Source organism: Rutidosis leptorrhynchoides, chromosome 4, assembly GCF_046630445.1.
Source record: "Rutidosis leptorrhynchoides isolate AG116_Rl617_1_P2 chromosome 4, CSIRO_AGI_Rlap_v1, whole genome shotgun sequence".
NCBI classification, from domain to species: Eukaryota; Viridiplantae; Streptophyta; class Magnoliopsida; order Asterales; family Asteraceae; genus Rutidosis; species Rutidosis leptorrhynchoides.
This window is the reverse complement of record NC_092336.1, coordinates 43,157,430-43,229,518: the sequence shown is the minus strand read 5'-3', so window position 1 is coordinate 43,229,518 and position 72,089 is coordinate 43,157,430. Positions and strand designations below refer to the sequence as shown.

At 35.1% G+C, this 72,089-nt stretch overlaps 5 protein-coding genes across 5 annotated transcripts; 2 read left to right on the top strand and 3 right to left on the bottom strand.

Annotated features, from left to right (window-relative positions):
• The first annotated feature begins 36,393 nt into the window (after positions 1-36,393).
• LOC139840169 (exocyst complex component EXO70A1-like) lies at positions 36,394-41,007 on the top strand. The gene is made up of 11 exons (XM_071830395.1): positions 36,394-36,555; positions 36,646-36,741; positions 37,196-37,401; positions 37,490-37,720; positions 37,800-37,938; positions 38,139-38,351; positions 38,433-38,638; positions 38,960-39,157; positions 39,235-39,334; positions 39,472-39,701; positions 40,792-41,007. The coding sequence occupies exons 1-11, from the start codon at positions 36,394-36,396 to the stop codon at positions 40,907-40,909; spliced, it is 1,899 nt and encodes a 632-aa protein (XP_071686496.1). The 3' UTR covers positions 40,910-41,007.
• An 846-nt stretch (positions 41,008-41,853) lies between these two features.
• Positions 41,854-45,806, bottom strand: LOC139840213 (ubiquinone biosynthesis O-methyltransferase, mitochondrial-like). Its single transcript, XM_071830439.1, has 9 exons — positions 45,250-45,806; positions 45,030-45,119; positions 43,936-44,014; positions 43,391-43,468; positions 43,000-43,048; positions 42,810-42,859; positions 42,470-42,619; positions 42,259-42,339; positions 41,854-42,163 (listed from the first exon to the last, which is right to left on the bottom strand). The coding sequence occupies exons 1-9, from the start codon at positions 45,468-45,470 to the stop codon at positions 42,056-42,058; spliced, it is 906 nt and encodes a 301-aa protein (XP_071686540.1). The 5' UTR covers positions 45,471-45,806; the 3' UTR covers positions 41,854-42,055.
• A 1,611-nt stretch (positions 45,807-47,417) lies between these two features.
• LOC139843294 (eukaryotic translation initiation factor 5B-like) lies at positions 47,418-52,605 on the bottom strand. Its single transcript, XM_071833364.1, has 12 exons — positions 52,468-52,605; positions 50,205-52,226; positions 49,992-50,111; positions 49,767-49,867; positions 49,567-49,657; positions 49,376-49,486; positions 49,186-49,251; positions 48,829-48,888; positions 48,166-48,723; positions 47,948-48,067; positions 47,720-47,839; positions 47,418-47,642 (listed from the first exon to the last, which is right to left on the bottom strand). The coding sequence occupies exons 2-12, from the start codon at positions 52,179-52,181 to the stop codon at positions 47,577-47,579; spliced, it is 3,390 nt and encodes a 1,129-aa protein (XP_071689465.1). The 5' UTR covers positions 52,182-52,226; positions 52,468-52,605; the 3' UTR covers positions 47,418-47,576.
• Positions 52,606-60,556: 7,951 nt separating this feature from the next.
• On the top strand, positions 60,557-62,020 carry LOC139844140 (uncharacterized). Its single transcript, XM_071834350.1, has one exon. It carries the CDS (start codon positions 60,668-60,670, stop codon positions 61,712-61,714), a length of 1,047 nt encoding a protein of 348 aa, XP_071690451.1. The 5' UTR covers positions 60,557-60,667; the 3' UTR covers positions 61,715-62,020.
• Positions 62,021-62,542: 522 nt separating this feature from the next.
• LOC139843252 (phosphatidylglycerophosphate phosphatase 1, chloroplastic/mitochondrial) lies at positions 62,543-66,152 on the bottom strand. The gene is made up of 5 exons (XM_071833321.1): positions 65,390-66,152; positions 65,226-65,303; positions 63,935-64,008; positions 63,745-63,852; positions 62,543-62,846 (listed from the first exon to the last, which is right to left on the bottom strand). Exons 1-5 carry the CDS (start codon positions 66,051-66,053, stop codon positions 62,730-62,732), a joined length of 1,041 nt encoding a protein of 346 aa, XP_071689422.1. The 5' UTR covers positions 66,054-66,152; the 3' UTR covers positions 62,543-62,729.
• Positions 66,153-72,089: the final 5,937 nt, after the last annotated feature.

Below are 72,089 nucleotides of genomic sequence, written 5' to 3'. Positions count from 1 at the left end.
CGTCATAACTAAATGTGCTGATGAATTCTGACCGACTCTAGACAAGATTTCCTCAATCATATCCTCTGGTAGGTCTTCTAAAATATTCGGTTGTCTACCTTTAACTTCCATTTTGTTTTTATACTGTAAAATAGACAAGGATTAGATTCGTAATAACAAACAATACAAGCAATTTTTACATAGAACATAAAAGTAAAAGTACACTACAATACATTTATTACACAACATGCTCACACCCCTCTAATCTGAATCACTGGTTTCTTCTTCTTCGAACTTGGTTCTTTTTCCTAATCTTCTAGGGATATATGATGTTCCTCTAATACGAGTCGTCATTTTCCACATTGGTTTAGAAAAACCTGGTGGTTTAGAGGTTCCCGGGTTATTGTCACGAAATTGAAAATACGGGTGTTGACGGTACATATAAAGTTCATCGGGGTCGGAATCAGATTTCTCTATTTTGATGCCTTTTCCCTTATTATTTTCTTTTACCTCATTAAATTGGGTCGGGGTAATTTCTATAACATCATCGGAATCCTAATCAGGATCCGATTCATCGAAAAATTGGTAATTTTCCCAATATTTTGCTTCCTTAGCAGAAACACCATTGACCATTATTAACTTTGGTCCATTGGTTGAGGATTTTCTTTTATTTGACCGGTTTTCTGTGGTTCCTAATATTCCCCCCTCCGGAACCTCTTCTTCTTCCGGTTCCTCTTCTTCTGGTTCCTCTTCTTCCGGTTCCTCTTCTTCTGTTTCCGTTTCCTCTTCTTCCGGTTCTTCGGGAACTTGTAAATCTTGCCAATATATATTCGACTCTTCGTTATTATTAGGTGAGTCAATGGGATTTGTGCTAGAGGTAGACATCTATCACACAATATCAAACATGTTAAGAGATTAATATATCACATAATATTTACATGTTAATAATATATAGTTTCCAACAAAAATGTTAAGCAATCATTTTTAAAAGAAAACACGGTCGAAGTCCAGACTCACTAATGCATCCTAACAAACTCGATAAGACACAATAATGCAAATTTTCTGGTTCTCTAAGACCAACGCTCTGATACCAACTGAAATATCCCGTTCATATTGATTATAAACATTCCATATTAATTGATTTCGTTGCGAGGTTTTGACCTCTATATGAGACGTTTTTCAAAGACTGCATTCATTTTTAAAACAACCATAACCTTTATTTTATCAATAAAGGTTTTAAAAACATTACGTAGATTATCAAATAATGATAATCTAAAATATACTGTTTACACACGACCATTACATAATGGTTTACAATAGAAATATATTACATCAACATATGTTTCTTGAATGCAGTTTTTACACAATATCATACAACATGGACTCCAAATCTTGTCCTTTTTTAGTATGCAACAGCGGAAGCTCTTAGTATTCACCTGAGAATAAACATGCTTTAAACGTCAACAAAAATGTTGGTGAGTTATAGGTTTAACCTATATACATCAATTCGTAACAATAGACCACAAGATTTCATATTTCAATATACATCCCATACATAGAGATAAAAATCATTCATATGGTGAACACCTGGTAATCGACATTAACAAGATGCATATATAAGAATATCCCCATCATTCCGGGACACCCTTCGGATATGATATAAATTTCGAAGTACTAAAGCATCCGGTACTTTGGATGGGGTTTGTTAGGCCCAATAGATCTATCTTTAGGATTCGCGTCAATTAGGGTGTCTGTTCCCTAATTCTTAGATTACCAGACTTAATAAAAAGGGGCATATTTGATTTCGATAATTCAACCATAGAATGTAGTTTCACGTACTTGTGTCTATTTTGTAAATCATTTATAAAACCTGCATGTATTCTCATCCCAAAAATATTAGATCTTAAAAGTGGGACTATAACTCACTTTCACAGATATTTCCTTCCAAGGAAATAAGACTTGGCCACGGATCGATTCACGAACCTATACAAATATGTACATATATATCAAAGTATGATCAAAATATAATTACAACCATTTTTATTATGTTTTAAAGATTTGAGTGTATTAAGTCAGCTGTCCTCGTTAGTAACCTACAACTAGTTGTCCACAGTTAGATGTACAGAAATAAATCGATATATATTATCTTGAATCAATCCACGATCCAGTGTATACATGTCTCAGGCTAGATCACAACTCAAAGTATATATATTTTTGGAATCAACCTCAACCCTGTATAGCTAACTCTAACATTACTGCATATAGAGTGTCTATGGTTGTTCCAAATAATATATATAAATGGGTCGATATGATATGTCAAAACATTTGCATACGTGTCTATGATATCCCAAGATTACATAATATATTAGAATACATGTATAATACAATATAAGTTAGCTAGGATATGATTTGTATAGATTTGTTAAACATTTCCCGTAGCTAAAAAGATCAAAAATATCAAATCTTGTTTTACCCATAACTTCTTCATTTTAAATTCGTTTTAAGTGAATCAAATTGCTATGGTTTCATATTGAACTCTATTTTAAGAATCCAAATATAAAAAGTATAGGTTTATAGTCAGAAATTTAAGTTACATGTCAATTACTAAAGAGGTAGTCATTTCTGTCGAAAGAACGACATCTTGATGACCATTTTGAAAAACATACTTTCACTCTGAGTTTAACCAAGATTTTTGGATATAGTTTCATGTTCATATGAAAAATCATTTTCCCAGAAGAACAACTTTTAAATCAAAGTTTATCATAGTTTTTAATTATCCAAACCAAAACAGCCCCCGGTTTCACTACGACGGCGTATATCCAATTTTATGGTGTTCATCGTGTTTCCAGGTTTTAAATCATTAAGTTAGCATATTTTATAGATATAGAACATGTGTTTAGTTGATTTCAAAAGTCAACTTAGAAGGATTAACTTTTGTTTGCGAACAAGTTTAGAATTAACTAAACTATGTTATAGTGATTACAAGTTTAAACCATCGAATAAGATAGCTTTATATGTATGAATCGAATGATGTTATGAACATCATTACTACCTCAAGTTTTCTGGATAAAACTACTAGAAATTATAGAAATGGATATAGCTTCAAAGGATCCTTGGATGGCATGAAAGTTCTTGAAGCAGAATCATGACACGAAAACAGTTCAAGTAAGATTTTCACTCGAAATAAGATTGTTATAGTTGTAGAAATTGAATCAAAGTTTGAATATGAATATTACCTTGAATTAGATGATTACTTGGAATGGATTAGAAAGCTTGGAAGTAGACTTGCAAACTTGGAAGTATTCTTGATTTTTATGAAATTATACTTATGGAATTTATGAAGAACACTTAGAACTTGAAGATGGAACTTTAGAGAGATCAATTAGATGAAGAAAATTGAAGAATGAAAGTGTTTGTAGGTGTTTTTGGTCGTTGGTATATGGATTAGATATAAAGGATATGTAATTTTGATTTCATGTAAATAAGTCATGAATGATTACTAATATTTTTGTAATTTTATGAGATATTTCTTGCTAGTTGCCAAATGATGGTTCCCACTTACATGGGCTGCTAATAGCTGATCATTGGAGTGTATATACCAATAGTACATACATCTAAAAGCTGTGTATTGTACGAGTACGAATACGGGTGCATACGAGTAGAATTGTTGATGAAACTGAACGAGGATGTAATTGTAAGCATTTTTGTTAAGTAGAAGTACTTTGATATGTGTCTTGAAGTCTTTCAAAAGTGTAAGAATACATATCAAAACATAACATGTATATACATTCTAATGGAGTCGTTAAGTCTTCGTTAGTCGTTACATGTAAGTGTCGTTTTGAAACCTTTAAGTTAACGATCTCAATTAATGTTGTTAACCCAATGTTTATTATATCAAATGAGATGTTAAATTATTATATTATCATGATATTATGATGTATGAATATCTCTTAATATGATACATACATTAAAATATCGTTACAACGATAATCGTTACATATAAGTCTCGTTTCGTAATTCTTGAGTTAGTAGTCTTGTTTTTACATATGTAGTTCATTGTTGACACACTTAATGATATATTTAAATATCATTTTATCATGTTAAATATAGTGGATCAATATCTTAATATTATACATATGTATTTAGTAGACGTTATCATAACGATAATCGTTATATATATCATTTCGAGTTTCTTAACTTAGTAATCTCATTTCTTATGTATATCACAACATGTAGTTTTTACAATTTTGTAACGTTCGTGAATCGCCGGTCAACTTGGGTGATCAATTGTCTATATGAAACTTATTTCATTTAATCAAGTCTTAACAATTTTGATTGCTTAAAACTTTGGAAACATTTAGTCATGTAAATATCAATCTCAATTAAAATATATAAACATGGAAAAGTTCGGGTCACTACACCAGCAAAGATTGAAACCGTTGAAAAGTGGGAAACCCCGAAAACTCCGAAACACATACGCCAATTTTTAGGACTAGCTGGTTACTACAGAAAGTTCATCCAAGACTTTTCCAGAATAGCAAAACCCTTGACTGCATTAACGCATAAAGGAAAGAAATTTGAATGGAAAGATGAACAAGAGAAAGCGTTTCAATTGTTAAAGAAAAAGTTAACTACGACACCTATATTGTCATTACCTGAAGGGAATGATGATTTTGTGATATATTGTGACGCCTCAAAGCAAAGTCTCGGTTGTGTATTAATGCAACGAATGAAAGTAATTGCTTATGCGTCTAGACAATTGAAGATTCACGAAAAGAATTATACGACGCATGATTTGGAATTAGGCGCGGTTGTTTTTGCATTAAAGACTTGGAGGCACAACTTATATGGGGTCAAAAGTATTATATATACCGACCACAAAAGTCTTCAACACATATTTAATCAGAAACAACTGAACATGAGGCAGCGTAGGTGGATTGAATTGTTGAATGATTACGACTTTGAGATTCGTTACCACCCGGGGAAGGCAAATGTGGTAGCCGACGCCCTGAGCAGAAAGGACAGAGAACCCATTCGAGTAAAATCTATGAATATAATGATTCACAATAACCTTACTACTCAAATAAAGGAGGCGCAACAAGGAGTTTTAAAAGAGGGAAATTTAAAGAATGAAATACCCAAAGGATCGGAGAAGCATCTTAATATTCGGGAAGATGGAACCCGGTATAGGGCTGAAAGAATTTGGGTACTAAAATTTGGAGATATGAGAGAAATGGTACTTAAAGAAGCTCATAAAACCAGATACTCAATACATCCTGGAACGGAGAAGATGTACAAGGATCTCAAGAAACATTTTTGGTGGCTAGGTATGAAAGCCGATGTTGCTAAATATGTAGGGGAATGTTTGACGTGTTCTAAGGTCAAAGTGAAGTATCAGAAACCTTCAGGTCTACTTCAACAACCCGAAATCCCGGAATGGAAATGGAAAACATTACCATGGATTTCATCACTAAATTGCCAAGGACTGCAAGTGGTTTTGATACTATTTGGGTAATAGTTGATCGTCTCACCAAATCAGCACACTTCCTGCCAATAAGAGAAGATGACAAGATGGAGGAGTTAGCACGACTGTATTTGAAAGAAGTCATCTCCAGACATGGAATACCAATCTCTATTATCTCTGATAGGGATGAAAGATTTATTTTGAGATTATGGCAGACATTACAGCAAGCATTAGGAACTCATCTAGACATGCTACGAGCATGTGTTATTGATTTCGGAAACAGTTGGGATCGACATCTACCGTTAGCAGAATTTTCCTACAACAACAACTACCATTCAAGCATTGAGATGGCGCCGTTTGAAGCACTTTATGGTAGAAAGTGTAGGTCTCCGATTTGTTGGAGTGAAGTGTGGGATAGATAGATTACGGGTCCGGAAATAATACAAGAAACTACCGAGAAGATCATCCAAATTCAATAACGGTTGAAAACTGCCCAAAGTCGACAAAAGAGCTACGCCGACATTAAAAGAAAAGATAGAGAATTTGAAATTGGAGAGATGGTCATGCTTAAGGTTGCACCTTGGAAAGGCGTTGTTCGATTTGGTAAATGAGGGAAATTAAATCCAAGGTATATTGGACCATTCAAGATTATTGATCGTGTTGGACCAGTAGCTTACCGACTTGAGTTACCTCAACAACTCGCGGCTATACATAACACTTTCCACGTCTCGAATTTGAAGAAATGTTTTGCTAAAGAAGATCTCACTATTCCATTAGACGAAATCCAAATCAACGAAAAACTTCAATTTATCGAAGAACCCGTCGAAATAATGGATCGTGAGGTTAAAAGACTTAAACAAAACAAGATACCAATTGTTAAGGTTCGATGGAATGCTCGTAGAGGACCCGAGTTCACCTGGGAATGAGAATATCAGATGAAGAAGAAATACCCGCACTTATTTCCAGAAGATACGTCAACACCTCCAACTGCTTAAAATTTCGGGACGAAATTTATTTAACGGGTAGGTACTGTAGTGACCCGAACTTTTCCATGTTTATATATATTAAATGAAATTCATATTTACATGATTAAGTGTTTCCAACATGTTAAGCAATCAAACTTGTTAAGACTTGATTAATTGAAATAGGTTTCATATAGACAATTGACCACCCAAATTGGCCGGTGATTCACGAACGTTAAAACTTGTAAAAACTATATGATGACATATATATGATTATATATATAGTTAACATGATATTATGGTAAGTAAGTATCTCATTAGGTATTTTAACAATGAGTTATATACATAAAATTGAGTTTATTGAATTAAGAAACTCGAAACGATATATATAACGATTATCGTTATAACAACGTCTTACTAATTACATATGAATCATATTAAGATATTGTTACACTATGTTTAATCATGATAAATATTAAGTAAACATGTCATTAGGTATATTAACAATGAACTACATATGTAAAAACAAGACTACAAACTTAAGGATTTCGAAACGAGACATATATGTAACGATTATCGTTGTAACGACATTTAAATGTATATATATATATATATATATATATATATATATATATATATATATATATATATATATATATATATATATATATATATATATATATATATATATATATATATCATATTAAGATATATTAATATATCATAATATCATGATAATATAATAATTTAACATCTCATTAGATATAATAAACATTGGGTTAACAACATTTAACAAGATCGTTAACTTAAAGGTTTCAAATCAACATTTACATGTAACGACTAACGATGACTTAACGACTCAGTTAAAATGTATATACATGTAGTGTTTTAATATGTATTCATACACTTTTGAAAGACTTCAAGACACTTATAAAAATACTTCTACTTAACAAAAATGCTTACAATTACATCCTCGTTCAGTTTCATCAACAATTTTACTCGTATGCACCCGTATTCGTACTCGTACAATACACAGCTTTTAGATGTATGTACTATTGGTATATACACTTCAATGATCATATCTTAGCAGCCCATGTGAGTTACTTATCACATTTGGGAACCATCATTTGGCAACTAGCATGAAATATCTCATAAAATTACAAAAATATGAGTAATCATTCATGACTTATTTACATGAAAACAAAATTACACATCCTTTATATCTAATCCATTTAGCAACGACCAAAAACAAATACAAACACTTTCATTATTCAATTTTCTTCATCTAAGTGATCTCTCTCAAGTTCTATCTTCAAGTTCTAAGTGTTCTTCATAAATTCTATAAGCTCTAGTTTCATAAAATCAAGAATACTTCCAAGTTTGCTAGCTTACTTCCAATCTTGTAAAGTGATCATCCAACTTCAAGAAATCTTTCTTATTTACAGTAAGATATCTTTCTAATACAAGGTAATACTCATATTCAAACTTTGATTCAATTTCTATAACTATAACAATCTTATTTCGAGTGGAAATCTTACTTGAACTTGTTTTCGTGTCATGATTCTGCTTCAAGAACTTTCAAGCTCTCCAAGGATCCTTTGAAGCTAGATCTATTTTTCTCATTTCCAGTAAGTTTATCCACAAAACCTGAGGTAGTAATGATGTTCATAACATCATTCGATTCATATATATAAAACTACCTTATTCGAAGGTTTAAACTTGAAATCACTAGAACATAGTTTAGTTAATTCTAAACTTGTTCGCAAACAAAAGTTAATCCTTCTAACTTGACTTTTAAAATCAACTAAACACATGTTCTATATCTATATGATATGCTAACTTAATGATTTAAAACCGGAAAACATGAAAAACACCGTAAAACCGAATATACGCCGTTGTAGTAACACCGCGGGCTGTTTTGGGTTAGTTAATTAAAAACTATGATAAATTTTGATTTAAAATTTGTTCTTCTGGGAAAATGATTTTTCGTATGAACATGAAACTATATCCAAAAATCATGGTTAAACTCAAAGTGGAAGTATGTTTTCCAAAATGGTCATCTAGACGTCGTTCTTTCGACTGAAATGACTACCTTTACAAAAATGACTTATAACCTATAATTCTGACTATAAACTTATACTTTTTCTGTATAGATTCATAAACTTAAGTTCAATATGAAATCATAGCAATTGGATTCACTCAAAACGGATTTAAAACGAAGAAGTTATGGGTAAAACAAGATTGGTTATTTTTGCTTGTTGTAGCTACGTGAGAATTGGTAACAAATCTATATTAATCATATCCTAGCTAACTTACATTGTATTATACATGTATTCTAATGTATTATGTAATCTTGGGATACCATAGACACGTATGCAAATGTTTTGACATATCATATCGACCCATCTATATATATTATTTGGAACAACCATAGACACTCTATATGCAGTAATGTTGGAGTTAGCTATACAGGGTTGAGGTTGATTCTAAAAATATATATAGTTTGAGTTGTGATCTAGCCTGAGACATGTATATACTGGGTCGTGGATTGATTCAAGATAATATATATCGATTTATTTCTGTACATCTAATTATGGACAACTAGTTGTAAGTTACTAACAAGGACAGCTGACTTAATATACTTAAAACAGTAAAACGTATTAAAAATGTTGTAAATATATTTTGAACATACTTTGATATATATGTACATATTTGTTATAGGTTCGTGAATCGACCAGTGGCCAAGTCTTACTTCCCGACGAAGTAAAAATCTGTGAAAGTGAGTTATAGTCCCACTTTTAAAATCTAATATTTTGGGATGAGAATACATGTAGTTTTATAAATGTTTTACGAAATAGACACAAGTAATTGAAACTACATTATATGGGTGAATGATCGAAGCCGAATATGCCCCTTTTGCTTGGTAACCTAAGAATTAGTAAACCGATCTACTAATTGACGCGAATCCTAAAGATAGATCTATTGGGCCTAACGAACCCCATCCAAAGTACCGGATGCTTTAGTACTTCGAATTCGTTTATATCATGTCCGAAGGATTTCCCGAAATGATAGGGGATATTCTTATATGCATCTTGTTAATGTCGGTTACCAGGTGTTCACCATATGAATGAATTTTATCTCTATGTATGGGATGTATATTGAAATATGAAATCTTGTGGTCTATTATTATGATTTGATGATATATAGGTTAAACATATAACTCACCAACATTTTTGTTGATGTTTTAAGCATGTTTATTCTCAGGTGATTATTAAGAACTTCCACTGTTGCATACTAAAATAAGGATAAGATTTGGAGTCCATGCTTGTATGATATTATGTAAAAACTGCATTCAAGAAGCTTATTTTTGATGTAATATATTCTTATTGTAAACCATTATGTAATGGTCGTGTGTAAACGGTATATTTTAAATTATCATTATTTGATAATCTACGTAATGCTTTTTAAACCTTTATAGATAAAATAAGGGTTATGGTTGTTTTAAAAATGAATGCAGTTTTTGAAAAACGTCTCATATAGAGGTCAAAACCTCGCGACGAAATCAATTAATATGGAACGTTTATAATCAATATGAACGGGACATTTCATGAGGGATGGGAGTTTTATCGCCCATGCCCCCGAATTGGGTCGGGTTTTCTTCTGGACAGCAGTTAGGGGTTGGTTATACAACTGCGGAAGATGAACGCTTGTGTGGTTTAGTCCCACGGGTAATTCCGAACTGCTGTTTAAAAAAAACAGATTACGTTCAAGATATCTATTACTACTATGGAAAGGTTAATGCACTCTAAATATAGAGTGTTATAGTTTTTTTAGTAAGAAAAGATTATTTCAAGATATTTTAAAAGACCAAGTCAAATTATCATAAATATTAAAATGGGACGGTGCGGTTAAAGCGGTGCGGTAATATTTTCTTTCATAATCAACTCACAAACTGCGGTTAATTCATAAGTGTTGACCGTATCAATAGTTATAGTTTGGTTTGGTTATTGCAGATTGGTTTTATTGGTTAATACGATTATCGATCGATTACTTCAGTTTATTGCTCACTCCTAGTTTGTTATGAAGGAGATCCCACGACCTAGGTTGCCTTGGCAAAAGAACTGCCTAAAAAATGAGGTTATGGGGCAGTGGGTTTTCGGTGGGATGAGCAATGGCTGTGACCAGTGGTGAAGCCAGAATTTTCGATCGATGGTGTCATAACGTAATATCAAACTTATCAAGTCCCGCTAGAAGTGCTTATCTTTCTCTTGTACCAAGAAGACATCCATTTGAATATTTTCATTCTTTCGATTAATACTATCTTATTTTACAAGCTTTATTGTCAAAAAACACCTTTCGGTACGTCGTAGCTCATTTACTAACTAGCTATATGCGGCTCTTAAGCGATGGAAAAAGAATCAGGGATAATTCATCACTTAAACGTATGATATTGTAATGCGTTGTGTCTTTGACATATTCAAATTTGTCAAATACATTAAAAATTATTAACTATATAAATTAAATAAATGAGTTGTCTTTGACGTATTTGATTTAACCAGCAGATTAAAGTATATTGCATTGTTATTTTTATAGAATGGGTGCATGTTTGTTAAGTTGGTAGCCAAGGGATGGTGTCATTTCTTTATAATATAAAAGTTATTGCCTATTTAGTTTCAAAATTAGTGGTACACGTAGCATTTCATTGGTGTCAATTGACACCCCTAAAGAACATGTGGCTCCGTCAATGGCTGTGACTCTGTGAGTTTGTTTGTTGATAAAAAAATATTATTTTGTTTTTTAATTAATTATTTTAAAAAAATTACTTCTATCCTCAATGTTTTACCAAATCATCACCACACCTCTCATCCACATTTAAACTACACAAATATAACTTCACATGTTTAACTCGTGCCGTCATAAAACAACTTCAACTCACACCACCAATCATAACGAATGCTTCTAATGAGTGTAGTGGAGTACTCTATACTTTTACTCGTATATGGGAGCTATATGAAAATGTTTTATGCTAATAAACCTCATCATGTTACCAAATATCCCCCTTAATTTGCATTTTACATGACCATATTAGAGGCGGATGTAGTGTGCATTGATGTTAAAGTGAAGGGGTATAAAATACTATTAATTTTTACAAGGAAATACTATTAAATACGATACAATTTTACACAAGTGATTTATTTATTTATAGAGTGGATATACCTAAACCTTGCTACAACACTTATAGGCAGTGTACCTAATCGTACAGTAGTGTAGTTTTTAGTAAGTCCGGTTCGTTCCACAGGGATCTTTAGCCAAGCTTAACGCTATATTTTTAACTTATAATTGTAAAAATACAAAAATATATATAAGTAGTATTATTATTATAAAAGGGGGTTTTTACCGTTTAATGACCGATTTGTCAATTTTTAAAACTTTAGTCGCAGTTAATACCTAATGTAAATTATTAAAAATAAATATAACTTAATTTAAAGCGTAAAGTAAATAACGATAAAAGTGCAATAAAATAAAATTGCGATAATTAAAGAGTACGATAATTAAAAACGCAATTAAATAAAATGACAATAAATAAAAGTGCGATAATTAAAAGTGCAATTAAATATGAAATAAAGAAATTATGCTTATTTAAACTTTCGTAATCATGATGTTCGACGTGTTGTTTTTAGTTTATTCCCATGGGTTAATTGTCCTTTGTCCTGGATTATTCGATATGTCCATACGGGTTTGTCCATAATAGTCCATCAGTAATAATCATAAAATGCGGAAGTCTTCGTCAAATTATTATTATTCTCGAAGTCAAATATTCCAACTAATTAGGGATTCGAATTGTAACAAGGTCTTAATACTTTGTTTAATGAATACACCAGGTTATCGACTGCGTGTAGTCCAAGGTTTTACTACTTTGTTAACAATTACACCAATTACCCTTGAATGTAATCCAACCCTGTTTCAATAAGTCTATTAACTATTAATCCAATCCCGTGTCCGGTAAAATGAACAATTATTGGTATTTATAGATATCCCGCCGACTGTGCCCAGTCAAGTGTATGTGGTTATATATAAATACGTCAAATTATAAGTCTATATATTAAATCAACGAGGTATCATTTAGTTAATATAAAACCCATTAATAGACCATAGTCTAATTTCCACAAGTGTCGTTCTTTTATCCAAACCCCAATTATGGTACAAAGCCCAATTACCCAATTTTAATATTTAGTCCAACATCACGATTACTTCGGCATTAAATAAGCATAATAATAACTTAGCTACGAGACATTAATTTAAAAAGGTTGAACATAACTTACAATGATTAAAAATAGCGTAGCGTTACACGGACAGAATTTCGACTTACACCCTTACAACATTCGCTAACATACCCTTATTATTAGAATTTAAAATAAAAATAAAAATTATAATATATATTTATATATATATTATACGTTTGAGAGAGATAGATGGAAAGAATGGATATATGATCAACCAGAACTGTGAATTTATAGGCATGTGGCCAGCTACCTACTGCCATGCGATCGCATGGAATTATAGCCTTCAGGCCATGCGATCGCATGGCCCCTTTTTCCAGCTCACAAGAGTTTGTTTCCTAGCTTGCCGACGGATTAATAAATAAATATAATATATAAATAATTTTAAGAATTATTTAAATATTATATTATATTTATGTGCATAGTTGACTTATAATTTTTAGTCCGTTGCGTTGAGAGTTGACTCTGGTCCCGGTTCCGGATTTTCGAACGTCCTTGCGTACAATTTAATATCTTGTATTTTGCGTTTTGCGTCTTGTACTCTTGTAATTTTGAGACGTTTCTCATCAATAATTTGAACCACTTTGATTGTACTTTGTACTTTTGAGCTTTTTGGTCATTTGCGTCTTCAATTCGTCGAATCTGTCTTTTGTCTTCACCTTTTATTATTTAAACGAATATCACTTGTAAATAGAACAATTGCAACTAAAAGCTTGTCTTTCTTGAGGGATAATGCTATGAAATATATGTTCGTTTTTTGCATTATCAAATATTCCCACACTTGAGTGTTGCTTGTCCTCAAGCAATATAGTCTTGAAATAAAAATACTAGAATCACTTCTTTATTCTTCACACTTTGTACATCAGTGATTTCTATACGGCGGTATGAACAATGATAGTAACGATGTGGTTTACAGTCTCACATGACTATAAAAATTTAGATCCTTAAGGAAATTGGATCTTTATGAAAACATTTGATCTTTTGAAAATACGATCTAGCTTTTACCCTAGATAAGTTTTCCGGAATAACCATTCGCCGGTGTTTGCAAAATATTTTTGTGGGTTTCAGATTTTAAAATTTTAGCTCAAAACTTGCGGTTTTATGTCACCCACTTGCTAACCTTGTATTAGGAAAGCAACACGTCCAGTATACTTGCTCCGTATATTACATTTCGATAAACTACCGTCCAGTTGTAAAGGAAAGCGTTGAACAAGCAACTGTTAAGGCATTGTCCCTTGACATGCTTTTAATTATGGTCTATAACGTGTCGGACGCAATTACTATCCTTGGTAGGAGCAATAGTAAAGCTTACCCTTATAATTTTTCGATCTGGCACAAGGTCCTGTCTTTGACCATGCTATACAACCACTTTTCTTACGGTTGACACCCGATTTGGTTCAGGTGACCTAATGAATTCCAGGTGAATTCCTAGGATTTTACGCTCAATGGTAATGAACGCATTAAAAATGGGTTTTTCAGAAAACAAATCGGTTTGTAATTTTGATCAAAATAGTTTCTCGTTCAAGCTCGAGTTTAGATATCATCGAATTCCATGAGTTTGTAATTCTCAATCTTTAAGGTCAATCTCTAGGATTGAGTAATATCAGGCTTAAAAGCTGATTTTTAATCTTTAAGGAGATTATCCTTTTCTGGGGGTCTGATTCATTAGTCTTATCAAGCTAATTTGCATGGCGTCCTCCTCATTTTACGAGACAGATCCTCTCATGATTAGGATAAGTCTGACCACTTGGCGACCCTGTTTGATGCTGAGGTCTGTGGATTTCCAGCTGATTTTCGAGAAAACTTTTCAAGGTTTTTCGTAGACTCTACAACTGGTCTGGACGACAACTTCCTGACCTAAATCAAGAAGCGCGTATCTTTTTCGGAAGACTTTACTTCCTTTTAATGATGGAATTGATTCATCGTGTAGATCCATCTTTCTTTCAAATATATTATAAGAAATTGGGTAAAACGGTTAATTTTGTCCAAAACAAAAGTATCTTCAATTATTTGTACAAAAATATGTGATATATGTTTTTAAATAACTTGGTAAATTTTTTTCACACTTGGCTTTTATTTTCCTTTTTATTGTCCTCTATTCCATTTTAAATGAATTCTAACATTTTGGTTTGTTTCTCAATTTATGTCCTTTCTGAGGTAACAATAATTTCGGTGTTAACACCTAGTTTTATCGTTCATAAATATGTATAAACATGATTTTGAATTCATTTAATTGAAAATTTTGAAAATTTTACTAGAATTGGGTAGTCAGTATATAAGACTAGGGCTGTTCTTTATTATCAGAGAGCACTAGATTCTAATACAACTACTGCATTACTAGTATTTTTAATGGTAACCAAGTGTATAAGTCAAAAATTTTAAAAATCCGAAAGAATTTAACCCCTTCCCACACTTAAGATCTTGCAATGCCCTTATTTGCAAGAAATCAGTAACAATTTTAAATTATTGAGGGTGATTAGCGTAGAAAAATGATTAAATTTTACCAAAGTTTCCAAACATATTCGCGTTTGTTTGCTGAATGATAAATGGTGCACATCATTTGTTCATTCCGTCTTGTTGTTACATCACATTTGTTTTTCGTTTTGTCGTCAAAAATTAGTAGCTTTTGCTGAACTTAATGCCAGTCTTTGAAAATGTGCTGTTTTACCCTGTTGTGTACATGAAATAAAATACATACAATACAAATATAAACATGAATGGTAATTTGAAATGGGACTTAAAATCCCACTTTCAAATCAAATATGAAATATTAGTACCAAATAATAAAAATATTAAACAATACATTAATGTATCACAATATTATATGTTTAAACATAAATAAAAATCATAAAAAGATAAAAATCATAAAAAGATAAAAATCATAGAAATCACCAACAGGAACTATATCAATCTGGATAGGGGTTCCAGTTCATGTTGTCGTCCGGGTTCCATGGTTAGTGATAGGTGTACTGGTAGGCCTGGTTAGGGCCGTAGAGAGTATATGGTGGTCTCATCTCGGGCTGGTGTGGAGGATAGTAAGCAGGTCGGGTTGGGACGTAGTGATCCTGAGGTGAAAGCCGGCTCATAATCTGACGCTGATGATAGTCCCATCTATCATGCTGTCGTTGCCTGGAATGCTCGTAATCATTCCAGGCTTGCCACTGCTCCATCCGACTAAATCTCTCCCCGTTTGTCATATCTACCTCGTCTACACGCTAGTAGACGTCAGTCATAGCCTCCTTAATTACATCCCTAATGTCATCCGCTTCCTCCATTTCCTCATCTGAAACTCTCTCTACCTGAGGATGACTACCTTCATAGGGTATTGGCTGGTTGCGTCTGCTCTTTAATACCTTAGCACCCTGATAGACCTTCAATCCTAAAGGCTCAACCTGTTCCCTACATTCCAAAAGTGGACCCCTTGGTCCCTATCTATACCCAAATACTCTCCAATGAGAGTAACAAAAATACCTCCTCCTATAATCCCCCCTTCCTGTATTCCTTCCACCATTTTTGATAAATAAAAACCAACACAGTAGGGGATATTAACAAAGCTTCTTGGGTCTCGAATACACCTTAGGTAAAATAAATCATGTAAGGTCATTTTCTCTTTATTGTGACCTCTCTGTGTAATCGAGTTAGCCAAAAATCTATGAATTATACGAAGTTTGGCTTTGTTAATATGTAAGTAGGAGTGTTTTCCTCCCAGCGTAAAAACATTATAGTTTGACATACGCCTCCAGACGGCGTTCGCGTCAAAATTCCTATCTACCCTTTCACCACGATAAATCAAATTCATACAATCGGGTAGTAGTAATTCACCAGGAGTATATATCTGTAAAGCCCTGGCCATGTCCAACATGGACATCCTGTACATCCTACGGCCAAGTATAAATCTAAGAAAACTTCTATCATCTAATCTATCTACATCTACATTTAATGCTATAGTACTCATCAGCTCAACACACCATTCCTTATATACAGGTCTACGAATGGTGAATAGATGTTCGCAATCGGTAAAAGAAGAACTACCATACCTTTGGATCAGATGCTCCCTAACTGAGTTAGCTAGTTGGACCCTTTCCAAAGGATCCTAATCGATTACCCTCGGCACTTCTACATTTTTCAGTATCAGTTTGAATTTGTTACTTTGATATGATGGGTAATCTCTCTAGCTTCTATCGAATCTCATATTAGTGTAAGACCCGAATAATTGTAATGTACATATGTGTATATAAGTGTATTGAACGATATTTGAAACGGGGTTTTATTGTATATATTAAGAAGACAAAAGAAGCTGAACTGGCAGGGTTGCGCGCCGCGCGGCTAGGTGGCGCGCCGCGCCATCTGACTGTGACAGATTCTCCATTCTTTTAAATTAGATATTTGGAGGGTATTTTGGTAAAATCAATTGGAGGCCGGATTTAATGCTTGGGATCAGATGTTAGAGTATCATTTACTCAAAAAACTCACCAACCTTATCCCTTTCAATTCAAGTTTAGAGAGAGAGTGATTGTAGAGTGAGAAAGCTCACTTTGAAGGAGAAGAAGCTCGTTTCGGGTTTAATCGCAAGCTTTAAAGTTGTGCATCTCGTCATTTGCTACATTTTGATAGTTGTGGTATGCCTTAACTTTCTTTTCTTAATTTGATTTTGTGTATGGGTTAGGGTTTGTGTTAAAGATGAACATTAAGACTCATTTTAAGTAAATTGGGTGTTCTTGGGTAATTTGGGTCATGTAGACTCAATTTTGTGTAAGCTAGGGTTTTAAATGTATAAATTGTTGTTATGAAACCCTAATTGGCTAGTAATTTGTTAGAACACCTTGAGGAAGTGTAAATGGGTGTGATTTGGGCATAAATGACCCAAAATGGGTGTGTTGACTTTTATCGAGTCAAATGGGTCAAAATGGACCAAGATGGGTCAATATTAGTGTTTTGTGCTAAAACCTAGTGTTCTAATGTGCGTGAAGGCCATGAGTGCCAAGTGTTAGGGTTTTTGGTGAAAACGACCCAATTTAGGGTTAGTTGTCAAAATGGGTCAAGATGACCTAGGATGGTGTGTGTTATGAGATTAGACCAAGTTGATTGATTAATTATGCTTGTGAAATAGGTACGTTACCTTGGAATTCAAGCTTGGTTTAATAATCACCGAAGGCATAAGGTGAGTGGAATAATTATGCGTATGTGTATATAATGTATTTATTTGTGTTGCACGAATGTGGTATTGTCGCGGTGTTTAAGACACCACATTCTAAGTAACGAGTAGCATTGTCGCGGTGTTTAAGACACTACTCATGGTATGATTGACTTGTGGTATTGTCGCGGTGTTTAAGACACCACAATGTCATGGGAGTGGAAGTGTCGCGGTGATTAAGACACCACTCATTGTATTGAATGAAGTGTGGATTCGTCGCGGTGTTTAAGACGCCACATTGTTGTAAGGGTGAGTTAGTCGCGGTGTTTAAGACATCACCCGGGGACTAGTGATTACGCGGTGTGTAAGTAACACTAGTGGACGTTATGAACTCCAACGGTCTTGTAAGTACCGCTTCCCGTGTTCGAATTGGTTAACCAAGGTTATGTGAATTATGTATTGGAAGTATTAATTTATGAATCGTATGCTATTGTACTATTAGCTACTTGTGGGATTGTGAATTATTGGTATATGCTTATTAATGTAGCATGCTTGATGAATTGTTAAACTCGAATATGATGTTGTGTAAGTGATGCGAGTAAGTAGATTATATATGTGTATGTATAATTATTGTGCTCACTAAGCTTTGCTTACCCTCTCGTTGTTTACCTTTTTATAGGTTCGTGTGTGGATAAGGGTAAGGGCATTACCTTGGATTGAGTTTCCCGCTTCGATGATTAGGAAGCACTTTTGGGTTATGGCTTGGAGTTTGACCGAGACTTGGGTAGTTTAACCCCAAACACCATGCTCGTTGTGTCGTTTGGCAATTAAACTTTTTGTGGTCGAAACTCTAATTTGTATTAAACATTGTATTTTAAACTTAGTGGCGTTTTGGGCACGTGTGGGCCCCACCTTGTAAAACTTGTTCATACCTTAGTTATGTGCTAGTTTTACGTATATGAATGTATGGTTAAAAGCGTTTTGGTTAAATATGCCGGGAACACGTTCATCTTTTTCGCATTTAAACTTTCCGGTAACAGCAGGGGTTTGGCGCGGCGCGCGGCCCTTTTGGCGCGGCGCGCCGATGGCCTGGAACAACAAATTTTTTTTTTTTTGTTTGAAATTTCGTCGTGTTTGGTCGGTTACGGTTTGGGTTGTTACAAGAGGTATCAGAGCATGGTCTAAGGGATTTAGGTGACTTGAGATAGGCGCCTAGACTTAGACTTTTGTGTGCGTATTGTGCGGGACTTGTAGGACTTTGGGTCGGACCGGGTCTTGGTTAGCGCATAGGTTTATATGAACTAATCATGCGTTATTGTTTGTATTATATAGCAATCATCAAGCGGAACGGACGTTGTACTAGCAAGTTACGCGACGTGCTCGCGTAGTAATGATTAGCTACCCTTACTACGGGTGCAAATCGTGTCAAACGAGCGATGTACGACGATCGTCGAGCGAGATGGGGTGGTATGGTGTATATGTATACGTATTGTTATGTATTTCGTTTCGTTATTTAATCTCTTCCGTTTTATAGAATGAAGACGCGAAACGGACACGACACCGAACTTGATAATGGGGGCTCAAGCGAGGACCCCGAGTTCACGGCCAAGGTTGAGGCCATCTTTCAACGCCAAAAGGCGGAGTTTCGCGAAGATGTTAAGAAGATGTTTCTCGAGACGATTGACGAACAAGTCGTCACTTTGGTTAAGGAGCAAATTAAGATTGCTCTTCAAGAAGAAAATGGGGGAAGGCGTGACTTTTTCTTCAAGAACTTTAAGGATGCTCAACCTCCTACTTTTGAGGGCGATCGGGACCCACTCAAGAGTGCCCGATTCATCTCCGATATGGAGGGGGCCTTCCGTACTTGTGAGTGTCCACCCGACAAGAAGACTAGGTATGGTTGTAGCATGTTAAGGGGTGACGCGAAATTGTGGTGGGATGCTAAGATCCAACTCTATGGTGAAGAACAATGTATGGACTTCACTTGGGAGGAATTTAAAGCGGAGTTCTTCGATGAGTACCGAACTTCGGCCGATCTTACAAGACTTAAGGACGAGCTACGTACCTTGAGGCAAGGGTCGATGGACTTGAACACTCTCAAATCCGTGTTCTTGTCCAAGATGCAATTTTGCCCGGAGTATGTCGGGAATGATAAAATGTTGAAAGAAGATTTCTATCGAACCTTGAATGATAGTTATCAAGAAAAGATTAGCGTAAACGTGGTGAAGAGCTTCGATGAGTTGTTTAATATGGCGAAAGGGTTTGAAGCGATTGTGTTGAGGAAGAGAAAGTATGAAGGTTCGAGTCACTCAAATTTTTCAAGCAAGAAGTCAAAGAAAGGCCCAACTGAGAGTGTGGGGAGTGTGAAGAAAGGTGCCTCGGGGGATTTCCCCTATACTTGTCATAATTGTGGGCGAAGGGGGCATATGGCTCGTGATTGTACCAAACCATCTTCTACTACAAAATTCACTTGCTACAATTGTGGGAAGGAGGGACACAAGAAACCCGAGTGTCCCGAGTTGCGTAATGATAATGCTAAGCGGATAGAGAAGGCAGCGGGTACGGCTAGGGGTCGTAACTACTTGATGTCTAATGAAGAAGCTAAACAATCCAATGAAGTCGTTTCAGGTACTTTCATGGTTAATTCTAATCCGGCTCGGATACTTTTTGATAGTGGTGCTAATTTGTCTTTCGTATCTCCAAGATTTGTGCCTAAGTTAAATAAACCGCTAGTAAAGTTGAGTCGTCCGGTAGAAGTTGAAATAGCGGATGGCAAGACGGCGCTAGTGGTTGATGTGTGTAAAAATTGCAATGTTGTGTTTGGCGCCGAAAGCTTCGAAATTGATCTTATTCCGATGACTTTGGGTGATTTTGATGTTGTCGTTGGTATGGATTGGCTCGATCGTTATAGAGCCGATATTGCATGCCACGACAAGTTTATTCGTGTAAAGACCCCAAGTGGGGGAGAGATGATTATTCATGGTGACAAACGAAGGAGATCGGTGCCGATATGCACTTTTGCTCGGGCACGACGTCACGTTGTTACCGGTGGTATGGCTTTCCTTGCTCATGTCGTCGACACTCGTAATGAGCCACCACCAATTCGTGAAATTCCGGTAGTTAATGAGTTTGAAGATGTCTTTCCGGATGAGTTACCGGGTGTCCCGGCGGAAAGACAAGTCGAATTTCGCATCGAGTTGGTTCCGGGGGCTACCCCCATTGCTAAAACTCCTTATCGTTTAGCACCAACGGAGATGCAAGAGTTATTGAATCAAATTCAAGAATTGCTCGGGAAGGGTTTTATCCGACCAAGTGCGTCGCCATGGGGCGCTCCAGTTTTATTTGTAAAGAAGAAAGACGGTAGTATGCGTATGTGCATCGATTACCGTGAGTTGAATAAAGTGACGATCAAGAATCGTTATCCGTTACCTAGGATCGACGATTTGTTTGATCAACTTCAAGGTGCGACGTATTTCTCTAAGATCGACCTACGGTCCGGCTATCATCAAATGCGGGTCCGTGAGGAAGACATTGAGAAAACGGCTTTCCGAACGCGTTATGGGCATTTTGAGTTTGTGGTGATGCCTTTTGGTCTTACGAATGCACCGGCGGCATTCATGGATCTTATGAACCGGGTGTGCCAACCTATGTTGGACAAGTCGGTTATTGTGTTCATTGATGACATACTAGTCTACTCGAAAAGTATGCACGAACATGAACGTCACTTGCACGAAGTTTTGAAGACGCTGAGGAAGGAGAAGTTGTATGCTAAGTTCTCTAAGTGTGAATTTTGGCTAAGAGAGGTTCAATTTCTTGGTCACATTGTGAACGAAAGCGGTATCCAAGTGGATCCGGGGAAGATTGAGACGGTGAAGAGTTGGGGACGACCGACTACGCCCACGGAGATCCGAAGTTTTCTCGGATTGGCCGGTTATTATCGTCGGTTTATCCAAGACTTTTCTAAGATTGCTTCTCCATTAACGAAGTTGACAAGGAAGAGTGCTAAGTTCAATTGGGAAAACGAGCAAGAAATTGCTTTTCAATTATTGAAAGAGAAGTTGTGTCAAGCTCCGGTGTTAGTGTTACCGGAAGGTGTCGAAGACATGGTGGTTTATTGTGATGCTTCTTTAAATGGGCTCGGGTGCATTCTTATGCAAAGGGGTAAAGTCATTGCTTATGCCTCTCGACAATTAAAGGAACACGAAACGAGGTACCCGACTCATGATCTTGAAATGGCGGCGGTTGTGCATGCGTTGAAAATTTGGCGCCACTACTTATATGGTGTCAAGTGTACGATATATTCGGATCATAAGAATTTGAAACACCTTTTTACTCAAAGGGATTTGAATTATCGTCAACGTAGATGGATGGATGTGGTGAAAGATTATGATTGTGAGATACTTTACCATCCGGGTAAGGCGAATGTGGTCGCGGATGCGTTAAGTCGAAAGACTCAACATCCGGCGATACGTATAACATCGTTACGTTTGATTATCACTAACGACTTTCTTGAAAAGATGGGTGAAGACCAAATAGAGGCTTATGTTCACGATAAGCATGCGGAACGAATTGTGGGCCAATCGGAGTTTATTACTATGGGTCCGCGGGGTTTGTTGTCCTTTCAAGGAAGGGTGTGGGTGCCTAAGACGGGTGATTACCGACGGGTGCTACTCGATGAAGCACATAAGTCGAAATATTCCATTCATCCGGGCGCGACGAAAATGTATCATGACTTGAAGAAAGATTATTGGTGGCCGGGCATGAAACGCGATGTTGTAAAATACGTCGAACGATGTGTTACTTGTTTGCAAGTTAAAGCCGAGCATCAAAAGCCGTATGGTAAGTTGCAACCGTTAGAAATCCCGAAGTGGAAATGGGAGCACATTACCATGGATTTTATCACTAAGTTACCTAAGACGGCGAGAACTCAATATGATTCGATTTGGGTGATCGTGGACCGGTTGACGAAAAGTGCCTTGTTTCTTCCCATTAAAGAAGCAATATCGTCGGAGGCCTTGGCTAAGTTGTTTATCAAGGAAGTGGTCTCGCGACATGGCGTTCCTATATCTATTATTTCGGATCGAGATACCCGTTTTACATCTCGATTTTGGGAAAAGTTTCATGAAGATATGGGTACACAATTAAAGTTGAGCACGGCGTATCATCCTCAAACGGACGGTCAAACCGAGCGTACGAATCAAACTTTGGAAGATATGCTACGGGCGTGCATCATTGATTTTGGTGGTAGTTGGGATGAGCATTTACCTTTGGTGGAATTCTCATACAATAATAGTTTTCATACTAGTATCGGGATGCCACCTTACGAGATGCTTTATGGCCGAAGGTGTCGAACTCCCATTTGTTGGGGAGAAGTGGGTCAAAGAGAAATCGGAAGTACCGATTTGGTTTTAGAGACGAATAACAAGATTGATATTATTCGGGAGCATTTGAAGAAGGCTCAAGATAGGCAAAAGTCGTATGCCGATAAACGTAGACGAACGATCGAATTCCAAGAGAGCGACATGGTTATGCTTAAGGTTTCGCCATGGAAGGGTATTATTCGATTTCGAAAACGGGGAAAGTTAGGTCCTCGGTTTATTGGACCGTTTAAAGTTTTAGCTCGTGTTGGTGAAGTTGCATATCGATTGGAATTGCCCGAAGAGCTTGCGGGGATCCATAACACGTTTCATGTTTCTCACCTCCGTAAGTGCCTTGCGGATGATTCTTCATGGATGCCTTTAGATGAAATTGAGCTAAACAATAAGTTGGAGTATGTTGAAGAGCCAATTGCAATACTTGATGAAAAGGTCAAACGGTTGAGACATAAAGAGGTTAGGACCTATAAGGTTCAATGGCGACGGAATAAAGGTTCCGAGTTTACATGGGAACCCGAAGAGTTCGTGTTAGTCTATCTTCCTGCTTGTCATGCGGCTTGGATTGCGAGGACGCAATCCGAATGAGTGGGGGAGAGTTGTAAGACCCGAATAATTGTAATGTACATATGTGTATATAAGTGTATTGAACGATATTTGAAACGGGGTTTTATTGTATATATTAAGAAGACAAAAGAAGCTGAACTGGCAGGGTTGCGCGCCGCGCGGCTAGGTGGCGCGCCGCGCCATCTGACTGTGACAGATTCTCCATTCTTTTAAATTAGATATTTGGAGGGTATTTTGGTAAAATCAATTGGAGGCCGGATTTAATGCTTGGGATCAGATGTTAGAGTATCATTTACTCAAAAAACTCACCAACCTTATCCCTTTCAATTCAAGTTTAGAGAGAGAGTGATTGTAGAGTGAGAAAGCTCACTTTGAAGGAGAAGAAGCTCGTTTCGGGTTTAATCGCAAGCTTTAAAGTTGTGCATCTCGTCATTTGCTACATTTTGATAGTTGTGGTATGCCTTAACTTTCTTTTCTTAATTTGATTTTGTGTATGGGTTAGGGTTTGTGTTAAAGATGAACATTAAGACTCATTTTAAGTAAATTGGGTGTTCTTGGGTAATTTGGATCATGTAGACTCAATTATGTGTAAGCTAGGGTTTTAAATGTATAAATTGTTGTTATGAAACCCTAATTGGCTAGTAATTTGTTAGAACACCTTGAGGAAGTGTAAATGGGTGTGATTTGGGCATAAATGACCCAAAATGGGTGTGTTGACTTTTATCGAGTCAAATGGGTCAAAATGGACCAAGATGGGTCAATATTAGTGTTTTGTGCTAAAACCTAGTGTTCTAATGTGCGTGAAGGCCATGAGTGCCAAGTGTTAGGGTTTTTGGTGAAAACGACCCAATTTAGGGTTAGTTGTCAAAATGGGTCAAGATGACCTAGGATGGTGTGTGTTATGAGATTAGACCAAGTTGATTGATTAATTATGCTTGTGAAATAGGTACGTTACCTTGGAATTCAAGCTTGGTTTAATAATCACCGAAGGCATAAGGTGAGTGGAATAATTATGCGTATGTGTATATAATGTATTTATTTGTGTTGCACGAATGTGGTATTGTTGCGGTGTTTAAGACACCACATTCTAAGTAACGAGTAGCATTGTCGCGGTGTTTAAGACACTACTCATGGTATGATTGACTTGTGGTATTGTCGCGGTGTTTAAGACACCACAATGTCATGGGAGTGGAAGTGTCGCGGTGATTAAGACACCACTCATTGTATTGAATGAAGTGTGGATTCGTCGCGGTGTTTAAGACGCCACATTGTTGTAAGGGTGAGTTAGTCGCGGTGTTTAAGACATCACCCGGGGACTAGTGATTACGCGGTGTGTAAGTAACACTAGTGGACGTTATGAACTCCAACGGTCTTGTAAGTACCGCTTCCCGTGTTCGAATTGGTTAACCAAGGTTATGTGAATTATGTATTGGAAGTATTAATTTATGAATCGTATGCTATTGTACTATTAGCTACTTGTGGGATTGTGAATTATTGGTATATGCTTATTAATGTAGCATGCTTGATGAATTGTTAAACTCGAATATGATGTTGTGTAAGTGATGCGAGTAAGTAGATTATATATGTGTATGTATAATTATTGTGCTCACTAAGCTTTGCTTACCCTCTCGTTGTTTACCTTTTTATAGGTTCGTGTGTGGATAAGGGTAAGGGCATTACCTTGGATTGAGTTTCCCGCTTCGATGATTAGGAAGCACTTTTGGGTTATGGCTTGGAGTTTGACCGAGACTTGGGTAGTTTAACCCCAAACACCATGCTCGTTGTGTCGTTTGGCAATTAAACTTTTTGTGGTCGAAACTCTAATTTGTATTAAACATTGTATTTTAAACTTAGTGGCGTTTTGGGCACGTGTGGGCCCCATCTTGTAAAACTTGTTCATACCTTAGTTATGTGCTAGTTTTACGTATATGAATGTATGGTTAAAAGCGTTTTGGTTAAATATGCCGGGAACACGTTCATCTTTTTCGCATTTAAACTTTCCGGTAACAGCAGGGGTTTGGCGCGGCGCGCGGCCCTTTTGGCGCGGCGCGCCGATGGCCTGGAACAACAAAATTTTTTTTTTTTTGTTTGAAATTTCGTCGTGTTTGGTCGGTTACGGTTTGGGTTGTTACAAGTGGTATCAGAGCATGGTCTAAGGGATTTAGGTGACTTGAGATAGGCGCCTAGACTTAGACTTTTGTGTGCGTATTGTGCGGGACTTGTAGGACTTTGGGTCGGACCGGGTCTTGGTTAGCGCATAGGTTTATATGAACTAATCATGCGTTATTGTTTGTATTATATAGCAATCATCAAGCGGAACGGACGTTGTACTAGCAAGTTACGCGACGTGCTCGCGTAGTAATGATTAGCTACCCTTACTACGGGTGCAAATCGTGTCAAACGAGCGATGTACGACGATCGTCGAGCGAGATGGGGTGGTATGGTGTATATGTATACGTATTGTTATGTCTTTCGTTTCGTTATTTAATCTCTTCCGTTTTATAGAATGAAGACGCGAAACGGACACGACACCGAACTTGATAATGGGGGCTCAAGCGAGGACCCCGAGTTCACGGCCAAGGTTGAGGCCATCTTTCAACGCCAAAAGGCGGAGTTTCGCGAAGATGTTAAGAAGATGTTTCTCGAGACGATTGACGAACAAGTCGTCACTTTGGTTAAGGAGCAAATTAAGATTGCTCTTCAAGAAGAAAATGGGGGAAGGCGTGACTTTTTCTTCAAGAACTTTAAGGATGCTCAACCTCCTACTTTTGAGGGCGATCGGGACCCACTCAAGAGTGCCCGATTCATCTCCGATATGGAGGGGGCCTTCCGTACTTGTGAGTGTCCACCCGACAAGAAGACTAGGTATGGTTGTAGCATGTTAAGGGGTGACGCGAAATTGTGGTGGGATGCTAAGATCCAACTCTATGGTGAAGAACAATGTATGGACTTCACTTGGGAGGAATTTAAAGCGGAGTTCTTCGATGAGTACCGAACTTCGGCCGATCTTACAAGACTTAAGGACGAGCTACGTACCTTGAGGCAAGGGTCGATGGACTTGAACACTCTCAAATCCGTGTTCTTGTCCAAGACGCAATTTTGCCCGGAGTATGTCGGGAATGATAAAATGTTGAAAGAAGATTTCTATCGAACCTTGAATGATAGTTATCAAGAAAAGATTAGCGTAAACGTGGTGAAGAGCTTCGATGAGTTGTTTAATATGGCGAAAGGGTTTGAAGCGATTGTGTTGAGGAAGAGAAAGTATGAAGGTTCGAGTCACTCAAATTTTTCAAGCAAGAAGTCAAAGAAAGGCCCAACTGAGAGTGTGGGGAGTGTGAAGAAAGGTGCCTCGGGGGATTTCCCCTATACTTGTCATAATTGTGGGCGAAGGGGGCATATGGCTCGTGATTGTACCAAACCATCTTCTACTACAAAATTCACTTGCTACAATTGTGGGAAGGAGGGACACAAGAAACCCGAGTGTCCCGAGTTGCGTAATGATAATGCTAAGCGGATAGAGAAGGCAGCGGGTACGGCTAGGGGTCGTAACTACTTGATGTCTAATGAAGAAGCTAAACAATCCAATGAAGTCGTTTCAGGTACTTTCATGGTTAATTCTAATCCGGCTCGGATACTTTTTGATAGTGGTGCTAATTTGTCTTTCGTATCTCCAAGATTTGTGCCTAAGTTAAATAAACCGCTAGTAAAGTTGAGTCGTCCGGTAGAAGTTGAAATAGCGGATGGCAAGACGGCGCTAGTGGTTGATGTGTGTAAAAATTGCAATGTTGTGTTTGGCGCCGAAAGCTTCGAAATTGATCTTATTCCGATGACTTTGGGTGATTTTGATGTTGTCGTTGGTATGGATTGGCTCGATCGTTATAGAGCCGATATTGCATGCCACGACAAGTTTATTCGTGTAAAGACCCCAAGTGGGGGAGAGATGATTATTCATGGTGACAAACGAAGGAGATCGGTGCCGATATGCACTTTTGCTCGGGCACGACGTCACGTTGTTACCGGTGGTATGGCTTTCCTTGCTCATGTCGTTGACACTCGTAATGAGCCACCACCAATTCGTGAAATTCCGGTAGTTAATGAGTTTGAAGATGTCTTTCCGGATGAGTTACCGGGTGTCCCGGCGGAAAGACAAGTCGAATTTCGCATCGAGTTGGTTCCGGGGGCTACCCCCATTGCTAAAACTCCTTATCGTTTAGCACCAACGGAGATGCAAGAGTTATTGAATCAAATTCAAGAATTGCTCGGGAAGGGTTTTATCCGACCAAGTGCGTCGCCATGGGGCGCTCCAGTTTTATTTGTAAAGAAGAAAGACGGTAGTATGCGTATGTGCATCGATTACCGTGAGTTGAATAAAGTGACGATCAAGAATCGTTATCCGTTACCTAGGATCGACGATTTGTTTGATCAACTTCAAGGTGCGACGTATTTCTCTAAGATCGACCTACGGTCCGGCTATCATCAAATGCGGGTCCGTGAGAAAGACATTGAGAAAACGGCTTTCCGAACGCGTTATGGGCATTTTGAGTTTGTGGTGATGCCTTTTGGTCTTACGAATGCACCGGCGGCATTCATGGATCTTATGAACCGGGTGTGCCAACCTATGTTGGACAAGTCGGTTATTGTGTTCATTGACGACATACTAGTCTACTCGAAAAGTATGCACGAACATGAACGTCACTTGCACGAAGTTTTGAAGACGCTGAGGAAGGAGAAGTTGTATGCTAAGTTCTCTAAGTGTGAATTTTGGCTAAGAGAGGTTCAATTTCTTGGTCACATTGTGAACGAAAGCGGTATCCAAGTGGATCCGGGGAAGATTGAGACGGTGAAGAGTTGGGGACGACCGACTACGCCCACGGAGATCCGAAGTTTTCTCGGATTGGCCGGTTATTATCGTCGGTTTATCCAAGACTTTTCTAAGATTGCTTCTCCATTGACGAAGTTGACAAGGAAGAGTGCTAAGTTTAATTGGGAAAACGAGCAAGAAATTGCTTTTCAATTATTGAAAGAGAAGTTGTGTCAAGCTCCGGTGTTAGTGTTACCGGAAGGTGTCGAAGACATGGTGGTTTATTGTGATGCTTCTTTAAATGGGCTCGGGTGCGTTCTTATGCAAAGGGGTAAAGTCATTGCTTATGCCTCTCGACAATTAAAGGAACACGAAACGAGGTACCCGACTCATGATCTTGAAATGGCGGCGGTTGTGCATGCGTTGAAAATTTGGCGCCACTACTTATATGGTGTCAAGTGTACGATATATTCGGATCATAAGAATTTGAAACACCTTTTTACTCAAAGGGATTTGAATTATCGTCAACGTAGATGGATGGATGTGGTGAAAGATTATGATTGTGAGATACTTTACCATCCGGGTAAGGCGAATGTGGTCGCGGATGCGTTAAGTCGAAAGACTCAACATCCGGCGATACGTATAACATCGTTACGTTTGATTATCACTAACGACTTTCTTGAAAAGATGGGTGAAGACCAAATAGAGGCTTATGTTCACGATAAGCACGCGGAACGAATTGTGGGCCAATCGGAGTTTATTACTATGGGTCTGCGGGGTTTGTTGTCCTTTCAAGGAAGGGTGTGGGTGCCTAAGACGGGTGATTACCGACGGGTGCTACTCGATGAAGCACATAAGTCGAAATATTCCATTCATCCGGGCGCGACGAAAATGTATCATGACTTGAAGAGAGATTATTGGTGGCCGGGCATGAAACGCGATGTTGTAAAATACGTCGAACGATGTGTTACTTGTTTGCAAGTTAAAGCCGAGCATCAAAAGCCGTATGGTAAGTTGCAACCGTTAGAAATCCCGAAGTGGAAATGGGAGCACATTACCATGGATTTTATCACTAAGTTACCTAAGACGGCGAGAACTCAATATGATTCGATTTGGGTGATCGTGGACCGGTTGACGAAAAGTGCCTTGTTTCTTCCCATTAAAGAAGCAATATCGTCGGAGGCCTTGGCTAAGTTGTTTATCAAGGAAGTGGTCTCGCGACATGGCGTTCCTATATCTATTATTTCGGATCGAGATACCCGTTTTACATCTCGATTTTGGGAAAAGTTTCATGAAGATATGGGTACACAATTAAAGTTGAGCACGGCGTATCATCCTCAAACGGACGGTCAAACCGAGCGTACGAATCAAACTTTGGAAGATATGCTACGGGCGTGCATATTCCAAATAATTTGGAAGTGGCTTTAACTCTAATGTCGGTGGTTCTTCTATCGATGATTTATATCGATATCTGTCTTCCTCTTTTAGCATTTGAATTTCTTTTGTTGTTGGTTCATATCCATTAGCCATAAGTGTAGCTAACATTTCAGTTTCATCAATTGGTTCAGTTCCTTCTCCTAAAGAACATTTTCCTGTTCCTTGTAATTCTGAAAATTCTTCTAACAATTCTGCATGTGAATCTATAGTTTGAATATAATAACATGTATCATCTGCAGATTGCGGTTGTTGCATTGCTCTATCAACTAAAAAGGTAACACTCTCGTCCTCTATACTTAGGGTCAGTTTCTTACCAAACACGTCTATTATTGCTTTGGCCGTGTTTAAGAATGGTCTCCCTAATATGAGAGGAACTCGAGAATCTTCTTCCTTATCCAGAATAACAAAATCTACTGAAAATAATAAAGTACCAACTTTAACTAGCATATTCTCCATTATCCCTCTAGGATATTTTACTGATCGATCGGCTAGTTGTATGCTTATTCGTGTTGGTTTCAATTCTCCAAGGTCTAGTTTAGCGTATAGTGAATACGGCATTAAATTTATACTAGCACCTAAGTCTGTCAATGCTTCTATTGAACTAAGACTTCCCAGAAAACATGGAATTGTGAAACTTCCTGGATCTGATAGTTTTTCTGGTATCTTATTCAACAGTACTGCAGAACAATTAGCATTCATAGTAACAGCCGAGAGTTCTTCCATTTTCTTTCTATTTGTGATTAGATCTTTCAGGAATTTAGCATATCTAGGCATTCCTGAAATTATATCAATGAAAAGAAGATTAACATTTATCTGTTTAAACATATCCAAGAATTTATATTGCTCGGCTTCAAGTCTTTCTTTTCTCATTTTACTTGGGTAAGGAAGTGGTGCTTGGTATGGTTTAACATAAGGTTTAGCCTTAACTGTGTTATCTTCATTAACCTTTTCAACTACCGGTTCTTTTTCCTTATCTTGTTCAGATTGTGGTTCTTGTGGAGTAGGAATAGCTTCATCATAAATTACAGGCATTTCAGGTGTTTTAAATGTAATACCACTTCTTGTGGTAATGGCTTTAGCTGTTTCATTCCGGGGATTAGCATTTGTATCGCTAGGTAGACTTCCCGATTTTCTTTCACCTATCAACCTTGCTAGGTTGCTCACTTCTTGTTCCAGATTTTGAATAGAAGCTTGTTGATTTCTAAATGCTTGAGCATTTTGTTCATTGGTTTGTTTCTGAGATGTGAAAAACTGAGTTTGAGATTCAACTAGCTTCGACATCATGTCTTCTAAATTTGGCTTTTTATCATCTGTTTGTGGTGGTTTGTTTTGAAAAATAGGTCTTTGCTGATTATAAGTATTATTAGATACTTGTTGATTACTAGGACCTTGTTGGTTGTTGTATGGAACATTTCGGTTATAATTCTGATTTTGATTGTAGATTGGCCTTGGCGGTTGATAATTATTCTGATAATTATTTCCAGGCCTTTGGTTTATGTATGAAACATTCTCTCTTTGTTCCATTGTTAGTTCAATACTGAGACAATCTTTTGTCAAATGTGGTCCTCCACACTGCTCACAACTAATTCGTATTGAGTGGATATCTTTAGTCATCTTTTCCATTCGTCTCTCAACAGCATCTATCTTTGCAGAAATGGAATCGAAGTCATGGCTAGAATCGGCTCTAGCTGCTTTAGATGATCTAACGATATCTTTTTCTTGGTGCCACTCATGTGAGTGGGAAGCAGTGTTATCAATAATTTTGTAAGCATCAGTTGCGGTTTTCTTCATAATGGAACCACCAGCTGCTATATCGATATCTTTTCTTGTAGTGATGTCGCATCCTTGGTAGAATATTTGTACTATTTGACAAGTGTCTAAACCATGTTACGGACATCCTCTTAATAACTTTCCAAATCTTGTCCACGCTTCATATAGAGTTTCGTTTGACTTTTGTGTGAACGTAACAATTTCTCCTTGAAGTCTTAGGTTTTAGATGCTGGAAAGAATTGTTTAAGAAATTTTTCAACTAAAACGTCTCATGTATCAATCGCCCCTTCAGGTAACGATTCTAACCAATCTTTGGCTTCTCCCTTTAAAGTCCAGGGAAATAACATGAGATATATCTGTTCATCCTCCACTTCTCTTATTTTAAATAGAGTACAGATCCTATTAAATGTACGAAGATGTTCATTTGGATCTTCCTTCGGTGCACCACTAAATTGGCATTGATTAGTTACCATGTGTAGGATTTGTCCTTTGATTTCATAATCTGGCGCATTTATGTCTGGTTGAGTAATTGCGTGACCTTGGCCAGTGCGTTTAGCTCTCATTCGGTCTTCCATACTTAGAGGTTCCAGATTCTCCATAATTGAATTTGTTGAATCTGAATCACTATAGTATTCTGATTTAATGGGTTGTTCCTCAACAATCTCTGTTTGAATGATTGGTGGTTCCGGAGGAAAGATTAATGGTTCAGGATCTCTGAATTGTCCCTGAATATCCTCCGGATTCTCAATTGTGAGGTCGGGTTCAAAAAATGGATTATCGGAAATTTGAATTGGAGTACTTGGTCGACTGGATGACATTTCTAAAGAAAAATCAACGGCGACAATATTTGCTAGATGTCTTGATCGAGTTACAGGTGGTGAACGTACAAAAGGTGGTGAACGTTTTGATCGGTGCATTCACTGAATATCCTATTAGTTATAAAATATAAAAATTATTTAAGTTATCAAATTAATAGACTTTTCTGCTTTTGCCCACGTTTCGAATAGCCAAAAGATGTAGCAGGGAGCCAGAACCCTTTAAATCGGAAGCTCACAACTCAGCCACTAACAAATCCAACTATTACTACGAAGCAGAAAATTTTGGATGTCTATCAATTTAACCGCTTAAAATAATTTTTCGTTGAAATTTAAAGAAATTTTAGAGAAGAAATAGAAAAAATCTAAGTCCTAAAAACTAGAGCGGCGAAAAATAAGAAAGAAAAAGAGCGCGTTGAAAAACGTCGAAAAATAAAAAGTCGAAAAATAAAAAAAAGAACGTAGCGCGTCGAAACTTAAAATTAAAAACTAAGAATTAAAAGTTACGTCTAAAAATATTAAAGCTTAAAAGGAATTCTATATCCAAAACGGCAATTACTTAAAAAGTACTAAAATTTATAAAATGGCGTCGCAAAATTCTAGAACACCTAAATCTTAGGCTAAAGAAAAAGCACTTAAGGGATTTTACGGCAAAGCCTAAAAATCTAGAAATAAAAAATAACTATGGCAAAAACTATGTCTTAAAACTAAATACGAGCGAAAAATATAAATATTACGCTAAAACAAACAAAAAGATACAAAATATAAAAAATAATCTTAAAGTTGCAAAAAGTACAATTTTATAAAAATATTATTTTTATATTATTTATTTATAAAAGCTATTAATTTTATATATTTATAAAACTAATTAAACTAAATAATACAAATTAAATAAATAAAACTAAACTAATTAATTAAATAAACAACCCTAATTAGGGTTTTAATAAATAATAATAATAATAATTACGTAATTATTGCAGTTGGATGGTCAAACCTGGCGTGTCAGACAGCCTCATGCGGTCGCATGAGTTCTACGCCTCTGGGTCATGCGATCGCATGGCTATTGGATCCGGGCCAAGATCTGGGCTGCTACAGTGATCGGGCCGAGTGTTTTTTCTCTTTTTTTCTGTTTTAATTTTTTGTATAAAATATTTATAAAAAAAAACTTATATTTTTACAAACTTAAAATAAAAATAAAGAAACTTTATAAAACTTATATATTTAACAAACTCTTAAAAATATATAAATTTTGGTTTTGTTTTTATATTTTTGTATTTTTTTTTTTTAAATTTAAAACGTATATTTTTATACAAAGAACTTAATAAAAAATCTTTTTTTTTAGATAGCGTTTCGCTTCCGGCGTTTAAGCTTTCCCCGACAGCGGCGCCAAAAATACTTGATGTTAAAGCGAAGGGGTATAAAATACTATTAATTTTTACAAGGAAATACTATTAAATACGATACAATTTTACACAAGTGATTTATTTATTTATAGAGTGGATATATCTAAACCTTGCTACAACACTTATAGGCAGTGTACCTAATCGTACAGTAGTGTAGTTTTTAGTAAGTCCGGTTCGTTCCACAGGGATCTTTAGCCAAGCTTAACGCTATATTTTTAACTTATAATTGTAAAAATACAAAAATATATATATAAGTAGTATTATTATTATAAAAGGGGGTTTTTACCGTTTAATGACCGGTTTGTCGATTTTTAAAACTTTAGTCGCAGTTAAAACCTAATGTAAAATATTAAAAATAAATATAACTTAATTTAAAGTGTAAAGTAAATAACGATAAAAGTGCGATAAAATAAAATTGCGATAATTAGAGAGTACGATAATTAAAAATGCAATTAAATAAAATGACAATAAATAAAAGTGCGATAATTAAAAGTGCAATTAAATATGAAATAAAGAAATTATGCTTATTTAAACTTCCGTAATCATGATGTTCGACGTGTTGTTTTTAGTTTATTTCCATGGGTTAATTGTCCTTTGTCCTGGATTATTCGATATGTCCATACGGTTTTGTCCATAATAATCCATCAGTAATAATCATAATATGCGGAAGTCTTCGTCAAATTATTATTATTCCCGAAGTCAAATATTCCAACTAATTGGGGATTCGAATTGTAACAAGGTCTTAATACTTTGTTTAATGAATACACCAGGTTGTCGGCTGCGTGTAGTCCAAGGTTTGACTACTTTGTTAACAATTACACCAATTACCCTTGAATGTAATCCAACCCTGTTTCAACAAGTCTATTAACTATTAATCCAATCCCGTGTCCGGTAAAATGAACAATTATTGGTATTTATAGATATCCCGCCCACCGTGCCCAGTCAAGCGTATGTGGTTATATATAAATACGTCAAATTATAAGTCTATATATTAAATCAACGAGGTATCATTTAGTTAATATAAAACCCATTAATAGCCCATAGTCTAATTTCCACAAGTGTCGTTCTTTTATCCAAACCCCAATTATGGTACAAAGCCCAATTACCCAATTTTAATATTTAGTCCAACATCACGATTACTTCGGCATTAAATAAGCATAATAATAACTTAGCTACGAGACATTAATTTAAAAAGGTTGAACATAACTTACAATGATTAAAAATAACGTAGCGTTACACGGACAGAATTTCGACTTACACCCTTACAACATTCGCTAACATACCCTTATTATTAGAATTTAAAATTAAAATTAAAATTAAAATTATAATATATATATATATATATATATATATATATATATATATATATATATATATATATATATATATATATATATATATATATATATATATATATATATATATATATATTATACGTTTGAGAGAGATAGATGGGGAAGGATGGATATATGATCAACCAAAACTGCGAATTTATAGGCATGTGGCCAGCTACCTACTGCCATGCGATCGCATGGAATTATAGCCTTCAGGCCATGCGATCGCATGGCCCCTTTTTCCAGCTCACAAGAGTTTGTTTCCTAGCTTGCCGACGGATTAATAAATAAATATAATATATAAATAATTTTAAGAATTATTTAAATATTATATTATATTTATGTGCATAGTTGACTTGTAATTTTTAGTCCGTTGCGTCGAGCGTTGAGAGTTGACTCTGGTCCCGGTTCCGGATTTTCGAACGTCCTTGCGTACAATTTAATATCTTGTATTTTGCGTTTTGCGTCTTGTACTCTTGTAATTTTGAGACGTTTCTCATCAATAATTTGAACCACTTTGATTGTACTTTGTACTTTTGAGCTTTTTGGTCGTTTGCGTCTTCAATTCGTCGAATCTGTCTTTTGTCTTCACCTTTTATTATTTAAACGAATATCACTTGTAAATAGAACAATTGCAACTAAAAGCTTGTCTTTCTTGAGGGATAATGCTATGAAATATATGTTCGTTTTTAGCATTATCATGTATCCAGTGGTTGCACGGAACACTATTGAAATACGCAATTTAATAGAATTTTCTTTGAATTTTTAATTAGTGACATTAGTGAATAATATAAATTTTTTTAAATGACACAATTGAAATAAGACATCCAGTAGATTTTTTTTTTTTAAATTTTAACGAGTGACACCAGTGACTATCACGGTATCGGTTAAAACCAACAAGACGATGCAATCAATTCCATTTTATTTTCTCATTTTTTAATAACGCCAGGTGTCGAACCAAAGGCTTCCAGGAAAGGTATAAAAGGCCAGTTTCATTTATCATTCATTCATCATTCTCCAATTACCTAATCAAAAACAATAAACTGCAAAAAATAAAAATTAATTCTACCAAAAATGGCGTTTAATGATGTAGCAATGGAAACTTTACGAGATCGTGCGAATACAATGAGGGATTGCCTTGCAAGAAGCCAGATCATCACCGATAACATGACGTCAATTCTCGGTTCTTTTGATCTCCGTCTCTCTGCCCTCGAAACTGCCATGCGTCCCACACAGGCCTCATCTCTAACCCTAATTTAATTACATCTATCCCTCATTTTTATTTTTATTCGGATTATTTAATTTAATTTTACATCTTACGCACAGATTAAAACACATTCAATGAGACGAGCACACGAAAACATTGATAAAACTTTAAAGCTCGCGGATGCAGTTTTAGTCCAGTTTGATCTTGTTAAACAGGTCAAATTTCATATTTCAAGAGCAAATTACACGGCCTTGTATTCAACTTCACTCACTCTGCTATGTATGTATAATGTATTGATCTGTTAGGAGATTTGAAAAAAATAATAAAAAAAATCATTTCGGTCATGTTTGGCTTAATTAGCCCTATCTATTGAGCTTATCGGCTCGTTCGAATTTGAAAATGCCGAAAAGCTCATTTTCTACTGCTTACGGCTTATCAAAAGTTGCAGATCCATGTTTTTTTTCGACTAGAGCAAAACGTTAAAAATCGAAGAAAAAAACAATATACTAATAGCTTGCTAGTGTATACAGTTGAACGTTATTTCGTTCAATAGATACAATAACAAGGTAAAGTTGTGTACATTTCTATGTAATCTTGCACAAATAGATTGTTAGGTTTTACTTGAAAATCGAAGACATTAGCGAAGGTTATAAAAATGTGAACTTTTAGGCTGAGGCTGAAATTATGAGAGGTCCGCATGAAGATTTGGAAAGTTATTTAGAAGCGGTAAATCAGTTGAAACAAATCATGCGGTTCTTTAGTACAAATAAAACTCTTAAGAGTAGTATTGGAGTGATTACACAATGTACAACTTTGCTTCAAAAGGCTTCATTGATGCTTGAAGAGGAATTTAGACAGTTGTTAGCCTCTTGCAGGTATTAATATGTTACACTATTAGTCTAATGATCTTTGCTCGACTATAAAAGTTTATATAATGATAAGTTATATTTGTTTGTGTTTTAGTAAAGCTGTTGAACCGGATCGGCTTTTTGATTGTCTTCCTGCTAACCTTAGACCAACAACTGCTCAAGGTGAAGGTGCCAAGAAACATACGTCTGATCATAATAAAAATGCAGAAAACGTTGTTTATAACCCTCCAACTCTCGTGCCACCAAAAGTTATACGGATGTTGCATTATCTAGCTAACCAGATGTGTCAAACTGGTCAACAACAACAAGTGTTTATTATTTACAAGTAAGAGCAAATGCTGAATTTTCTGTTTCATTGTAATGTTTTAGTATCGATTGTTCATAATTTAAGCTATTATTTTTAGGGAATGTCGATCTTTGTGTATGGAGAGCAGTCTAAAGAAACTTGGAGTTGAAAAGCTTGGTAAAGATGATGTTCAAAAGATGCAATGGGAGGTTTTGGAGGCTAAAATAGGAAATTGGATTCATTTTGTGCGAATTGCTGTAAGAATTCACAAGATGCTCATATATCATATGCTGTTTTTCTTTTCTCAAGGTAGCAATTTCAACCCATTTACTTATAAATGGGTTATAATTACCCTTAGTGGGTTAAACAGGAAAACTGCTATTTGTGGGATCACCTATTATGATAATTGATTTTCTTTTGCACGTTAGATTATTGACATTTATTGCACCTAAAACAGGTAAAACTGCTATTTGTTGCTGAACGAAAAGTATCGGATCAAGTTTTTGAAGGAATGGAATCATTTATGGATCAATGTTTTGTAGAAGCAACTGCAAGTAGTGTTTCGATGCTACTTAGCTTTGGTGAAGCTATTGCTAGAAGCAAGAGATCACCTGAAAAGTTATTTGTCCTTCTTGATATGTATGAGATAATGAAAGAAGTTCAACCAGAGGTACTAAAATTGATAATTTTGATAAGTCACATTACATGTTGGTAACTAAAACTATTGAAAAAAGTATGATTTTTTTGACAGTTCAACACGATATATGGAAGTATTTCTGGTGCTGAAATGAGGGAATCGGTTTCTGCTTTGACTAAACATTTAGCAGAAACGGCTCAAGAGACTTTTGTTGACTTTGAAGAAGCTGTTGAAAAAGATGCAACAAAAACTGCTGTACTTGATGGAACTGTTCATCCGTTGACTAGTTACGTCATCAACTACGTAAAGTTCTTATTTGAGTACGTTCTTATTTCTCATTCTTGATAAATTCCTCTTGATATTTGGGTTAAGTATCTGAATGTTTTAAACTTCATCCAAAAGTTTATTTATCCAACTTTAAGGTCTCCATTTTATATATATGTATCAAACTTTCATCTACCACATCACCCAAACCTGTGCTGATACAGATACATTCACAAGCAAATAATCGAAAGCTTGATACGTTAAGTTGAAACTTTTATAGTTAGATATATAAATTGAAAAATGGGTTAAAGTTGGATGAATTTTTAGACACTTAACACTTGAGCTTTTGATAATTGTAATGTTTGTTTATGGTGCAGTTACCAGTCAACACTGAAGCAACTTTTCTTGGAGTTTCAAGAATCTGATCCTGATGCCCAATTGGGAAAAATAACAACCCGTATAATGCAGGCATTGCAAAATAATTTAGATGGAAAATCTAAACAATATAAAGATCAAGCTCTAACTCAGTTATTCATGATGAACAATATCCACTACATTGTTAGATCTGTGAGAAGGTATACCCTCATTTTCATCGATTTGTTGTTTGTTTTTTTATATTCTTGGATGAATAAGATTGTTCTGTGTGTAATAGGTCTGAAGCAAAGGATATGTTAGGCGATGACTGGGTACAAATTCATCGAAGAGTTGTGCAGCAACATGCCAATCAATATAAAAGAATATCTTGGTCCAAGGTACTATTCACATAGCATTTTGATAAAATACGTAGTTAAGAAACTTTTATCCTAGAAAAAGTTCTCGTCTTTAATGAGGACAAAGTTATCACCTTTAGAAGGTATATCCCCTAATTAATGCTAGTTTTGGTGCACAGATATTACAGTGCCTCACGATTCAAGCTGCTGGTAGTGACGGAACCAGCACTGCTGGGGTGTCTCGGACACTTGTTAAGGAAAGGTTCAAGACATTCAGTTCACAATTTGAGGAACTGCATCAAAGGCAATCGCAATGGACTGTTCCTGATAGTGAGTTACGCGAGTCCTTGAGGCTGGCTGTTGCTGAAGTCCTTTTACCTGCCTACAGATCTTTCAAAAAACGATTCGGGTATGTTTTTATTCTATTCAGTTATTTCTGATATTTGTGTAATTTTGACCCATCGACTTGTGAATGACTCAATTTCGGTTATACTTATCTATAACGTGTCAACAGATAACTAAAATAACTTAAAAATGGACTAGAAGTCACCTAATACAGTATATATTACTAATGCGTACATACTAAAGTAGGGATGACAATGAATCGGATATGGAGCGGATGATGCCGTATCCATATCCATATCCATTTAGTTTTTGTCCATCCATATCCATATCCATATCTATATCCATATCCATTTAGTTTCAGACCATCCATATCCATATCCAGTGGATTAAGCGGGTTAATGGATATCCAATGGATATTAAAAAAAAATGTTATGATATTTTCTAATATGCGATTAAAATAAAAACGTAGTATAGCAGAAATAAATATAACATAACATAATTAAAATCTATCCATAAAAATGTGTAATCTTTGTCAAAAATCTAACAAAATTTGTTAAATTTTACTATAAAACATGAACTATGAAAAAATAAATATGAAATTTGTAAGTTTATTTTGTTATATATGCGTGTTTTATTGTAATCTATTATAGTTATTTCACTATAATGTTGAAAGCAAAATATAAATCTAACTGTAAATGAACTTATAATAGTAAATATGCAAGTATATATCTATATTTATGTATTTGTATATGTATTTCGGGTGGTAATGGATATATCAATGGATGAAACTTTTCATCCATGTCCATATCCATATCTATTTAGGTTCATCCATATCCGTATCCATATCCATTTAGGTTCGTCCATATCCATCACGAAGCGGGTGGATCGGGTGGATATCCACCGGATCGGGTGGCCATTGCCATCTTTAGTGACTAAAGTATTGAATCATGACATTACGATACGTTAGATTCATAGTAAGATGATATGATTTCTGTATTTTAATTTGACACACCTTTATTTTTTGTAATAAAATTTGACCAGGCCCGTTTTGAGTCAACCAGTTCTGTTTTGACCCGCTATCTAACTAACCCATTTGGCCACATCTACTTAATTTTTTACTTGTAATAACATGATCGTGTGTTGTAACTATGCAGACCACTAATTGAGGGTGGTAAAAACCCATCAAAATACATCAGATTCCAACCAGAGGATCTTGAACGAATGCTGGCAGAGTTTTTCGAAGGAAAAACATTGCACGAACATAAGCGATAGATTTTATTGATCATTTTTATGGTCAAATGGAAGTTTCTTTATTCTTTTGGTTACTTTTTGATATGAATAAAATGAGAGATGGTATATTACTGTCCCATATTAAACATCTTATGTGTTGCAACCACCCGCTAACCCCTTATGACTCGTTGTTCTCAAAGAGATTTTAATTTAAAGAGATTAATTAAAAGTACATTTAGTCCCAAAACAGGATGCATTTTCAAGGTTAACAGTTTGATGATGACCGAATGGGTATTTGATATGGAGCACAAACATATGCATAGTAGTTTTTGAATAATTTTTTTAGGATCTTCCAATCCTGATTCAGTTATAAGATCTCAAGCTTTTACGATGAAACAGTTCCAAATCTCGATTTTGAATACTTGGGTGTACTTGACCGATTGACAAAAACCAGTAGCCGATAAAATAGTAATGGCACTTTAATGCAGCAACGCAGTAGATAATCCGTAGATGATAAATTCCTAAGACTGGTTCCAAATTCCAATATAGGAAAGGTTTTCGCTCCATCAACGATTGTGCATGTAAGCACACATGTAGAAAAGTGGAATCATGGAATAGGTTTTCAGCGTATTCACTATTCAGGGGCTGTTTACTTGTTTTTATGTATCAAGTCTTGTTTCCATTTGCCTCTTAATGGGGAGGGCCAAGTGTATGGGCTTCAGTTCTGGAGATGAAAGCATCAAGCCATAAACTAACATGATACTATAAAATATATCAAATACAGAAAGTGAACGTATTTTGGACCTAAAGCATTAAAGTGGATTATCTCACGACAACTGTAACCAAGAACCGCTTGACCCGTTTAACCACAATCAAACTGCACTAAACCAAAAACCAAAGTCAACTAAGGTTGTATGCGGCTTGAATTTGTGGTTTGACTCGACTTTCCCTTCATAACATCAAAGTAATTGCTATAGGATCCATCAAAGTGAAAGGTCGAAATATCATTACAATTTCCAAAAGGAAAACAGAACAGACCGCCAGTTAATTGAACACGCTAACAAAGTGAGTAACATTGGGCAGCCAGATGGATTACTTATTGACACAAAAAAACAACTAAACGATAAACAAGGATATACTATACCATTTTAAAACTACTCCAACGGCTCATTTAAGCTCAACAAGTAATTATTGGCTGTTTTTAACACCAAAAGCAATGAAATTGACTCCAATGTCGTCAGTAAGAGACCACTGTCTGGTTAGAGGATCGTATGCAAAGCCAGCCACCTCTTCAACCTATAAAAATGCAGTTAGATAACCGACCAAATATATGCATAATTCTGTAGTATACACAGATACATTTTAAACAGAAAATATATGCATTTCCTTACAGATATAGAAGCTCGCTGCAGCGCCAATACTAGTTCTTCAGGAGTTAAGAAACTCGACCATTGATGTGTACCCTTGGGAAGCTGTCAATAAATAGCTCATCAGCACACATATAATCCAAAAATTTAGATAAAAAAAATAGAAAAAAAAATGCGAGTGTTAATTGAGAAAAAAATGCTACGTGTTTTAGTAGTAAAGAAGTTGTGATCATACCCAATGTAGGATGTACTCTGCCGCCACAATGGCAGTTGCATACGCTCTCATAGAACGGTTAATTGTTGAAATTACAGTTGCTCCATGATACACAGTTAAAGCTGACAAAGATTTGCAAAACTCAGCAGGATCTGCAACATGTTCAATTACCTGAAAATTGTGTAGATAATTTCAGCCATTTAATAAAAGAAAAAGACAACGTAACTCATACCATATCATAGAATTAGAACTTACAGCACTAAAAGGTTATCTGATCAAAAAGCAAATACAAATATCCAAAAAAATGTCATTTTGATAGATAAGACATTATAAACTTTTTCAACCAAAGGGTACATCATACCTCTAAAGCAATAACCGCATCAAATTTCTTTTGCTCTTCAACCAAATTTTCTGTACACATAGTTGTAACAAAAATATTTGTAAAATCGTATAACTGAACTAGTAAAATGAAAGATATTGAACAAATAAGAATAACTGGATGAAAGAATGAAAACGATGAAGGGACGGAGTTAATAGAGCACAGGAGGTACCAGCAGTTGTGCAACGATATTCAATTGAAGAAGCTACTGGATCCAAATCCTATACTCAAATTGTGAAGTACTACATGTCACTATGTAACCAAAAATAATAAAATAAGGATATGCTCCCTCAGTCCCAAAGTAAATGCAATAATTTCCTTTTTGGAAAATTCCAAAATACAATAAGCTTTATGGCCATGCTCCAATCCAGGATACTTTTTTTGCAACTAAAACTCATTAAGATATTACTAATGTTATTTTCAGTCAGCAAGTATATGCTATTTTTCAATATACATGGTATTTTAGATAATCTACAATTAATCAAACATGCTAATTAAGCATTTTATTGCTTTGGGACAGAGGGAATACATTTTTATGAGAATATCATTTTAACTAATCATACCGCATGAAGACGTGCAATCTTGATGTTTTTGTCCACAGCATCAACACCTGTTACTGAAGCGCCCATGCGAGCCAAAGGCTGACAAGAGTAAAAGTTAACAAAAATCATGATAATACAGTTCTCTGATTGTCTTAAACACTTTAGAAAGGAACAAATTCTACTCAAAAACTGTACTTTAATCATTTGTCAGTGCATATGTAAGAATACAAGTTCCAGCTGTCAAATTTTTGCAAAGCCTCTTATGTAAAAACACTCTATGCATATGTAACAACACGAGCTTATTGACCACAATATGTAAAAGACACTCTCGTTATGCTATTATCCAAAATCACTAGAAGATAGCCTCGCCATCATCAAAGTGTCTTTGTTCAAAATATATGACTACAGGGACACAAGTGTTATCCAAACTTATGACTACAAAATTTTGGAGATACATGGGCATTCATCATTCATGTGTCTAAGTGTGTGTATATTATTGTATGTTTTCAAGTACAGAGAAAACATGCACATATCTAAATAAAAATGCATTAGATAATAACTTATACCTCAGATAAGATACCTCCTCCACAACCAACATCTACAAACTTTAGTCCTTCAAAAGGCCTTGCAGAAAAGGGATCCTTACTGAGAAAGAACAATAAAAGAGAAGTATTCATGTGATGCATAGATCAAAAGAATTTTTCAAGAACATTAACCAATGTGTTCTTATGCATAACGTATACTTAGTTTCTAAAGTCATGAACCACAATCTCTATTAGAATAAAAAATGATCACACCCAAATGCACAACTAACTGACCAAAATAATTGAACTAAAATAAATTCAAACCAAAGAAAAATGACACTTTGGATTCATAAATCATCATAATCATTATCATTATATAGATGTAAGGTGGATTCCAACTATCCTAGAAAAGACATCTATCACAATGATAGATAACTCTTCATACATACGGAGTAATATACCAGATAGGCTACTATATTCTAAGTTGACTACGGTTGACTGGGTTACGGGTCTATGAGAGCATAGGGAAAAAGAAACCTTTAGGATTGAGTCATGATTGGATTTAGCATTCATCATATCGAACTAGGAACAAATTAATGCTCAAAATCAACATCCAATCACCCAAATCAGATGCCAAAATATATCAGAGCTACACAAAGTGTTCAAATTAGGACCTTCGTTGTATTACTACACAGACAACACTTGGACTTTGCTCTCAAGGTACCAACTCGAACATTTAAATAGGGTTTCAAAAAACATTTGTTGACATTTATTCATATCTTGGTTATTTTTTTACTCAAATTTTTCCATGTTACTTTCCATTATATTATGTCATTATACTTTTTCTGGTGAGTAGATTCGTACAAGTGTTTTATCGATTTGATGCAGTAGCTCTAAGAGACTCATATGAGAAATCTGCAGTTTCTGGTGTTTTTAGGTGGTCTCATGCTAATGAAGATTGATGCTACAATATGTGTAAAAAGTAGAATAATTTAACTGAATTCCATTGATTTTCATGTGTTTGGTCATTTGATCCCTGCCCACTTCGACCAGGACCCATTTTGACCTGAACCCATTTTGCCAGGTAAAAAAGTACCAACAGGATTTATTGATAAGATGGCAAATGAAATTAATACCCAAAGTGTCTGCAAAGAGTTGACCGAATAAAAGCCAGCCTTGTAGGATTCATGACATGCAATGGCTTAAAAGGCCCTTCAGCATCCCACCTGCTCACAACAAATATCTTCAGTTGTTAAACACAATATATGCAAATGAAGTTGAATTAATAAAAACAACAATAATTACAATATCTAGTTTATAAGACTACCTACAATAAACAAAAGTAAATGAGCTTACCAACTGTCAGCAATAGCTGCAAATTTATCTAGCTCAGTTTGATTCAAAGAGGACGTAGAAGCAGAAACAGAAGGTTGAGGGCTAGCAACGTAAGACCTATTTTGAATAAATGGCTGTGAAGCACCAACAACTTCATGTACGCAATTGGCACTCGAATTATGAACAGTAAAAACACTGGTTCTTGATAATTTACGTAAATGATACAAACTTCTTGAAATCATCCTTCCAGATAATGAAGCAGCAATTGAATGTATTTCTGCTCTACCTTCAGCTAGTTTTTCAAATATCTTGTACACAAACTGTCATACAGACATTTCATCGAACAGGTGGTGTGCAAACTATGATGTACCAGTAATAAATAATAAATCCAATTGATCGAACGAGAAACTTGATTGCTGATTTAATGATATGTATGTATACGATTATACGAAGCTTTTGCACCAATTAAACAACCAAAAATATATGGAAGAAGGCGAATCGGAAAGGGAGTATGATGGGGAAGAAAGAGCAAATTGTGTGCGTCTCTACTTTGCTGCGGTGGACGTGTATACGTGTGGGCTATGATGTGCAGACAGATTAACCTGCTCTTGCTATGTATTTACGTGTCAATATATATACGCAGTATTTTATTTTTTATTTTTACATGTGAATATGCAAGGTTGTAAAAGTCGCGAGTCGGGGACGCATCGGTCGAGACCTAAAAAGGACGCGTCGGCCGAGTCCAGTGGCGAATCTAGGATTAAAACTCAATGGGGTCCCAAAAATTTTTTCTATTACAAACTATGTTTGAAGGGTATTTTAGTGGTCGTTTACTTTCAAAAATCTATAAATCTTGAATATATATGGGGTCCTATACTTAAATTTAGTGGTGTCCTACACAGTTTGGAGTATAAATTATTAAAAAAAAATTAATCATGTGGGGTCATAGGACCCCATACCTCAAAGGCTAGATTCGCCCCTGGCCGAGTCGGGGGACGCGTCGTTGACGCATCGGTCGTTGACCAACGTTGACTTTATTAATAATTTCTTAAATATATATTTATAAATATATAAAATAGTTGATTATGTACCATAAATTTCTTAAATAAGAACTTGAATTCAAAAACAATCAAACTTAAAACTCAATTAATGATACCGAGTACATAATCAGTAAGGACACAGAGAAAAGAGCGGTTCAAAAAATGAAAACAAAGCCTAATTTTAAAATATATCATATCTTGACGAAAATTTGATTGACTTTGACCGTTTTTGACCAATTTTGACCGTCTTTGACAGACTTTGACCGAAATTTTAGCTTTGACCGTCTTTTGAGTCGTTTTCAGAAAAAACGAGACAGAGAAGCCAAAAAACGACGCATCGGCCAAGTCGGCCGACTTTTACAACACTGTGAATATGTATAGAAAATAGGGTATTTTATTTTACACTAGATTTTACATATTGACAATTTATTTATTATTATTATTATTATTATTATTATTATTATTATTATTATTATTATTATTATGTAATAAAAAATAATTATTAAATTGTATATATCTTTTTATGCATCTTAACAATAGAAAAGATTCAGACTCTTGTATAAATTGAAGAAATTAAATTAAATCTTGCCTGCAAGAGTCAGAAGGCGTAATGAAATATATAACATCAATTACTCCGTAGTAGATTTATGACATTAACTATTATAATATGGTGACACACTGACACATAAGCAAGTCATTAAGTGAGAATGCGACAAATCACCTTAAGTGACATCATCAAATAAGGCTTTTAGAAGATATATAAGTAGAGAATAGAGAGAGATAGATTGGTTCACTTTGACAAGATTTTGCATGTAATTCTCATCAGAAAAACGATACAATCATTCAAGAAACATACAACCTTATGTGATATAGAAACATACAACCTTATGTGATATATTCCTATAACATCACGTCCACTTCACTCACCGTTAAATAACAGTTTGAGTAAACAACTCAGCCATGATTGCACTCATAGCCCACATGTCAACTGACGAACTGTAATAAGCATACGAGAAACGCCTCAGGGGCACAATACCATAATATTGTGACATTGTGAGTAAGAGGTGGTTGAACGTTAGTCTTCATGCTTGACCTAAATCACTAATTTTAAACACGTTCGTAGATACTAAAAGGTTTTCATCGTCAAAATCAAAACAAAACCAATTCATTCATCGTCAATTCAAAACAAAACCAATTCATTCATTGTTAATTCAAAACAAAAACCCGCCGAGAGGCAAAATCTCACAAACCAGTTGAATTCTAAACAAAGTAATAAAAAAAAAAAAAAGGCCAACAAATCCGTCATGCTCATTGTATTTTGAAGAGATGTTTCAGTTTCACAAGAAGCCTCCACTCTTCGTTAGACAATTCATCCTGTATATGTGCAGAATTATAAACCATTAGCTAACTTCCTATTCGAAAAAACAGTATCTTTATTACTTTCAACTTACCCGATAATTGGCCTTGAGTAGATCAATTGAACTCCTTGAGATGCGGCTGACAAGTTCATCCTCCATATCAAAATGCCGACCGAACATTTTTTGTTGCTCCTCGGCATTACTTCCCGTAATCTGCAATTGTCGAATATGATAAAATATTTTCCTCTCCTGTAATAAACTATCTTTTGACTGATATTTGGCTATTAGAAAAAAAAATTAAAAAAAATAAATAAAGATTACCTTTATTGCCACCTCTTGTCCTTTCATTGCATAGTCAACTGGCCTGTGGTGGTTTTCAATAGAAGAGACCCGGCCAATATCAATGAAATCTCTCTGAGGAATGCAAATTGGTGTTCCAATCTGCACAGGGCAAATATTTACATTTTAAATTATTATTTATAAATATATTATATTATATTAAGTTATAAGAATTTATTTATTATAGTAGCAAAAAATACCTTAAGAATGCCCTCAATAACATGGACACCAAGAATAATCGGATCTTTCTTATTGAACCCACAATCGGGCATAATCTTCAAAACACAAGGAAACACAACATCTTCATCAGCCTGTTTTTTCTTTTCTTTCTTGAGATTATCAACATACTTCTTAAACTGATCAAACAGGTGGTAAATAATATCCGCAGTGAAAATCTCGACACCGAGATCGTCCGCCAGCTCACGCGCCTCGGGGGTTACTTTGACATCGAAAGCTAATATAGTTGCAAACTCTTTTTTCTTTTCGAGCATGATACTAGCTTTCATCACGTCTTTTTTATGAACGGGACCGATACCGATACCGTTAACGGGAATGTTGACAGCTGGCGATTTGAGAAACTCGAGTAGGGCTTCTAATGATCCGAGAGTCGATGCCTGAACGTAAACCCCTTCACCGCTTTTATCAATCCGACTCATTACAGTTTGCATATCCTCCATCACTGATTCTTTAATTACGTCCACGTCAGCATCGTCTTCTACCACATATAGTGCGGTCCCCGCAACCGCATACTCAAGATTCTATTTTTAACATAATTAAAGAAAGTGTAAAGTCAATAAAAATATCAAACAGTAAAATTCTGTCAACTTTAGACAAAAAATATGGCATTCATAATAATAAATTACCAGCGCAGTAATTTTAATGCCTTGTGCAGCTTTAATTTCTTTGTGATGAATGTAGTCTCCCTGAAATAAAGAACAAATAAAAAGGATAAAAATGTATCAAATAAAACTCACTTGATCATGTGAAAACACATTAAATATTTGACAAATTAGATATTTGATGCTCAAAATAATAATATGAACATGATCAAGCATAAAGAATGACTATAAATACATGCTCTGACCAGAAAATGAAGAACAACATCATAGCTAGATATATAATAAATATAACACTAGCAAATGATACAAATCATTATTACTATTACGTGTAACCATCGAATTTAGAGGACCTAAAAAGACCTAATTAATAGAGATACTCACCTTTACTCGAAGTTCCTTCATGGGATGAGGTGTCAACAACGAACGGATTGTAGTATGAATTGGTCCCTACCACAATATAATTATAATTATAATGAGAAAGATAACGATGATGATAATAATAATAATGATAATGATAACAATAACAATAACAATTAATAATTAATAATTATAATTATAAGAAATGTCTTACCTGAAAACCACAAACAACAATATCATCTCCTTCATGAAGCACACCGTTCACCAATACCACATCGATTGTTGTCCCAAGTCCTTCTATCACTTTAACCTCCAACACCGTACACTAATAAAAAGAATAAAAATAAAAAATTCAATCCGAAACACGACCATATCACAAACAAAAGGAAACAAAACACGACATACCTGAATATCATTGATGTACGTAAGTTTTTCAACCATAGTCTTCTCTGCCCACTTAACAAGCAGTAACAACAAATCTGGTATCCCTTCACCACTATATAGTTTTCACCCACATAGATTAGAAAAAAATATATTAAGTTAAATAAATATCGAGCATCGCTACAGTGAGATAGATTAGATTAAAGTAGATTAAAGAAAAGTACCTAATAGCACTAGTAGGTACCATATTATATGTTTCCCCCATGTCTTTGTTCTCGTAGTACAACTCAGTATTCAATCCTTGCTCCTTAAACTGTGTTTTTATCTAATTTATATACAACACATAATAAATCATGACAAAGTTGTGTTAAAAAAAAAAAAAAAAAAAAAAAGAAGCTACGATTTTTGAAAGCAAATAAATAGGAAAAAGATAAATAGTGTAAAAAGACCTTTTCGACCCTGCTATCAAACTCAGATTCAGATTTATCTTCTGACTGTGACTTCATTGCCTTTATTGCCTTCCTAATTGGTGCATTTGGGCAAGTTTTCCAACCATATAACCTGTCAACCTACATATCATCCCATGACACAATCAAAAGTCAACTTTATAAATAAATAAAAAATAAAAATTCATGAATAAAACACAAGTTTAGAAAAGATACCTTATTGAGGGCGATAATAAAATCAGTGTTCCTCATTTTCAACAAATTCAGTGATTCGATGGTTTGTGGTTCTAAACCATGCATAATATCAACAACCAAAATGGCGATATCACATAACCCAGACCCGCGAGACCTTAAGTTCTTGAAAGACTCGTGTCCAGGTGTATCGATAACCAATAAACCCGGGACGTTTAGTATTGCGTCTGCTTTTAATTCTTTGGTTCTTTCACGAATGTTTTCGGCGGGAATGTAAGTTGCCCCTATTTGCTGGGTGATCCCTCCAGCCTCACCTTGTTGCACATTAGTCCTTCTAATACAATCAAGCAGTTTTGTTTTCCCTGTATCAACGTGACCCATAATGCAACAAATCGGGGACCTAAGCGTCTTTTCACTACCTTCTTCTTCTTCTTCTTCTTCATACATCTTCTTTTTACCCTTGTCCTTAACCTCCTTTTTAACTGCAGGTTCAGGTTCTGCTTCATACATCTTCTTTTTACCCTTGTCCTTAACCTCCTTTTTAACTGCAGGTTCAGGTTCTTCTTCATACATCTTCTTTTTACCCTTGTCCTTAACCTCCTTTTTAACTGCAGGTTCAGGTTCGGGTTTAGGTTTAGTTTTGTATTCAGTAGGAGGTTCCAGAGGCTCGTCCTCGTCAGCAAATGCACTGACACCTGGCAATTTGAGATCAGCATCATCCCAGCTCTTTGCGTCCCATTCATCATCCTCTTCAAGTTCGGTTTTATCCTCCACATTTACAATTTCCACGTCAACAGCAATGTCAGCATCTACACACCCCAACTCAGACACATCCTCCTCCTCAGTACAAAGGAGGTCTTCACCATTCACCTGCTGATGTGACGGGTTTGGCTTTTTTGTAACGTACATGGGCCGTTTTTTAGTAGTCTCGTGAGGCAAACCACCAGCTTTTTCAAGGATTTGTTTCCTCATTAACTCGAGTCGTTGAGCTTCTGCCTTCTGTTTTGCTGTGATAGGTTTTCCTTCTTGTTTCTTTTTAAGAGTTTTTTCCCTCTCTCTTTCCTTTTTGGCACGTTTTTTCTCCTCTGCAATTCTTTCGAGTTCTTCCTGTTTTAACCGTTCTTCTTCTTCCTTTTTTATCCTTTCCTCTTCTTCCCTTTTCTTCCTTTCTTCACCTTCCTTAATCCTTGCAAGTCTCTCTTGTATCTCTCTAACATGTTTCGGAACCTTCTTATCTGCTGCTACTTTACCCTTTGTTTCCTCTTCTACGGCAGGGGCCGCAGCCCCCTTGCCCCCAGCAGCAGCCTTCTCTTTTTCCTTTTCTTTCTTCTTTTTCTTCTTTTTTGCAGCTGCTGACTCAGCAACCTCTTCATTAGCATCCTTCTCACAACCAGATTCAGCCGCATGCGGTTGCACCACCTTCTCTTGAGGTGGTTCTACAACGGCAGGCGGTTGAAAAACGGCGGGAGCGGGAGCTTCACCGAGTTCAGCAAGGATTTTATCAAGGTCATCCTCCTCTTGTGCTGTTCTCCCACCCTTCTTTTTCTTCTTCTTTTTAGCTTTGGAAGTTTCTGGAACTTCAGGCTCTTCACTTTCATCAACCGGCTTCTTTTTACCAGAAGAAAACTTTATCGCTGAAGAATCTTCTTCATCACCATCAGCAACATCACCGAAACCATCTCCTTCTTCATCGAGTGCTGCAAACGCACTCACACTCACTTTCCTATTCTTCGCCTTATTAGATGATTTCTTCTTCTTCCCTGTAAAAGAGATAACCTCTGATTCTTGTTCATTATCATCCTCATCATCCCCAATTACATCAAATGCCGAACCACTCGACAAACTACCAAACGAATTCCCACCTTTTACCCCTTTCGACTTCGGTTTCATCTCCTCCGATAATTCAGTTCCAATTGAGTACTCATCATCATTAATTACTACACCTTTCTTTTTCGACTTACCTTCCTCCTCACAAACTACTGATGTTTTCTTCTTCCCCATCAGTACAGTATTGTTCAGACGAATAAATTGATTTAATTCGAAACCCTAAAAACAAAGATAGATTTAACATCAATCAATTGATATAAAGTTTATATAGCATTCAACTAATCACATCGAATTAAATCCAGAGGAAATAAACATAAACATATAGTATGCTGTATCGAATCAAATCTGCACATCAATAGCATCAATAAATAAATATAAATATATACATGATGATAAACACGGTTAAATATATACATATACAAGTACATATTATAAATATATAGATAGATGGATAGCTTACTTGATTTCCTATGTGAATTCGTGATAATGCGTGAATGTATGTATATCTTTAATATCATACTCTGACTATGAAGAACGAGTATCGATTACGATCAGTATGAATGACACGAGATCAATTGCAGTGACGATGAAACAGAAATTAGGGTTCAGTGCGGTTATTAATACGGAGTATATTTAAAAGATGCGTTTATGTGTTATTTATATTTATATATTACTCTGTATTAGGGTTCCACGGTAGCCCGGTGCGGCTGTGATTTTGTATACGGTAAAACTAAGCCATACTTGTACTTAAAGCTTAAGTTAAAGGAGTATACTAAAATTCCAACAATTTTTTTTTTTTTTTTTTTTTTTTTTTTTTTTTTTTTTTGGCAAAAGGAGAAATATATTACTAGTGAAATGACCCGTGATATCACGGGTTTGTTTAAACGAAACAGTTTAATGATATTATTTTAGGTATTGAGTGAATGTAAATGTTTTTTTTTAAAGGCAAGCTTGCATCAGTCCGGACCGAAGCCTAGTCATCATTTGCACACACACACGCGCTTTCGGGCAGGAAACCCGAACCACACTCTGACTAGAGCGGGTGACGAGGTTCGAACCCGAGACCTCTAGCCCTGCGAGTACACAAGTGTAACCGCGGTACCATTGAAGCAATGCTTCGTTGGTAGTTAATGTAAATGTTAAAGTCATTTAGTTTAATAACCCGTGGAACCACGGATTCCGACTAAGTAATTTGTTGTTGTTTTAAAAACATATTTAGACATGTATTTTTGTATACATTGTAACGTAATTAATCCCGTAAAAAGAATCCGTATTTGAATAATAATAATATAATAATACTAATACTAATAATAATTATTATGATAATAAAAATAAATAATAATAATAAAGTTTGCTTATAATTTGAGTATCTATATTTTTAATAATAATTAATAATAATTAGTAATAACAAATGACTCTTGAATATTTTTATTTAAAAAAAATGACTATATTAATGACATAATCATGAGGGCTTACAATTTTTCTTTTTAATTTTAAATTATTTTTAGACTTAGATATGCCTTATTTATGACATCGTCATTATAGAATTTTAATAGAAACTATATATACTATCTAAAAGACAAAACCCTGTAGCACTATTCATCAATAGTAATCAGGGCTATTTTCGTCATTTCGCTTTTTTTTTGTCTCCAACGATAAAAGAAGCAACTTTCGTAAAAGAACCAACCCTTCAATGTTACCAATAGATGTCGAAAAAAATTCTTTTTTTACAAAAAAATCAACTACCTTTTTTTTTTTTACAACAATAACCTTTAAATGCTACCAAAAGATGTCGAAAAACATTCTTTTTTATAAAATAGATCAACTAACTTTAAAAAAAAAAGGAACGCTAAAAAAAACAACTTTCACAAAAGGAACAACCCTTCAATGTTAGATGTCGAAAAAAATTCTTTTTTACAAAATAGATCAAGACTTTTTTTAACTCGCATTTAAAAAAGAGCCCTCGACGCGAAGCGAGGGCTCCACAACCAGTTAAATCAAAATCATTACAATAGAAGGCACAGGCATAACCTGCCCAAATGGAAATACAATACCAAAGCCAAATAAAACACAACCACCACACATACAAAGCAATAACACCCACCAAACAAGTTAGGCCATCTTTATCCCTGAAGGGCATTTTGGCGTGTTGCTGGGTGGGGTGGGCTGCTTGATGAGCGTGCTGCTAGACTGGTGTGTAATGTGGTGGAGTGTTAAGTGGCGTATTGGGTGATGTGTTAAAATCTGATTGAAAGTTGGGTGAAATAGTGAATAAAAAATAATTATATATTGATAATTACTCAATCAAAATCAAGCAAATATCAACACATAGTTGATGCACGCCACTAACACACAAGCCAACACGCCCCATTACCATGTGCTAGGTGGCGTGTTGGCTCAACACATGGTGCAACACGCCTGGGTTAAATGTGGTCTTAGTATTGACCAAACTTAAAACATTAAGCATTCATTAAGAATTATCAATACACGTCATCATTATCTGAAACAAATTAAAACACTAATTTTTTTATATATATACATATATATACATATATACATATATATATATACATATATATATATATATATACATATACATATATACATATATATATATATATATATATATATATATGTATGTATATACATATGTATGTATATATATATATACATCGTTAATTAACAATCGTACCTCGAGCACCATGAGTGACAAAGAAGAAACTGGATAATGGATAAAGATTGAGAAAGAAATCGTGAACTACGAACTACGTTGATGAAGATGAAACGAAAAATAAATTTGCCGATACGTATATTAGGGTAAGAACCCTAATATACGTACAATTGATGTGAAGGTATCTTTGTCCATTCAAATCACATATTTCCTTTCCTCTTTTCAAAGGAGTTAGGTGTTATTTTGTTGGAGCTTCGTGTTACAAAACTTGAACGTCATCCAGCTTGTCGTGTTAATACACAATTCATGACTGTCATCAGTGGCGGAAATAGCATGGGGCAAGGGGGGCAGATGCCCCCAGTCGATTTGCAATTTTTAGTTTAAAAATTTTGGGTTTTTCGATTTTGCCCCCGGTGGAAATTTTTTTTGCCCCAAAACCACCATATTTTGCCCAAAAACCTCCACATTTTGCCCAAAAACCTCTATATTTTACCAAAAAAAAATTGATACGCTTTAAAAAAAATTTCTCCCCGGGTGAAAAAAATTCCTGTTTTCGCCACTGACTGTCATGTCTTGCGCCACTAATATTCCAAATTGAGTAACAGTTAACCCGTTTAAATGTTATTTCTACTGCAAGCGCGTACAACGTACAAGTGTGGCATGTATAATCAATGTGCGCCCGATCTCCCTGGATAGATAAAGAAGTAAGTCTACACAACATGTTCCATGCATTAATAAATGTGATCCCCCCCTATTTATAAACGAGGATCCTGTGAATTTCTTATTGAAGGGATTTACATATATTATTTCTTGGGTTATAGAATTTAGTTATAAATGCAACACATAAGCCAATCGATTAGGGGATTTTTGAACATTGTGATGATTACATTCAACGAAACTCTCATACTCTGTATTTCATACTATAAATGCAATCTATAGGCCAAATGTATTAGTCTAAAGTGCGAGACTCATGGGTAAAAACTTATAGTGTTGGTGATTGAACAAATATTCTACAGTACTAAATTTAACACAATAAACATACATTTATAGCCCCCATTTGCCCGGTTTCTCATTATGTCAAAAAAAATTTGTCTAACCATATGACATGTTTTTTCAACATCAGTTTAGGATCACACTCACGGGAGACTAAACCACCCACACGATCATCTCACGCAGTTGCATAAGCCGCCCCCAACTCCGAGGGCATGGCCGGTAAAAAGTTGATTACCTATTCGCTACGACTTGTGATCATTGCTAATTTTCCGAGAAAAAAGAATGTAGAGATACGTAAGAATTAATAAACTAGGAGAATGATAGTTTGGTGTCGTGTGGAAAGCGCTTGATCGACAAATGGGTGAAGTTGTTGCAATCAAGAAACTTCACCAAAGATATTACTCGAAAGAAGAATGCATGAAGCTAATCGAAGTCAAGTCACTTGAAAAGATCAACAAGCATCCAAGTATCGTCAAACTTAAAGAAATCGTTTATGAAAATAATATATTGTATATGGTATTCGGGTACATGGAATGCAGTCTTTATGAATGTTCGGAGGGTTGACTAAGTTCTCTCTCAATCCCGTCACTGAGCAGCCCTGACGATCGCCTAGGGCAGCAGTTAATGTGGGGTAGCAAACAATAATCGTCATATTGTTAACGGATATTTAATCATGTCCTTTCAATGTATTGTTTGTTATATCGGTCAAGCAAGAAATTATATAAATCTAATATGGTATTTGAGTGGTACGATTCCGGTTGAAACATCTCTCTATTTCCTCTCTTTTTTTCATTACCTTGAATAATAATGATAATAATCGGTGTGAAGATGAGCCGCATAACTTGACTAAACTGCGGAAAAAAAAAAGAATATATGTCAAAAATCTTTTTTATTGCGTTGAAGAAAATTGTTATCGTTGACAAAATTGTTTATCAAAGTACTACTCAATCTTTCGGCAAAGTAAGTCACGACGACGTTACCGAAAAGGAGAAAAGTGCTCAATCCTCAAGCAATGATAAAGTTGAAACGATGTGCAACTATGTCGCCGGTTACTAGTCTACTTAATGCAACGAAAAAAAATGATCAAGTTTAAGCGCGTTGAGTCCACTCCCTCTCAAACTGCGGGGGCTGTTAACGGATATCCAATCATGTCCTTTCCATGGCTCTTTATTTAGTGTTATTTATTGTTAGTCTTTTCATTTGGCTTCATAGTCTTTATATAAACCATGCATGTATTGTTATATCGGTCAATCAAGAAATTATATGAAAGACAAAATTACGCTCGTCGTCCCTGAACTTGTATCCAGTCTTCTCAGGTCGTCCTTAAACTTTTTTTTTGCTGGCGTCGTCCTTGAACTTGCACTTTGTAACTCTGGTCGTCCTTCTATCTAATTTCCGTTCCATTTTTTCGTTATCTCATCCCATGTGCGATGCACATGAGGGTATTTTAGTCATTCTATGTTTTTTATTTAAATAATTTAATTTATCAAAAGGACTTTTAGAAGCATTAATACTCCATCGTCTGTAATACTATTTTTATTGTTTTACTTGTTCTACCTCAAAAGGACTTTTAGAAGCATTAATACTCCATCTTCTGCATCTGTACTCTATTCAACAACATCAGGAAATACAACATCATCTGTACTATATTCTACCTCAAGTCCATTTGAGTTTCCTTTTTGTGAATCCCTTTACTTCCATCATCTTTTTCGCCACCATATTTCCAGATTATGCAGCAAAAGGAAATCAAAATATTAGAAAAAATTCACAATAATAATTTCATCCAGTTTACATAATACCCATTAAATTACAATACCCATTTGTAATCCTACTGCAGTAAACTCAAATGTACCAGGATCTGAAAAGATTACATCAAAGATGTGTTTAAAATCCACCATCGATTCAAATCAAATCAAAAATAAATTACCGGCGAGTGTTGTTCATCTTCAGGCAACTCGACCACCATCGACCACCGGTGAGTGTTGTTTCACCCAGATATGTGATTGAAGGATATTAACTCACCCAGATCGGTGATTGAAGGAAATAAACGACGGCGGATGGATCTCCGATTCAATACTCGGAGTTGCAGGTTATTGAAAGAAGCCGTTTCTTCCACCCATTTTTGTTATTTTCTGTAAATAAACGACGGCGGCAGATGTGCTTTCTGTGGATCTGAAAATCTTCCGACCTTTTTAAATTATTGCTGTAGAGATGTTTTAAAATAAATTGAAAGAAATATTTGAAAACCTAATCATGTGCTTCATATGGGTAAATGCAATATTGAGAAGGCGTTTAGTTATAGATCAAGTCATAATAGTTTACTCTTGAATTATGCTTTATTTTAGCATTTATGATTCGAGTATTGAGTATGTAAATTAGTTTGAAGGAAATTCATGATTTAATGTTGAAGTTCCATATCTGACTTTTTATTATATGATGATTTGATTTTGATTTGTAATTGATTAGGGTTTTTAATTTGGGATAAAAAAGAAATGGGGAATGTCAAAGATGAATAAGAAGGTGAATGGAGTTGGTAGGCATAAGAAAGGTGGTGGTTAAAGTTTAAAAGATAAAATTACCCTCACATGTCTTGCACATGACCTGAATTAACAGAAAAATTGGACGGAATATATGTGGAGGGACGATCAGAGTTACAAAGTGGAAGTTCAAGGTCGACGCCAGCAAAAAAAAAAGTTTAAGGACGACCTGAGAAGACTGGATACAAGTTCAGGGACGACGAGCGTAATTTTGTCTATATGAAATCTAATACATGTGTTTACTGCTATTTTTTTCAAGAAATTAAAAATAGTCAATCTCTATGAAAATTAGCCAATCAAAGTATTAGGGTTTAAGAGATTTAGTATGATAAGGTTGCGTTTGTTAAAAGTTATCAAAAATGGAAATATACAAGAATCAAATATTTTTATACCAAAATAGGTTACTTCAAGTGAAGAAAACATATACCACCAATCCCACGAGTATTTTATTAGTTATCTAAAATACAACACACCTCATTAAGCAGTCCTAACGAGACCCAAATTAAATAAACGGATATGTTCTGCGACCCTTGTCACAAAAAGGCACTCAATCAAATATTTTTATAATTATAAACACATGATTATTAAAATCTTTAATAATAACACACGAGGGTAAAATGGTCATTTACCGCTAGGCCTGGTTCGAAATCGTTCTGTACGAAGTACGTATTTGTCGACGGACTCATGATGATATCGTCAAAATTTGCTAAGAGAGTTACCAGTTAATGAGATTATGATTTTAAGCTTTTTGATTTCGATACAATGGGTACATAGGTGTTATGTCAGTCGATCCAACTTCATTAATGAAATTACCATTAACATCGAGTAAGTGCAAGTTTGAATCAGCTAACACGAAACTTGATATACTTGCAATCAGTAAGTATCAGCCTTGTTAGTAACAAAATCTAAAATCTATGTCATATATTAGTAATAAGGGGAAGACTTTGTGTACTAACTTTCTCTTCTTTCTTCTTATTTGAAATTCCTTGTCGCCTCCCTTGTTGCATAGCATTTGCTTCTGAAAGAATTTGAACTAATTATACACTTGAGCGTTTATGTAAAAATAAACTCGTATATTAATAATTCATAATAAAGATTATTGCAACTCATTTGTGAAAAGTATAATAATTTAAATTTTTCTTTATAATAAATAGCCAAAGGTAAATTGCCAAAGGTAAGGCTGTCGTTTGCTTCGTAAAAAAGGTATTGATGGTATCGTTTGGTACTGTAGCGGTATGACATTATTGTAATTTATGTGTGTTACATGTCTATATTTGTTTCTTCCATCATATGTATTTCCCTTATCATTATGAAAATTGCTTGCAAGCTTTGGTTTTATCTCCAAGCGATTTGAAAGAGGATTGTTATAATTAAGCGATTTGGAAGAGGGTTCTTCCATCCTTATTAATCGATTGGGTTTTTATTTCACTTTTACCGTTTGGTTGTGCGATTAGGGTTTTTGTTTTTTCTAGTAGTTTTATCTTCATTATACTTAAGCTATTGGGAAGAAGAATTAGGGTTAAACCTTATGAAAAGTAAGTAATGTTGTTGTTTCAATCGATGTGGCCTACGTCAAAGTCATCTCGGGGATTGATATTTTCACATTTGATAGAGGCACCACACTCATGTATTTATTAGTTTTACTTACTTAATACATGAGTGGTGTTTATCTTTCAAACTTGATGGTATAAATATTACTATTTTATATTATTTTAATTGTTCTTAACTTAAATATAAAAGTAAAATTCGGATATTTGGATAATCTGATATCTAAAACCGAATACCTGAAATTTCTGACTCGTATATCGAAGATAACCAAATCTAATGTCTGGTTTTTAACACCTCTAACTTGAGCATATGTTAAGATTGATTGGTTTCAATAGATATCTAACCTGAGTACCTACGTGATCTAGTTGTCCTAATGCTTATTGCTTGTGTTCGATTGTATCAATTGTTCGTGTTTATATTCTCGTGTATAAGTCGTGTCTAGTTGCTTCCTCCGCAACCCTATGTTAGTTTGTATGTAGTTTCCGTGCTAGGCTTCGAGCCTTATGTCGTGTTGTACTTCTTGAGCTTTTAATAAAATCTTGCTTTTCAAAAATAAAATAAAATTTGAGCATGATTATTTTTGTCGCTAATAAATACAATTAGAAAAAAAAATGTTAAAAGGGGAATAAAACTGAAACAAAAAAAAGTTGAGGGTGTAAAGTGAAACCCCTCACTTCACTACTGCAAGGGAGCAGGACGACTGATAGAAACAACATTTCCGGTTTCTTCAGAAACAAAAAATCTTAAACGTGCAAATCAACCCTTATTTCATCTTTGCCCATTTTAATATCATAATAATAATCACAGTTCATCGTTCTCTGTTTTCAAATCGTTTGGTACATAAATCGATTCCACCAGCATTGACCACCACATAGGGCTACCGGAAAACAATTTCTTGAATTCAGACAGGTATGTATAACAAAGGTGGTATCAAATTGCATAAACGATTCACTAAATTACCGAATATTAAGTTACCCTTATTTATTACTCTTATTACTCTGATCTTTGTAATACTACTAATTCTTGGAAACGATAAAAACAAACCCACTTTAAGATCTGGTTTACTGAATCAAAAAAAGACTAATTTAGATGAACCCACAATTCATTTTGATCCAAAAGTTGAAATCTTTAATAATACCGAAGTGATTTGGCAAGTACCCAATTCCCCCAAATCGATTCTGTTTTTAGCGCATGGGTGCAATGGTAGGGCTGCTAATTTTTGGGATAAATCTATAAACTGTGATCATTGTGTTGGTTTGCCTGAAGATAGACTTATTGTTCTCAAAGCTCTTGCTCGAAACTTTGCTGTTGTTGCGGTTTCGAGTAAAGGAAAGTGTTGGTCGATGATGAAAGAAACGTTCGTTGTGAAACGGATTATTGAGTTTTGGGTTAGGAATCAAAATCTAGAAAATTTGCCAGTTGTAGCTTTGGGGGCATCTTCTGGTGGTTATTTTGTTTCAATGCTAGCAAGTAAGATGAAGTTTAGTAGTATTGTTATTATGATTGCTGAAGGCGTTTTTGATCGAATTGATGTTACGAAAGACTACCCGCCTACACTTTTTGTTCATATGCCGAAAGATAAAGTTAGGAAGAGAATAATTGATGTGAATCTTGAAATGATGAAAAGGGTAGGGGTAGATGTTGATGAAGTACAGTGCAACGAGGTGGCGTTATCGCCGAATTATCTTGCAGATAGGGTTCCTGGGCTTGATATGAAGATATCGGTTGAGTTGTTTAATTTGTTTAAGGAAAAAGGATTTGTTAACGAAAAAGGTTATTTGATTAACGATGGAAGAGTGATTCCTTGGAAAGAAGCCATGAAGGAGAAGAAAATTAGTTTACCAAATAAGCTTATGGTTGATTACATTCAGGAGGAACTGAATCTTGCTTTTGCGTATCATGAAATGACGAGTTTGCAATCTGAACAGATGTTTGATTGGTTTGAATCTCACATGTGATGATCCTCATTTAACCTTGAGTACCGTTTTGAGGGAATGTTGAAGACTTGATGGTCATTTACTAATCTTAGTCATTGGTGTGTTGTATGAACAAGAGTTGTGTTGTTCTTATATTGGTTCAAATCTATATATACACTGAAATTGTAACAGAAACATGATTTTTCAATGTAGTGAATTACTACTATTATTTAGGTTGACTACTAATTGTTTCGATGCATTACTTGTTGCTCATGAAACATAGTGTGTAAAGTGGTTCGATAAGCTGTATGCCTGTATACATGACATTGTAAGTTATACATATATTAAAACTTTAATGTGGTTATTGGAAACCTAAATAATGTGTTTGCTCTGTGGTAGAAGATGAGAAGTATGAAACACCATTGTTTCCTTATATTCCTTGTGGGTCAAGATGACCATAATTATGGTTCTTTGTGCACAACTTTTATCAACTTTCTTACTGTTCTAGTATTCCTTATCTTGATCAACTGAACTCGTTGATATTTTAAGTGTTTTTGTACCAGTTCATGCAAACTTCATCCTCTCTACATAATAATACCAACATGATGATGATGATTTGTATGACAACTAACTGTTACCTTCTTTTTAACTTTTTGGCAAGTCCATTGATCATCCAAACAGTCTTTTATGCTTGTAAATCTCATCATGCAAACTTGCATAGGCCATTAAATTGAAACAAAAAAACTTAATAGTTGCAAGTGACAAGTTCAAGTCTACAAATTCTAACTCACTTCTAAGTTGCTATTTATGGTTTTGTCATGAGGCTTTTTTTTTTTTAATTGTTATTGATCATTTAGCTTCAATATCCAAACAACAATTCGTATTTGTTTTTCCGAGAAATAGATAGATATAGAAAGAATACACAAACATTCTACATTGCCATTTAACTAGCTAACTAACACGGCGTATGGTTTCATTTATAATATAAGAAAGAACGCAACAAAAAAGAATCCTAGGTGGCTTGCGCCAAATAAAATTTACTTGAGCTTCCCATTCCTTATACAGGCGGTAGCTCTTTCACACAATCCAACGCACCAGGAAGAAGCCTCTCATTGGCCGGTTTTAAACCCTTTTTCGACCACCTGTTTACAAGAGCCCGTTCAATTCTCCGCACCTGCATACAATTTTGTTACATCATTTTTTTCTGGCATCAATAGATCAAAATGTTATAAATATGGTAACGATAGCTAATATCAAAACAAGTGGAATCAAATTTCAATTGCATATTGACATTATCTATGTTTGCATAGATTGTAACAAAAGTACTAAGAATTATATGTTAGGTTAAATTTAGTGGTACAAGAATAATACCAACAAATGCATCACAACGTTGATAATTCAGAGGATCCAAATACAGGTTTAGATAGTGGACTACAGGTATTATTGTTAAAAGTACTTGCGCTCCGTATTATTTACTTTTTATTGGCATCCCTAAATGCGACTTTGAATTTTATGTATTATAAGGCGCATAAAAAAAGAAAGAATAGAAGTAACATAGTAAGAATGATCAGCATCAATCTTTATGCATGATGTATTAGTATCAATGTATTAGTATCATAGTTTTAAACAATTGGAATGGGGGTCAAACTAAAATTTCATACAACAACAACAACAACAACAACAAAACTCAATACCACATAAGTGGTGTATGGGGGAGGTGAGATGTAGACAATCCTTCCCCTATCCGAGAATAAAGTCAAGTCATTTCTCCACCTAGAGTGAAAACACACTCAAAAGTAGAGAAAATCATCCCTCTCTCTATTCGACGGATAGAGAGATTGCTTCCGAGTGGACCTCCGGCCAATAAGTAGGAAAAAGTTTTTTTAAAAATAAAATAAAATAAAAAATAAAATTAAGACGCCATGAAAATGGTAAAATCAAATTTCCATGGGTTTTAAATCCTGCATGAAATTTAATTTAGGCTCTAAGAGTCAGTCAAGTCGCCAATAAATCGACGCTTGCTGTTGACTCAATAACTAGAGCCCATAAATAATAAATAAATGGTTACATACCTGCCTAACAATGAAAGGCTCCTCTGCAAGACTCAAAGGTGCAGTTAGTATTGTAAGAAAACCATTTCTGTTTCCATAAACGATATCCGTGAAGGGACGATCACCCACCTGAAACATGTTGTGCATTTTAGCATTTTTTTATTAATATATTAACTCCGTATTAATAAATTTCAGAAAATAATTAGAGTACCATTATTAGCTTTGATGCATCACATCCAAAGTGTCTTTCAATTTCTTCAGCCGAACCAGCTGGCTTCTTCACCTCTAGTTTTAGGGGGAAAAAACACAGAGGCAATACAATAATTAGTTATATACTCAAAAAATAGAAGAACATTTCTAAAATTTAAGATCATTAAGAAATGAAATTTTAAGAAATAAGGGAAAAAAAAATTTAGTGGAAACCGAGATATCTCAACAACACACTCAAGGACCTCTTTTTCATAACTGCATCTATCTACTCCAATATTCATTTTTAATTGTAAATATAGATAAAAAACAGCAACCTCCAAGAAAGAAAACATAAGATTTTCCCCTTGACTTCATCACTTTAGTTAATTAACTATTAATGGTTGGTACCAAGAAGAAATACAAGTGTAAGGTATAACTGACTTCTAAAGTAAGCTGTACATACAAAGAATACAGAAACTAAATCAGATGCACTTCAAAATAAAAATGGCATATCTTACCAGTAACTTTTAATGTACTTAACATTAGATAATTTTTGGTACATAAATATACCTGTTAATGTACATCACATTTATAAAAGGTACTTATATATGGCTTAATCTTATAGTAAAATCTACTCAAATTGGTTAGGAAACTAACCACAACCCGTCACTTAGACATTCTCCATGTTCTCTGCCAGGGGATCTTGTGTATTTTGTTAGAAATGTACATAGTTTTAGCTTTGACATAATGATTGTACACATCTTAGATATTTCTTTCATTTATGATTACTCGGTTGAAAATGCAGTTACAAATAAGGCACCATCACTTTTATATAGATACAGTCAATTAATATCTCATACTTCCTTGTAATAATTTTCACTTAATATAAAATGCTGATGATACATACACAATTAGTTCACAAAAACTATCAAAGAATCATAGGTTTATCACTTTCAAAATTGTAATCGGATGCATACTATAAATCTAATATATGAAGTTATTAGTATAAGAATAAGAATCTTATCTAAACTACAAAAACAGAAGAAAGTGCAGTCTTGATCAAATTATATCAATCAAAATGCATAACAACCTACATCTCTTACATATGCATCGTACAAGTGATCAAATTCAGCATTGTAGTAACTTCCTATGCCTATGTACTTGAATCTAAATGACAAACTTAAGTACCCCTAACTGATTTTATAGAACTGGCAAAAGACTAGATTCACAGTCACATTATGAAAAATAACGTGCAAAACTATGTATTTCTTACCATTACAAATGAATAATAAAAGTGGAAGAAATTAACTTACTATGTCTAATTACTCGAATTCCAATAACAAATTCAAGCGCCCTAGCTTTCCTGCCATCAGGGTCATATTCCTGGAGCCCTAATCCCAAAAACAACAAAAACCATTAACCATCAACCACCATACAGAAAATCATCCTTATACTCGAAACTAATCAAAATGATTACCTGCAGAGTTACTAAACACAGCAACATTGTTCCCAAAAACAGATTTACAAGATTCCAAAGAAGACCCAAGTGGACCCCATAAAGACAAAGAATAAGGCACAGTAAGTGTATTATCCTTGTCAAAAACAACACCTTGAAACCCCCTTTTCTTCAAAGCAGCCCAATCAATATACCTAATATCAGGCACGGAAACATGAGGCATAACCCAATTTCTGTTTCTAGTAATCACCGAAACTGAAAAAAGTAGTCCTTCAACATTGATTCTTTGCCCAACTGCAGCTTTCAAATCTGCCCACCACATGTTCGATAAAATGCCACTACTAGATTCACCTTTAATTTCAACAATCTTTCTTCTATTTGTATCCTTATCATTCAAATAGATAGGTGAAGAGTCATAGAACCGATTAAAGAAGTCATTTTTATCATCGTAATCATCGAAATCATCGTCGTCTTGGTGTTGATTTTGATGATTGTGGGGTTGTTGATGTTTGTCAATGGCGGAAAGTGAATAAACGATGCCGGTAGTGAAATTGGGTGGTGGGATTCTGGGGTTGGGATTACAAATATGATGTGATGATAACGATGATAAAGGAGGAAACTTGATTGAATGCGTGTGGAAACAACAATGGGGGATTCGATTTGGAGGGGCTAAAGTGTAAAGCATTTTATTAAAATTAGTGAAGCTATTTTAGTATGTATAGGTTTTGAGGTGAACATCAAATTCATTATTTTTGTGATCTAATTCCCTACTATTTGGAGAAAAATCACTCGTGTCTGTGTTTTTGTTTGTAGCCACTGTAACTGCTCAAAATATACATATTTATCTTTGCAATATTTTCCTACTTTCGTGTCATTTCGATACGAGTTGTGATGATTAGTAAGCGGTTTGTGGTATTTAGTTGTTTCGGGACAAAAGTGGTCTAAACGTATGCATTCAACTTTCAAAAGTTCTATTGTATGCATTTAACTTTGTATTTTCTCCTATTGTATGTAGTTAACCTGTTATAACAGGTAAACTTCAGGTCACATGCTAGACAAAAATTACATAAATTGTCCTTCATGTTTGGTAGATATTGCAGGCTACTCATTTATGTTAATTTTTGATGCCATTGATCCCTAATACTTGTACTCTTTAGAAATTTGTTATAACATAACATCAAAACATAATGATATTTCGTTCAATTAACGCACCTGCAAAAATCAAAATATGAAAATTACAAATTCTAACCATAACAATAAATCACAAACCCTACCATTACCATTAGATCTTGATGATGTTGTCCCGATACAGGTAAATATCATCATCTTCATCCTCATTCACAACCTGATCTTTAACCCATACAGGTAGATCTGTGATTTTGTATGTGATAAATTGATGGGTTTTTAAAAACTCAGAATGTTCAATAAATTGGTAGGTGTGATGGTTTCCCCATCGATTGATTACGTCACGGGTACAATAAATGAAACCCAAAACTCGAATGTTAGGTTTAGGGCAGCTAATTCTTGTTGTTGATGATAAAGACCTTGTATATTCATGTTTGCATTCAATTTGCATCTCAATTGTGGAACTATTTTATGGAATTTTTAGTGTGTGGTTGAATATGGCGATGGCTGATGAGAACGATGAACTCATAGTTGAATTATTAGCTTGTTTGTTGAATTATTAAGGTTTATGATTTGGTATTGTTAATTTTTATATGTTGATTTAGGGTTTAAATTCTTTACTAAAATTGGAGAAATTTGAAAATTGTGTTTTTGGAATTAATGGTGATAAAGGTATTTGAAGATAAGGTAATCTTGAATGTGAAGGATGAAGATGAAGAATGAAGAATGGAATGGTAGGATGAGATAAGATTTAACGGAAAAATTTAACGAGTGGTAAGTCAAGGGACCAACCATGTAAAGAAACCCAAATAGTAACCGGTAACCGGATACAAGGGTGACATGATGCATACAATAGGAGGAAATACAAAGTTGAATGCATACAATAGGACTTTTGAAAGTTGAATGCATACAATAGGATTTTAATGAAAATTCAATGCATTTTGGTGCCATTTTCCCTCATATTTATGCTAAGGAATTAACTCTTGGACCAAAGGAATGAACCAAGTGAAGTTTTGGAGTGAAAATGAAGTTCCAGGGTCAAAAGCGGCGCTCCTATGTGCTAAAACGTGTGTTAAAAAGATCAGTGGCCAAAAACGTCGCCCCAGCACAAAAGCGTCGCTCCTATCTGCCAAAAGCGCCGCTCCTACCCAAAAGCGTCGCTCCTGTCCTCCCAAAAGCGCCGCTCCTGTTCCAAAAGCGCCGCTCCTGTTCCAAAAGCGCCGCTCCTGGAGCTGATTCAGCCAAAAAAATTAAGCCGACCTATAAAAGCAAATTTGGGGGTTTTGAGTTAGAGAGCTGGTTCTTTAGGCCGTTTTGGAGCCCTAAAAGGGTTCCAATCATGAATCCATCAAGATCAAGACATAATTTCATGTTCCAAGTCAAAGATTAGTGAAGCTAGATGCTAGATCTACATCATCCATTCTCCATTTTGTAATTTCTTTTCCATTTTAGCACTTGTTCTTATTTTCTCTACTTGTAATGATGAATGATTTAGTTTAATTGATTTTGTTCTTGTTTATCTTATAATTATAACTTAGATCTTCTTCTCTTTGTCATTTTGGGTTGTAATCTCCACTTTACTTTACTCATTTTGCACTAATTAGTTGTAATCTTTGTTTTTCTTCATCTAGCTTTGAATTAATTACTTGTAATCGCTCAAGATGATGTTTATTGATGTTTTTATGCTTGTTGCTAGTGTAATCTTTGCTATGTTTGGCTAAATCATTTGTGTTTGTTTATCTATGAATCTCTAATGCTAGTGTTTGCCCCAAATCAATTGATTATTGTTGTTTGAATGAATTACATGATCATGTGTTGTTGAGTTAGCTAAAGAACCATTGCTATGAGTTTGTTTTAGGCTTGACTTTGATTACATCTGTTGAGTAGCTCTCTTAGTGATTTGAGAAGTGAATCAATGTGTGCTTCAACACCTTAGGTGATTTAGACAACTAGCTTAGGAATTGCAAGTGATTGTGTTCTTGATCTAAGTTGGTTTTCAATTGGCCTTTAGTCAACATAGTAGTGCCGATTATCTTAAGTGATTTCGATAGTTGGGGGTTTTAAGTGATTTTAACCCAAGCTCAATCTCAATGACCAAATCATGCTTAACTCGATCTTAGGATACAATGCTTATGTGAATTCGCTGAGTGTTATTTGATTTGAGATTTAGTAGTGATGCTAAACGCTTAATAGTTCAACAACGAATGAGATAGCAAAATAGGCAAAACGGGGCAAGTCAAACATAGAGAGGATTAGGTAAGTGAACATTTCTTAGTTAATTTGATTTAAGCCTTAATATTTCGTTACTTGTTACTTGCTACTAGTTTACTTGTTAAGTTTAAGTTTGTTTAATTGTGCAAGTTTTAGTTGTTAATCAAAATCAATCAAAACCCCCCAATCAAACAAACCCTAGGACAATTAATAGTTTCAATTATCCGACTTACACCGCTCTCTTGGGATGAACTTGAAATGAATACTTACATTAAAGTACTATAATGACCGGGTTCTAAGTGCTCGTTAGTTGTGTGTGCTTATTTGTAATATTTGAATCTTGTATAAATTTAGAGGGTAAAAGATGTATTGTTACGCACGCATCAACACTTTCTTGGCGCCGCTGCCGGGGAGCGGTTAGCTAAGTTGGGTAGTTGGTTTAAACTTTTAATTGTTCGATCCTTTTGTAAGAATTTCTTTCTTGTAAAAGTTACTTTTTGTTTATATTTGATTGTATTTGGAAAACGTTTGTTTGTTTGTGGTGTAATTAAGCTAGATGGCGGAGTATGATGCTTTGTGTGACTACTTGATGTTAAAAATCGCGAATTATGATCAACAATTGATGGAATACTCAAGTCACATGGATATTAATAATGGTTATTTGGGCATGAATGATGACATTGGTTATTTGGGCAACAATAGTGATTATTTGGGTATGAATGATGGTTATAGGTATATGAATGATTGTTACATGGGTATGAATGACAACGGTTATATGGATTCTTCGCAAGCTAATGTTGAGCCGAATGGTTATGTTGGTGCTTATGATGGTTATTATGATGACGGGGGTTATGATAATGGTTATATGAATGATTTTGTTCCCGTGGATCAACCTTGTGATTATGGTCTCATTTCTAATTTTGACTATTTTGGACAACCAATGGACTATTTTTATGAGGGGAATAACTCGACATGGGATTCTCCTCAATTTCAATTTCAAAATCAACAACAAGAGGAGATTGATCCGAATTTACTCGAGTTATTCTCAAACGTTGTGAGAACCCACCTTAACCGTATGGAGGCTCTATTTCAAGAAAGAAGAGATTTGAGAGAAATGTTAGAAATTCAACAGGCTTCATTTCAAAGCTTAGAGAAAACCGTATGTTCCATGCTCCCTTTAGTTGAAGATTTTGTATCCACTACCATTTCACCACCCACCTCACCCGTAGTTTCTACTTCTCGGTCAAGAAATTGGGTCTTTTATGATGATGATGATGTAAGCTTTTATGCCAAGACCGAAGTATTGGAGATTGCACAAGTACCTGAATCTTTGATAACCAATGATGAAGAGGAGGATGAATTTGATTAGGATGATGAAAGTGATGAGGAAGATGATGAAGTGATTGAAACTTTGCCAACACCCAACGTTTTTACAAGCCATGATAATCCACTTGGTGATGGAAAGTATGATAGTGATGATGATAGTGAAGATGATAATAATGACAGAGATGAGGTTGAGAATATCATACCCGAAACTTTCAAAGTGTATAACAATCCTCTCGGGTATGGTATAGATGATTTTAAGGAGGTTTTGCAACCCGGGGTTGATGATTCGTGTTGGTGTGAGCCGATTAAGAAAGCGAACCTCGTGTTCAAAACCGTGTTTGGAAGAGAGTCAATTGTTGACTCTTTGGTTGGTTCAATCTTCTTCATGCAAATGAAGAAGATTATTCTCTTCTTATACACCACCCGAGGGGTTAATGATTGGCTCACTCTCTTGATTCGTGGAACTTTTTCCACCGATTTCACATGTTGTAATGACCCGGACTTTTTCGATCAATCTATACTTATAAGATTAATATTTACATAAATTAAACCTTACCAACATGATAAGCAATCCAAATTGTTGAGATTTATGTTTTTGAAAAGAGTTTTACACAACGTTTGACCGTCTAGTTTGACCGATGATATCACGAACTATATAATATATGATAATTATACGTTTGTGTATATATATGTATATATACATATTTAACATGATTTATGGATGTTTTAATATCTCATTTTGTATTAATAACAATAAGTTATAAGTATATTTTGAAACTACTAACTTAAGTTTTCAAAACGATAACCATACGTAACGTTATTTGACATAAATACTTATGACCTATAATGTTTATACATATATCGTATAAGTAATGTATTTAATCACTTTTTAAGGACTTAAATACATAAAACAATATAAGTATATTCACAAAAGATAACTATATTTGAATCCTCGTTCCGTTTTCACAAGATTTCTATACGTATATTTTGAGTATATGTACTCGTATCATACCTAGCTTCTATACGTATTTACTATTAGTATATGCACATCAAATCACCACCAACCAGCCCTTGTTCATGCCTTATATATAAGGTAACTACTTTTGATGTCTAGTATGACTAATTATACAAAAATACAACATGAAAACTTGTCTTTGTCTCCCCTTGATTCACGTTTTATAGGCCATGGGGGGGATCATCATTTGATTCAAATTCTATCTTCATTTCTTAGTTAAACACCCACACACTTATAAGCCTTAAACCCTTAATCAATTCAGCAAAGTTACCATGAAGATCTAGCTTCAAAAACATCACTTAATCACCATAAGAAAACCCTTACAAAAACATTTCAAGAATCCTTCCAAGAACACAAGTTTACTTCCAATCTTTCATCCAACTCCACCACTCTTTTGGTTCTAGGTTTTTGCTCCTCTTTTACAGCAATCTTGTCCAAGTAACTTGAGGTAGTAACTTTGTTCATAACCTTATTCGATTCATATATATATAGCTATCTTATTTTATGGTATACAATTTTAACAACAAGAACATAGTTTGAATGATTTCAAACTTGTTTGCAAACTAAATAGATCCTTCTAACTTAACTTTTAAAATACTTCAAGACCTGTAATATATCATAAATATATGCTAATTTAACAAGGTATAACTTGGTTTTTTCAAAGAACACCTTAAAAACTGAATTTACGACGTCGGAGTGCAACCGGGGGCTGTTTTGGGTTGGATAATTAAAAACTATTTTAAACCTTGAATTGGAGGTTTATTTTCTGGAAAAATGATATTTACTATGAATATGATAACACATAAAAATTTCATGATTTAACTCAAAGTATAAGTATTTTTGGAAAAATAATCATTTAATGTTGTTTGCATAAGGAAAAATGATTAACTTCATAAGTTTCACCAAAGTTTGACCTATGACCTATGATTTTGAATACAAACTAAGGTATTTACAGTTCATATTCTTAAAGAAGGACTCGATCCAAGGAAGTGGCAAGTTGAACCAACGAAAACGGAGTTGTAACGAAGAAACTATGACCAAAAC

Coding starts and splice junctions, on each gene's coding strand:
- LOC139840169 (XM_071830395.1), top strand. CDS start 36,394: ATGGCGTTTAATGATGTAGCAATGGAAACTTTACGAGATCGTGCGAAT. Junction 36,556..36,645: donor CTGCCATGCGTCCCACACAG/GCCTCATCTCTA, acceptor TCTTACGCACAG/ATTAAAACACATTCAATGAG. Junction 37,939..38,138: donor TTCATTTTGTGCGAATTGCT/GTAAGAATTCAC, acceptor CACCTAAAACAG/GTAAAACTGCTATTTGTTGC.
- LOC139840213 (XM_071830439.1), bottom strand. CDS start 45,470: ATGATTTCAAGAAGTTTGTATCATTTACGTAAATTATCAAGAACCAGT. Junction 43,469..43,935: donor GAGGAGGTATCTTATCTGAG/GTATAAGTTATT, acceptor TACTCTTGTCAG/CCTTTGGCTCGCATGGGCGC. Junction 42,340..42,469: donor CAGAGTACATCCTACATTGG/GTATGATCACAA, acceptor ATTTATTGACAG/CTTCCCAAGGGTACACATCA.
- LOC139843294 (XM_071833364.1), bottom strand. CDS start 52,181: ATGGGGAAGAAGAAAACATCAGTAGTTTGTGAGGAGGAAGGTAAGTCG. Junction 49,868..49,991: donor TTGATAGCAGGGTCGAAAAG/GTCTTTTTACAC, acceptor TATATAAATTAG/ATAAAAACACAGTTTAAGGA. Junction 48,724..48,828: donor GCATTAAAATTACTGCGCTG/GTAATTTATTAT, acceptor TGTTAAAAATAG/AATCTTGAGTATGCGGTTGC.
- LOC139844140 (XM_071834350.1), top strand. CDS start 60,668: ATGTATAACAAAGGTGGTATCAAATTGCATAAACGATTCACTAAATTA.
- LOC139843252 (XM_071833321.1), bottom strand. CDS start 66,053: ATGCTTTACACTTTAGCCCCTCCAAATCGAATCCCCCATTGTTGTTTC. Junction 65,304..65,389: donor TGTGTTTAGTAACTCTGCAG/GTAATCATTTTG, acceptor TTTTGGGATTAG/GGCTCCAGGAATATGACCCT. Junction 62,847..63,744: donor AGCCTTTCATTGTTAGGCAG/GTATGTAACCAT, acceptor AATTGTATGCAG/GTGCGGAGAATTGAACGGGC.